This window comes from Pseudorasbora parva, chromosome 25 (assembly GCF_024679245.1).
Source record: "Pseudorasbora parva isolate DD20220531a chromosome 25, ASM2467924v1, whole genome shotgun sequence".
In the NCBI taxonomy this organism is placed as follows: domain Eukaryota; kingdom Metazoa; phylum Chordata; class Actinopteri; order Cypriniformes; family Gobionidae; genus Pseudorasbora; species Pseudorasbora parva.
In genome coordinates, this window is record NC_090196.1 from 27,121,351 (window position 1) to 27,193,022 (window position 71,672).

A 71,672-nucleotide genomic window follows, 5' to 3' on the forward strand; every position below is an offset into this window, starting at 1 on the left:
AAAAAAGAATCGAGTGCATTACGATAGTCACCTGTACTTTTTTCCCATTCGAGCATTAGTTTCTTCCACACGGCTGTATAAAAGCGCATTTGATGTAGGCCTACCACAAATTGAGCAAGTTTAAACACCCTGTCGGGAAAAATAAGCCCAAGAAAGCACTTTGATCAGATCGAGTTTAGACTTTCACTAGTGGCGAGTTTTAGCCAGTACAATGGCGCCACCTACTGTTCACAACAGGCACACCTTTTACACAGGCAGAGGAGGCCAAGATGTCCTTATCATAGACTGTCCTTATTCATCATATTATGAATGTGCCAAAACATTCAAGTTAGGTTGTAAAATAGACTATCATCTCCGTATTTAAGTAGAATATAAATGACTGCAGAAACGCGACAGAGTGCATGATGTAGCCTAGCAAGGCAGTTCAGCAGAAGGGTTTTAAAGAAAAAAAGCCTTGATTGATGAAAACACAGGCCTACTTCATTTGCGCTGCTGTTTCGAGTAAAACAATACATGTGAATACTAATGAATCCTTGTTTTTTGGTCTTTGTGGAGTTTATAGAGACGAAGTTATTAATGTGTCAAGCTACTTACAGTGGACTGAAGTTCCCAAACACATTTGAAGATTGATTTTTAGACTTCAGAGTCTGTATGTTATATTAAAGTCATGGTGGCATTTAGAGCTTAGCAGGAGAACATTATTAAATTGGGCATCTTGAGACTAGTGAAAGGTGGCAGCAATAAATGACAGAACAGAGAGGAGAATAAAAGGGTCATGATGATTCAATAAGCCGATGTTATTTTATTTATTTAATATTTTGCTTTCTGATCATCCCCAGTGATGGAGAGTTTTGTATCCAAAGAACAACCTGCCCTTCAAATTTGTAATTTATTTTTATTTCATTGTTTTATTTTCAAATATTTTTAACATAAGTGTTTTTATTCAACTATGTTTTAAATGTAAAGATGATTATTTATTTTCTGATATGTTTTATTATATATATATATATATATATATATATATATATATATATATATATATATATATATATATATATATATATATATATATATATATATATATATATATATATATTAGATGGGAATATTTTTGACAAATTTTTTATTTTCATATAATATGTAAAATTATATACATTTAAAATCAATATATTCTCAAGTTAATTTTCAATGTTTTTAATTAATTTAAAAGTTGGTAGGCTATATTGGACACATTTAAACGTTTTTATTTGTTTTTCATATTATATTTTTAATTGGATACAGTTCAAATACATATATTCTTAAGCAATTTTTTATATTAATTTAATTAATTAATTGTAAAAAATAATTTAAAAGCAGAAAGGGACATTTGACACATGTAAACGTTTTTAATTTTTTTTATATTATTTTTCAAATTAGATACAGTTAGCCAGTAATCAATATATTCTTAAACTAATTTGCAATGTTTTTAATTAATTATTTAAAAAGTAGGATATATTTTAGGTAGGGATATTTTCTTCCATGGTTTATTCACTTTGAAAACAACCCAACACCGTTCGGTTTATCCACTTGAGCTAATCAACACGTTTGCTTATTTCTCGCGAGATTTGCGTCCATTAGTTTTAAACGCGTGTAAAACATCAAACTGAGAGTTAAGTTCATATAACAGCTCAATTTGAGTATTTAAAGCCATTTCTACCGCTCCTAAATGTACAGACACCTGCCACATAGCGAAATCCTTTTGATTCACTGTGTGTCAATTCAGCAAAAAAATCTGCAAAAAAAAGGCTATTCCGAGCAGCCTCAGAAATATGTCATGGCGGCCCAGAAAAAACTGTTAACTCCTGACAATTTCATTGGTTAACGGAGCGGCCATCTCTTTCATAACATGGTAGGAGAGATTCGCTTGCGTGGATTGTTCTGTAAATATATTTCTGACGCTCTTAACCGACATAAAGCGTCGCCGTGGCGGTGCACGTGCGCTCGATCTGATGAAAAAAGCGCTTTAAAACTGAGCCGTCAATGACAGAGGCATTTACTTTGACTTGATGTGAGGCTGTAGGGGAAGTGAAGTGTCAGGCAGACATGGTGGTCTGGATGGGGGGATGCAGTCACTTTAGCTGACTATTTATCCTGTGAAACCTGTAGTACTGGAACGTTTAGCTGAATATAGATTACTCCTCTGATTTCTGCTGTAATGGAAACGAGTTTATAGTTATATATGCTATTCTTTACATGTATGCAAATATGTTTTGAACTAATATATAAACGGTAGTAAAGAAGAATTGGAACTTGGTCGAAGTGACAATAAAATATTTAAATGTTCAAAACATACTGTGCAAGTATTAATATATTTAGAGATAACAACCTGCCCTTCAAATGTGTAATTTATTTTTATTTCATGTTTATTTTTTTTAGCTATATAAAATAAATAAAGACAAATCTGGGTCTAGTTTATAAGTTACTTTAAACAATATTGTTTTGGTCTAAAGGGGTCCTATCTGTGTTATGGTTTTCTTGTCACATGACAAACAAATGGCTTCCAGGATGTTGGTTGCAGTGACTTTGATTTGACAGACACAGAAAAGTGTTTATATATAATTGTGCTGTCAAACGGTTAATTGTGATTTAATCACATCCAAAATAAATATTTGTATTTAAATAATACATGTGTACTGTGTATAATTATGTATATTTGAATACACACACATATATGTATATGTAAGAAATATTTGCATGCATATACTGTATATATATATATAAACTTAAACGTAAATATTTTACATATAAATATAAACAATACATAATTAAATATAGTTTATACTTAAATATATACATGTAGGCTATGTGTGTGTATTTCTATATACATAATAATTATACACATTACACATATAGCCTATATTATATAAATACAAACTTATTTTGGATGTGATTAATTGCAATGAATTGTTTGACAGCATTATTACACACACATGTATATATATATATAATCACTGCTTACTTATTCAATAAATAATTAGAAAAGATGCCTTTATAACTTTTAACGTTAATGTTTACAGTCCCAGGACAGTTACGACTTTTATTTTAAGTGAAAAACGAGTCTTTGAAGTCAAATATATAACAAAAACAGAGTGTCATGTCATTAACTCATGCAAGGAAGTTTCATAATGAGAGATATAGTTTTACATAGTTTAAGTGATATATAAAACTCACACGCACAGAATTTAATTTTGTGTACACACACATAATGTATGATTCCCCAGTTCCAATTCTTCTGTGTTGTGCATACACATAAAATTAAAATCTATTTTTCCAACTTTTTGCATTATTTTATGACTTTCAACAAAAGCTACTGTAGGCCTTTGCTGTATATAAACGTAAAAGCAGAAAGTCTTAAAACATGTAAAATAGTTGTTATTAATTACCCTATAATGTTTGTAGACAAGTAAGGCAGAATCTTTCCCTTTTTGTTTTATTATAGTCTAGCACTTTTTAATGTGGCCATATTGTTTACATAGCCTAATTTAACCATTTAGCCTGTACTTTGTAAAATGTATTAGGCCTATGTTCTGAATTCAACATTTCTCTCTATTTGTTGATGGCAATAGGCATATATGTCCATTATATTAATAAAACACTTATTTAGCTGTCTTTGGGTGTACATCCATGAGTTTGAGTGAGTTGACTGCCACTTCTCGTCTCCAGATGAGTTTCGCCGAGTTTACATCCGGGTTTTTCCCTAGGCAATGGGAGACGCACTACCGCTGTTCCTTAGGCAAAGTGAAATAAATTCGCCGCACCGTCACAAAAAGTAGTCCTCTTCACAAAGACGTTTTGAGGAAACTTCACGTCCACTTTTACACTGAGCACTCGCACTTTTACAGCAATCGCGATGTCTCTGAATCGTTTGAATAGATGTTTAAAGTATTTGTGCTTTTTGACGGCTACTTTTCCTGCCCCCTTCGTCTCTCTCTTCCTGCGCGGATGAGTCCGGGTGCTGCGGCTGTGGTGAATGAGATTGAAGAAGAGTTCTTGTTTTGTATCTCAGTTTCTCTCTTTTTTACACACACAAATTAAAATTAAACAAACAAAAAATAAGGTGGTTAACCTAGCTAAATTCGGCCATGAGGACCACTACAGCTATGTGAGGGATCGGATCGGACCGAGATCTCGGGAGTGTTTGTAAATATTTATTTAAATAATTTGTGGGGAGAGAGAGGCACTACTGCTCAAGTGAGTAGAGGAGGGTAAGTGCACCTTGGGATCTTTTTTTATTATTGCAACTTTTATGCGCCTCGTTTTTGGACTTTAATCGTTCATAGACTCTTCGTCGCTTTCCCAAATCCAAACCCCGTCGCGATCGGGTAGGTAGAGAAGTCGGGATCCCGATGATTTTGGGGCAAAATTGCCGCTTATTTCTAGGAGTTGAGTGGTGTATTTCTAAGTGCAGCGCGTGAATCGAACGTTCCGCGCGTTTTGTTATTTTGTAACATTTTAAACTTCGCTGGGTACATTGTTGCCGCAACGGTTGTTTCCAGTTCAGTGGAAACAATGTATCCGATGGCAGCGTGCGGATAAAAGAGGGAAGAACGAAGATCTTTTGCTCATGCATGGCTTGAATTAGTGGTTGCGGCTCAGTCGAGTCCATCTAACTGTAATTTGTGCTGTTGGCCTGTTAGCTTTAGCAGAGTTAGCCGTAGCACAATATGAAAGCTCCTTATATCCAGCAGCAGGTTTGTAAAAAAATATTCACTCCTATTTTGGTAGTTTTCAACGCTTTTAGTAGCTGGACTTGTCGTGGGTGTGTGTTAAAGTGCTGCTTTTTTATAACGCTGCGATTTTTTTGCTTGTTTAGAAAGTGATTTTCTTTTATGTTGCTTTTTTTTTTTTTTTTTTTTTTGGTTGGCTGGTGGAGGCTGAGTTATTGGAGCTGAGGTGTTTTAGCTTGCACCAACTACGTGCAGATTCTTTTAGAGAGCGAAAAAGAAACTCAAACGCATATTGTAGTGGTTCAAAACATACATAAGCACCTCCTATATGAATATTTGTTGAAGTATGCGGTGGGGTAAACACTGCATCATCTTCCGTGTTTCTCTGAGGTTTATAATACCGGCCTAATCAAAGTGCTGCCCAACTTTTCCTGTCATTTGCACATCCCTGAGCAGATGTACACAACTAAAGCCGGGTTTCATGTAATTATAGTAGCTAATTCTGGATCAAACTGTACCTTAGGTGTTTGTACATTACTGTAGTTTTGCAGGTGGTTCATTAAAGCTTATCTCGAATATCTGTCATGGTGGAATATTTCGTCTTTAGTCTTTGTTGGAAACTTTTTTAATTTCATTTAAGTACTTTTTAGCATGGGTTTAGTGCCAGTTTACTAGTTTACAACTGGTTGTTGATGTTTGACAAACTCTAGCAACGTGTTTACCTCTTTGTTTGTTATTGTTAACTTTTGTTTTCTTGCTCCTATTTGGCTTTCTTTGCTCATATTTTGTGGATATCTGACATGTTTGTAAACCTTTACACTGTGTTTCCTCCCTCACCTGTCGTTAGGTTTTGCTTTCCTTATCCATGTAGTTTCACTTCTAATGTTTATGAATCTTTTAGGCCTCTTCTGATTCCATGTAGCGATGTATGTAATGCGTTTAATCCTCACAAACTGCACTGGAGTTGTGCTGTTTATGCCGTGTATGGCTGTCAGTCAATTATGCAAAACAAAACGTTGCTGGCTTATGTAACATGACACTGGAAGTATTTTAGTCGTATAGTTTGTGTCTTGTCAGGTGTAGTTATGATATTCTGTTACCTTTTTCCAGGCCTAGATACTATTTATAAAGGACAATATTTCACATTTCCATTATTACGTCTATTTTTAGCTGTCTTATATCAGTTTGCATAAGTAAAGTTTATCTATTCTCAGCAGTTAAATGAGTCTGTTATTTATAGGTCAATTAAAACATGATTGCCTGTTGTTACATTTATAGGTATTCATGTAAAATAACTGCTTTTTTTTTGTATAGTACTAATATTGTGTATAAAATATACATTACAATATGTTGTTCTGACTTATTCTCACATTTCTGTAATCCAGATTACTGTTTTACTTTTTGAAATATGAAGATTGTATATCTGCAAAAGCACAACCAAAAGTTTTATTCTTTTAGATTTACAACAAAAAAACCAAAAACATTTCAACAGGTCATTGAAAACTTTACACAGACAAGAAAAGCCGTATTACTGTCCTGTATAACTTTCATATTGCAAATAAGAGCCTAATTTGAATTGCAAACTCAAAATGTAAATGTATTAATTTTTCATTACTGATGCAAATTTGATCTGCTCATTTTATTTTTAATATGCAGGGTTTTTAGGCACCCTTTTTAAGACGTTAGCTGGTGCTTACTAAAAGCCAGTCAGCATTATGATTTAACATAAATCTCTTTTATGGCATCCATGATGAGATATATTTTTCCGTATTGTTCAGGGGAATTTACCTCTAACAAGTTTCATGAGTTGAATGCTGATATATATTATTGTTATTACTTAGTGTTGTTACTATTACTACTCTTACTATTATTGTTACTCTTAATTTTAAATAATTGTAAGGTGATTTGCAAGTTTCCGTAAATCATTATTGAGACTTAAAGGGATAGTTCACCAAAAAATGATAATTATTCCATTATTTACTCACCCACAAGTCATCCTAGGTGTGTATGAAATTCTTTTTTCAGACTAATACAATCAGAGTTATATTAAAATGTCCTGGCTCTTCCCAGATTTATAATGGCAGTGAATGGCTGTTCCATAAATTAGTCTAAAATGAGATTTTTTTTAAAAGAGAAAGGTTGGAGGATTTGTATATAAGAGAAGAGGGGCTTGAGTTTTTGGCCCAGCACTTTTAATTTGAACCGCGAGAGGCGTCAAAGCTTCCGAAACTCCTACATCACATCAGGTGTTACTCTTCCGGCGTAAGTCAACTTGCGTAGGCCATCTATCGGAAGCTAGTTATTTTAGTTTTTAAAGTTTTAAGTATTTTTCTTACACAAACACTTCGATCCGGAAGGCCTTTGTTAACCCTTGGATCTGTATGGATATTTTTTATGATGGACTTAAAAACAGAAACAGCCATTCACTGCCATTATAAAGCTTGGAAGCGCCAGGACATTATTTAATATAACTCTGATTGTACTCGTCTGAATATACATCTAGGATGACTTGAGGGTGAGTAAGTTATGGGGTAGATTTTATTTTTAAGTGAACTATTCCTTTAAGGCCCGTTAACACCTAGGACGATCAAGGTACAGTTCTAAAATTCATCCTAAACTTAAAATAATATCCAAGTCCACACCACAACTATAACAAAGAAACAATATCGTTGGAATCACGTTCAGATTTTTTTTATCCAACTGATGAATGATAAAAACATAGACAGCCAATCAGAATCTACTTGACTTTAAAGAATGCAAGCAATTAAAGTGTTAGATGACGACAACTGCGCATTCTTTGAATAAACAGAACATCGTCCATTGGTGTGGATGCTAATAGTTATTGTTAAAGTTCTCATTCTTGGTGTGAACAGGCCTTTAGTTTGGGTTTTGGAAGATTACATATACAGCGGTGTTTCCTGGAAGCAGCAGAGATGTTTAACCGCTGATCCACATCAGCTTGTATCTTTCTGCTTGTTAATATTATTTTTCGAGAATATCTAGAGCTGGGTCAGGCTGGTATTGTTGCTCTACTATATTATAAATATATGGACAGTGTGCTTTTAAAAGACGTTTTAAAATGAAAATTGCCTGGAAAAAGTTTTCATAGTCATTGCCAATTTTTGTGCATGAGCACCCAATTTGACATGGTTCCCCTCTTAAAGGGATAGTTCACCCAAAGATGAAAATTCTGTCATTTACTCACCCTCAAGTTGTTCCAAACTTACATGAATTGCGTTCTGCTGAACACAAACAAAGATATTTTGAAGAATATGGATAACCAAACAGTTGATGAAGTGATTGTAATATTTACTTGTGTGTTGTTGTTATTTAGACTTTATTTTATCAAAGACTCACAGAGGGACTCAAAGACATGTCGATGTGAGAGGTTGTCATTTCCTGTGACTTGTAGGCTGAAGGTCCTGAGATACCCGACATCCGTGTGGTCATGACAGACATCATCTCTGGCGAAAACAGGCTTTTCTTAAAAGGGTTAGTTCACCCCCCAAAAAATTACTCACCCTTTTTCATTAATTACTCACAAACAGATGAAGATCTTTTTTTTATTTCTGTCCCTCCATTGACAGTCTACCACTGTGACTCTTCAAAAAGTTCATAAAGAGATCGTAAACCTATTCCGTATGAATTGATACTTTAGTTGAAAAGACTCAATCACTTTTTATGATAAAGAGATTGAATTTAGGCTTGTCGTGGGTAAACATAGATCACATATAAACATAGATCAGAGAACATTACAGAAGCTTAACCAAACCTGTTTGACACGCAATAATGAACCTCATTGGTTCTTGAGAAGCTCAAGCGTGCTGCGCAACACGAGAATGAACCTCATTGGTTCTTGAGGAAGCTCAAGCGTGCTGCGTAACACGAGAATGAACCTCATTGGTTCTTGAGGAAGCTCAAACGTGCTGCGTAACACGAAAATGAACCTCATTGGTTCTTGAGAAGCTCAAACGTGCTGCGTAACACGAAAATGAACCTCATTGGTTCTTGAGAAGCTCAAACGTGCTGCGTAACACGAAAATGAACCTCATTGGTTCTTGAGAAGCTCAAACGTGCTGCGTAACACGAAAATGAACCTCATTGGTTCTTGAGAAGCTCAAACGTGCTGCGTAACACGAGAATGAACCTCATTGGTTCTTGATAAGCTCAAACGTGCTGCGTAACACGAAAATGAACCTCATTGGTTCTTGAGGAAGCTCAAACGTGCTGCGTAACATGAAAATGAACCTCATTGGTTCTTGAGGAAGCTCAAACGTGCTGCGTAACACGAAAATGAACCTCATTGGTTCTTGAGGAAGCTCAAACGTGCTGCGTTACACGAGAATGAACCTCATTGGTTCTTGAGGAAGCTCAAACGTGCTGCGTAACATGAAAATGAACCTCATTGGTTCTTGAGGAAGCTCAAACGTGCTGCGTAACACGAGAATGAACCTCATTGGTTCTTGCGCATCGAGTGAACATTTGAGCTTCCGTTTACCACAACTGCTGTGTGCTTTGATGAATGTTTATATGATTAAAAGCCTAAATTCATTCTGTTCATCATATAAAGCGATCACGTCTCTTCAGAAAATTTGGACTAAACCTCTCGAGTCATATGAATTAGTTTTACGATCTCTTTATGAACTTTTTGAAGCATCAAAGTAGTAGTTGCGTAGCTGTCAATGGAGGGATTTAATTTTTTTTCCTAAGATGAATTTAAGTCTTACGGGTTTGGATGGAACGACATGAGGGTGAGTGATTAATGACAGAATTTTCGGGTGAACTATCCCTTTAATATCTCAGAACTCCATTTGGCGAGACGGCAGAAAGGATAAATCCGATGCTTGAGTTTTGAGGAAGATATTTTTAGGTCCGCGAAGATGCCGGGAGATGCACAGGGATGCAGGACTTTTTGTTGTGGGGTTCATAGACGGGATGAGCAATTAGAAGCCCGCTGAATGCTGCGCTTGCAATGTTGCCCCTTTTTTCACAGACTGTATAAGAGAGAGAGAGGGAATTGGAGTGTCTCTCCCCAATCTAATAGGCTCTGTTTGTGTCTGTGTGTCTGTGTGTCTGTGTGTGTGTGTTTCATCTTGAGCAGGGAGTTGGAGAGCGCGCGTGAACACCAGTCTCAGTGCCAGCTGGTAAGTCCTCTAATAGCCTCTGTTATAATTGTCCTCTTGGCACAGGGCCGCACACCAAAATCAATGAGAGTGAATGAATGTCTGTAACACTGCCTCCGATCCGCCCACTGTTACTCTAAAGTCTGCGTCGAGGTCTTCTCGACTGTCATAAGTTTTTATCCTCCACCAACCGCAGTTTTCCTCTCCCAGAAAACTACTTTTCAACAAAAACCTCTATCGAGTTTAGTCCTGTTTGGCCAAGATACTTTTTGAACTTAAACAAGAGGTTCTTGCAGCGCGGTGCCGCGGAGTCGCCCTGGGAATACGACCCGAATAAAGCGTGTCTGTTTACTACCACCTGAGACATCATGAATCATGCCTCGATTTAGAGGAGTGCGTTTTTCCCTCAAACCACATTAGATACCGCCTTACGTTCCCCCTTGTGGTACCGTTGGATTAAGTCACCCTCCGAGCATCTCGCAAAATAAAGGTTAAATATATAACATAGGAGAGAAAAAAAAATCCAATAAGTCTCCGAAACCTCTTTGTGTGATTTCTCTAGACAGGCTGAAAGTTTCCTGGGACTCTCTTTCTGGCGAACTGGATCAATGATGGAATTGCAAACATTACAGGAGGCCCTGAAAGTGGAAATACAAGTCCATCAGGTAGGAGATCTCGCAATTGGGCTTCTAATCGGTTCAGTCATGTGGGGAAATACATTCTGAGGTGTCACTGTACTCTCATTACAAGAGTTAAAATCACAAGCCGATGCCGGAAAGCTTCTCCTTTGCTGTAATGGCAGAAAGCGTATGATTTCGGAGTGTGGCGGGAACAGGTCTCCAGGTCCTCCGTTGCACTTGAGCGTTGGTGATAAATGAAGATATGTTTCTCTCCTTGTCCCTCGCAGTCAGAGACGGCGTGTCCCAGCAGGCAGAAAATTAGTTGAGCTGTCTGAGTGGGGTAAGAGAAAGAAAAAGACAGGGAGGGAGGGACGGAGAGAAAGGAAAAGGAGGAGAATCGGGGTCATACTGGGCTGATAAAGCGTTAGCCATTACTTCGATTGTAACGAATCATCTCAAGCAGGTGTTCTTTTACATACTGAAGGGTTTTGTTTTTTGTGTGCCGCCATCTGGTTTTGTCTTCATATCGCTTGGAATATTTGACAGGCAGGTGGAAGTGGGATTTCTTGCCTCATCCGGGGCAGCTGAACGGGTTGTTTTGCGGTCTCGCATGACTCACTGTTGCCTACTGGTGGACTGCTAAAACTTTGAAGAAACATAAAATCACTGTTGGGTTTTTTTTTTTAAATTAAAGTGGGAAATGATGATTTGTCCTTATATTTCATAACGGTCCATGATGTATGATGTGAACATTTCTAAAAATGTTACAAACTTATTTTTTACGTTAGGTAAAATTAGCTTAATTTTAAAACCAACGTATTTATTTTACAATATATATTTTACATGTGGCCAATGTGTAAAATCAAGCTTTAAAGTGTCCACTAAAGAAAAACCATGCTTGTGATTAAATCATGATTGTTATTAAATAATAAATGTGGCCTTAAGCTTTACTTCTGAAATAGTTTCACTGCATTTTACAACTGGTTTATGAAAATATTTATTTTTTAGAAAACATTTCAATGGATGCCAGTTTCAGTTAAGGGCGGATGCCCTGAAATATAATTAGGGAACACACTACATCTCATTTCTCCTTGCCTGGAGGACAACTGAGTATAAAGTGGCACAGCTTACCCCACTTTCCCCTATATTTTTCACTTCTTAAAGAGATAGTTTACCAAAAATTAATTCTGTCATTTTCTCACCCTTAAGTTGATCTAAACCCTATATGCAGTTCTGTCTTCTGCTGAACACAAAAGATATTTTGAAGCATGTTGGTAACCAAACAGTTGCTGGTCCCCATTGACTTCCATTGTATAAAAATACTATGGAAGTCAATGGGGACCAGAAAATGTTTGTTTACCCACATTCTTCAAAATATCTTCTTTTGTGTTCAGCAGAGGACAGAACTTCTAAATGATGACAGAATTGCTGTGAAAGATTGATTTCACCCCAACTGGATCAACTCATCAACCGAAATTGAATTTACAAATGGAAAATGTTTGCTGTAAATGAACACATTAAACGGTGTGTCCACAAACCGTTGTTCGCTGGAAGACAGTTACCCTTACAGAAAGCCGTTGGCAGGCTGCCTGCTGCTCTGCTTTTGTTTGAATGTGAGGCTGTAGTTCCCCATGTGGCCTGTAGATGCCACACCATGTCTGTAACTCCCTCCTAAACTGTTGGCGTAAGTTTTGACTGCAAATTCTTGTCTTCTCTTCTGTTGCCATAGAAACTTGTCGCCCAAATGAAGCAGGATCCACAGGTAAATATTCTTTATGATGTTGCTCTTCAGAAATAATCCTCTGGTTTGTTTGAGAACTTCAACATGATTGACGGCTGAACATTTTATTTTGTATTCTAATAAGAGAGCTTTGTGTTTTATTAAAGAAAGTTTCAGCAATTCTGAATGTGTATATATTTCCAAATATCTGTAATCAGCTTCATTGTTATTGAAAAAAGTGGTTCTCACAAATGTCTTTTGGTATTTTTAATAGAACGCAGATCTGAAGAAACAGCTTCACGAGCTCCAAGCGAAAATCACGGCTCTGAGTGAGAAACAGGTAGGAACTTTCACAGCAGTTGTGACGTCATTCACTGATGCAAGCGCAGAAAACAGTGCAAGATGTTTCTGAACAGTGAAACCTGATTCAAATGCTTTATTGCCTAATGTGTCAATGAGTAAAGCTTGATTGTTTTTGTGATTTTTATTTAATTTTTTGGTTGTAAAAACAAACAGGCAATGACTACATCAGGTTTAATATCTTTTACATTTTTTACCTCAAGAATAAGCATAATGTATACTTGTGTGTTTGTGTGTGTGTGTATATATATATATATATATATATATATATATATATATATATATATATATATATATATATATATATATATATATATATATATATATATATATATCAGAAATCATTCTAATATGATGATTCATTTTCAAAGTTGAAAACAGTTCTGCTGCTTAATATTTTTTCATAACCTGTGATACTTTTTTTTAATAATACTTTGATGAATAAAAAGTAAAAAAAAAAAAAAAAAGAAGCAAATGTTTTAAAAATAGAAATATTATGTAACAACAATATGCTACTGGTCAGTAATTTGGGGTCAGTCATTTTTTTTCTTTATTTTTAAAAAAATAAATCAATAATTTTATTCAGCAAGGATGTGTTAAATTGATAAAAATTGATATTAAAGGAGATTTATATTATTTGAAAATATGCTTTTATTGTGAATAAATGCAGTTCTTTGGAACCTTTTATTCATCAAATAATTAGGCAGCAGAACTGTTTCCAACACTAATAATAAATCAGAATATGAGAATGATTTCTGAAGGATAATGAGACACTGAAGACTGGAGTAACAATCCTGAAAATTCAGCTTTGATCACAGAAATAAATGATAATTTACAGTATAATTAATTGAAAACCAAATATTTCAAATTGTAATAATATATCATAATATTTTTAAAAAAATCTGTATTTTTGATCAGATAAATGCAGGCTTGATGAGCAGAAGAAACTTCTTTCAAAAACATTACAAATAGTAAGGTGTCCACTTTTGGCCCGTACTGTATGTATGTGTACATAATAATAATAATAATAATAATAAATTTTATTTATAATGCACTTTATATTAAACAAAATCTCAAAGTGCTACAGAATTTAAAAACAAAAACAAAACAATCAACAACAATAAATAAATAAAACCGAAAAATAAAATAAAATAAATTAAACAAGTAGCAAGTCAATTAAAAGTCAATTAAAAGCTCTGCTAAAAAGGTGGGTTTTAAGACCACGCTTAAAAGTATCTATAGTCTGTGGAGTCCGCAGGTGGTCAGGGAGAGCATTCCACAGACTGGGGGCTGCAGAGCAGAAGGCCCGATCCCCCATAGTACGGAGATTGGCTGTGGGAGTTTTGAGGCGATACAGCGAAACAGAGCGGAGGTTACGAGTGGCTGTTTGTGTGGTGAGGAGTTCCTTGAGATAGGAGGGAGCATCACCATGGATGCACTGGTGGGTAAGGAGAGAGATCTTGTACTCGATCCTGAACGACACAGGAAGCCAGTGGAGTGATTTTAGAATGGGGGTGATATGGTCGTATTTGCGCACCCTCATGAGGATCCTAGCAGCGCTGTTCTGAATACACTGCAGCCTCTGGAGATTTTTGCTAGGGATGCCAATAACATATATACATATTACATACACGTGCACACACACACTTTTTTCTTTTCTTTTCTTTTTTTTAAATAATATAATATTACTACTTGGGTGTAGTTTTTACAAAAATAAATTTTAGTTCCGCTTTTTATCAGTTTACAAACCCCTGCAGTTCCTTCCCAAACCGTAGTATGGGAAACACTGACATTACTTCATGTTGTTAAAAAAAGATTGAATCATTTTTATTTCTCTTTGTATTTTTTTATCATCAATGTGGTACATGAAGTTAGATCAAAAGTAATATAAAAGTAATTAAAATGTTGTCATATTACCTATAATGTAATATATTTACATTACTAACTACTATTTTTATCATGCAATTTGTATTCAGTAATAGGCTATAATTTCTAAGTAATCTATCCAGCACTGGCGATTAATAGCCCGGGTTAAAGCTGGGTTTACTTTTCAAGCAACTCCACAAAAACACCAGCGTGTTTCAGCAGATCTGTGTGTCCAGTGATTTCTTGATTTGTTTACTTCAAAGCGGTCTTATTGATTTCCTGAAGTGGCAGTTAGACCTTGTTGGAATCTTAGTTCATAATGATAAAATGACAGCAAAACAACATATATTTAATTGGTTTGCGGTAGAGAAAAGAGCAGCCAGCAGGAGAGGCCTGTGTCTGTGTGTTTAAGAACCGTGCATTCAGCCTGCTATGTGTGTATGCGCATGCGTTTGTGCGTGCATGTGTTTGTGTGTGTGTGTGTGTGAGTGTGTGTTGGGGCATGTCTCGTCTCCTGCTGGTGAAAACACTTCCAAATTGTCAGAGTTTGAGATTGCCCTTATTCAGTTGCTTCTTGAAAAGTATGGATTTTTAGCACCGTGGTTTCGGAGCAATATTTCTTTCTCTCTTCCTGCTCTTGAATTTCTCCAGTTAGTTTCATCAAAGAATCGTCCCAGTTTACAGACTCGCAGATCACTGGCTTAGCTTTGAGCTTTTATCCTTTGAGAGAGAGAAAGAGAGAAAGAATAGATCAGTATAAGTACACATGATTTGATTTTTATTTATTTTTTTACTCTGTACTCAAATGTGGGGGGCAAATACTGTATGTGTGTGTAGCTTCAGTCAAGCCAGACGAGGATTATAGAATAGGATGCTGAAAGAGTCCAGCGAATGCTAATTCAGTTCTCTCATGAAACCGTCGTTCATATTTCACTTCTAAATTGAAAGAAGTGGTTTTTGACTACTAAAGCATAGAAATACCATGATGATATTTAGGAAACACGCTGAGTTCACAGGCTTGTTTCTCAGAAAGGCAATGCAACAGACAGTTTTTACTTTGAAACGTGCAATCTGTGTCAATGTCTGTTTTTGTTTTGGCCTGTGTGATTCCGCCCACTGCCAATTTACCCAATAGTATTTCAACAGCCCAGGTTGCCAGTTGGCGAAAAACACTGTGTATTGTAGCCATGGAAGTCAGCAAACAAACGGGGTCAGAGATCGCAGAGTATACCTGAATAAAAATTATGGTCTCACCATCCATCTATAAAGCTCTATGACCAGAGGCATAAATCAACTCATAAACTTGCAGTCTAAGGCTCATCGCCTTTCATTGTCAATTGCGCTTGTTCTTGTTGCGGGTCTTCAATCTGGCAACCCGCACATTCATATAAATGCTTTTAAACCATTGAAGCACGAAACAAAAGAGAGCGGTCTCTGAATGTCTTGTCACGTCAGTATTGAGTACTCTTTAAAGGGGGGGGTGAAATGCTGTTTCATGCATACTGATCTTTTTACACTGTTAAAGACATGGAATCCCATACTAAACATGGACAAAGTTTCAAAAGTTAAGGTGGACGTTTGATGGGAGTATTTCTTTGTCAAAAATACTACTTCCGGTTAGTCATAAGTTTCGGCAAGTTTTTTGCGATCATGCGTCCCCTTTGACGTTAATGGGGGCGGAATTTCCTTGTATGGGCCTTACGGACAATTCTACCGGAAGCGTGTGAGAGAGAGAGAGGGAGAGAGAGAGAGGGAGAGAGCGAAAGCAACAGGCTATGCCCATCAAAGCGCTCGTAGGCTGCGCTGCACAGGTAATGTGCACAATTAACAATGACATCAAAAAGTGCGTTTTTGGTTGCCAGACCAAGACAGTCCTGCACAGATTCCCCCAAAACCCCGCGGTAAGGCAACAGTGGATGTAATTTGCTTTTCCGGATCAGCAACTGAGTTGCGCGAATGTTTATATCTGTTCGCTGCATTTCGGTGCCGACTGTTTCATAAACAAGGCCCAGCTCGACGCCGGATTTTCCAATCGCCTAATGCTGAATGATGGAGCAGTCAACGTTAGAACCGCGGGCGGTGAGTTAGACTGCTTCAAATGTCTGTGTCTATGCTCATCAAGTAGCCCAAACATGATCACGTATAGTTACTATATATATTACTATATATAGAAATTGATCAATGGAGCATGCGATGTGTAGTGCGTGTACATTTGTTTAGCTGGCCACTATATGTGTAACTTTATGTTTGTGTATTGTAAAAGCACTCCAAACAACAATACACAAAGAGTGGGGAAATATGTTGAACTAAATAAGCACGCTTCTTCATTCAAATGCGCTACTATTCCGTGTCTTTCTATGTAAACACTAACTTAACCTGTCTACACAAACCACGCGTAAACACACAAACACACGTGCACAACTGCACTTCTCACATGTACACCTTCAAAGACAAAAATACGACGATATAATTCAAGTATAAATATGTAAATAACACAAGCCGCTAAGCATATTATATAGTTAGTGTATATCGTACCACATAGAGACGTCCTGCTCTAGTCGTTTTTGCTGCTGCTCCTGTTCAACTGCAGCCTCTGGGTCTGATTCCGGATCATAGATGTATGGCTGTATCTGATTAAAAGCCATATTTTTATTTTGAATAAAGTTTTTTTCCCGCTGTTAGGGATGACAGCTTTACGACGCACTCTCAACTCAACACAATAGCAGCGCGCTGCTGCACACGTCATTATTTAGCTCCGCTCACACGACACGCCCCCACCCGCTCGGCTTTTTTCGGAAAGACTCGGAACAGCGCATCTTTCTTATATAATTATAAAAAAAATAAAGACTTTTCGGAGATATGCAGGATGCAATGCTACTCTATAGGTACTCAAGATTGACATGACACTGACTGAAACTGAGTGTTTCACCCCCCCTTTAACGCTTGAACAAACAATAACACCGAATTATAACAATGTCATTTTGTTGAGTATTCTCATAAGAGCATACTTGAATGAGTTATCGTCTTAAATAAACGTAGTGATGTGAGAAAATGAAATGCACGTGACAGCACATCAGATCCGGGTCATGTTCGGCTGTGGCCGATCTTAGTGACAGTAGCCTAATAAACCAGTTTCTGATCACCGAAGGTAACCGATAACTGTAGCTATAACCGTAGCTATATTGTAGGTAACAGACAGCTGTAGCTAATAGGTATTCATCTATATTTACATTATTTACGCAGTGCAGACTGTTTGATAACTTTATTCAATTTCTCTAAGGGCACAGGTAAATTTGACATTAAAATGGGTTTATCTGGAGCTTGTTTCAAGTTCACTTGGATTAAACGTTTTTTTTAAAGCCTAATAAATGTTGAAATTGATATATTTTTTAATTATACTGTTGAATGTCTATCATTATTGCTTAAAAAAATCTATTTCATCGAGACATCAGTACCAGTACTAATATCAGTGATATATTTTACTGGTAAAATGTGCAAATTGTCATGAAAACAAATCATAGTAGTCCTAAAATTAAGCAACTTGTTTTTAAATTTGGAGTGACACATGACCTGCACAGGTTTTTGTGAGATTCATCTAATTTATCCGTGAGGTCCGTGTGCCTGTGTGCATTGTGTCAGATGGAAATGTTGATTCTTCCTCAGACTCTTTTTTCAATACTGTCGGCTGTGAATACAGTTCGTCTGCCTTTAAATCTCACTTCCATTCAAATAAATTCTAAACTCTTTCCGCATCATGAATTTTTATTTGTGATTTTTAGGCTCTGTGAGGCCCACAGCTGGCACGGCGGTCTGTTACGTATGTAAACTTTCTGCTTGTGAGTCTAAAGCCGCTACGATGTGATTGATCGTCCGCTTAAAGAGAAAAATAGTTTTGTCAAAATTCATTTTGAGGAAGAGACTTTTATTTGATGTTGTGCTTAGCGCAAGGGCTTTGTTGAGGTGTGTGTGTGTGTGTGTGTGTGTGTGTGTGTTTCCACTCTTAGAGGTGCGCTTTGGCTCCAGAGGACTCTGAGGCAGCAGAGTGTGTGAGATGAATTTCAATCACGTTTTTCTGTATGTGTGTGTGTGGCGCTCAGTGGGCCTTTATAAAAGCATTTCCAGTGTTGTTAAGATGGTCTCGCACCTGAAGGGTCTTTTAAGGCACAGCTTAGCTTCATGCCCAGAACAAAGAAAACCAGGGAATTTGGTGACTAATGATCTATTATTAGAAACCATTGCGGCTAGATATAAACAGAACATTGAAAAGACGAGATGCGGGGGCTGGTCTTTTTATTTTGTCATTTCCTAGAAAAAGTGCGTATGTGTGTTTCAGAACAGTTTGACATGTTCGGTTGTCTCTGCAATCACCATTTCCTTTAACACAATCAAATTGTGAATGTGACTGGATGTATAATTTCCCAGTAATTTCTCCCTCTTTTAGAAAAAAGTGGTGGAGCAGTTGCGGAAAGAGTTGCTGGTCAAACAGGAGCCCGAACTGAAGCCACAGACGTTCCAGGCAATGGCAGATGGTAAAACCGTGCTGCTGACGCCCGCCTGCCCCCCTTCACAGCCCCCCATAGGGCCTCCACACAACCAGGGGGCGCCACAGGTACCTTTACACACCAAACACCACACAGCTTCCACACTAAATGTGTACAACGACTATACTCAGAGGTGATTTGCCGTGGAATATTTACTCACCACTGGTGAGACATGAATTTCATTGCTCTAACACTGCAGAAAATTAAATGATTAGCTAGTTTACCCAAAAGGTTTATTGAAAAACAATTGTCCTGAGTCATCTGTGCTGCTCTGTAATTGCAGACTCTCAAAGCGCTGTCCTTGAAATGAGCTTTGAGTTTTAAAAAAACAAGGGCAGAGTGACCGTAGAAGCTTATAAGAATGTTATTGATTTTATGTAGATAATAATAATGACCTCAAACTTCTTTTGTGTTGTTTTTTTTTCTGTGCTGAGGTTAGAAGACCAACTACAGTGACTGCCTTTTAGCATAGAAGTGACTATTTTGCATAGAATTTATAAACTATGGGACTTTTAATATAATTAAAATCCACATGAAATGGCATTTACAAACCCATTTTATTTCTATAATGTGGTGTATTTGGGGAAGCAGATATATATTTAAAAAAAAAAGTACTTCTGGAATGTGGGTGGGACTATTTTTTCAATATTAATTATATTAATATTAATTCTGGACATTTGGGTGGTACATGCTAAAATAGAGCTAAACCTGCAATAAGAGTTTACTAAAACAGTGTCTAAATAGCTAATTGGTGATTGGCTAACATTATCCAATAGCACTTAAGGTCTAGGTGACAAGGTGCTTTACACTTTATTTTAAGCGTCTGTTACAGTGTAATTATACATTTAAGTACTGAGTAATATTAACTACATGCACTTACTATGGAGTTAGAATTAGGGTGTGGTTTAAAGGAATAGCACCTAAAATTTAAAAAATATCCCATAATTTACTCAACCTCAGGCCATCCTAGGTGTTTATAACTTGCTTTTTTTTTCATCCGAACACAATCTAAATTATATTAAATAATATCCTAGCTTTGTAATGGCATGGAATAGCGCCAGAGTTTTTGAAGCGCCAAAAAGTGCATCCATCCCTCACAAAAGTAATCCAATACAACTCTAATTGGGTAATAAAGGCCTTCTGAAGCCACGTGATGGGTTTTTGTAAGAAAAACATCTATATTTAAAACTTTATAAACTATAATCCCTGGCTTCCGTCAATGGCCATACGCACGTTCGGCGGTACGGTGACCTCGAACCCAACCTATGACGTAGCTCATCTTATCTTATATTGAAAATCTGTAATTTTCCTTTAAAACGTCTCCATTTTAGACTTCTAATTTAATGACTGGCGTTTTGCTTTGCTCCATCCACTGTGCTTCCATATTAGTCATTTCTCACCTACGCCTATGCTATACATCGGGTCAGAGGTCACCCTTCTGCCAGAACTCGACTCTGCGTATGACTGTTGATTTGATTTATTTTTAAATATGGATATTTTTCTTACAAATACCCATCACTTTACTTCAGAAGGCCTTTTATTAACCCCCTGGAGTTGTATGGATTTTTTTTGATGGATGGATTGATGAGCTTTTTGATGATTCAAAAACTCTGGCACTATTCAATGCCATTACAAAAGCTGGGAAGAGCCAGGATATTTTTACATAGCTCTGATTTGTGTCCGGCTTAAAGAAGAAAGTCCTATACACCTAGTATGGCTGGATGGTGAGTAAATCATGGGATATTTCAATTGTTTTTTTTGTGTGTGAACAATGTAATGTGTAACAATGACACTGTAAAATAACGGGTTACACTTTACTTTAAAGGGTCATGAAACCCCAAAACACTTTTTCGAGATGTAAACAGATATGTATAGGCTGCACATCATTGAAAACACTAAGGGTACTCATTAATGTTATTCATATGTGAAAAAAAGTTATTTTTGCATTTTTCAGAGCGATTTCTGTCTTCCGGTTTGAAAAGCTAAGTCAGAGCAACGTTTCAAATGCTGACGTCAGTGTGTGCTTTCAGCCCAAGTATGGGCTGCTGGGGACATGCCGATGTCGATCGTTTCAAGCGATTCTCGATATATATATATATATATATATATATATATATATATATATATATATATATATACATACATACATGACAAACCTCATTCAGTCCAATCACTGCACTGTAGTATGTATACAAGATAATTTTGTTAATATGCATGAGACAGTCACTTCTGTCAGGCTCATCATCTTCCATCCTTATTGTATGTTAGAGAAGTTTTGAAAGCAGTGTGCGGAAAAGTCAAGGAGGAAAGTGAGGTGTTGCGCTGATACGAAGTAACGTAAGTGCGCCGAGCGAGCTGTAACTGGGCGGCGTCTAAGGAAGCCATTGCTACAAAGGCTCGGTAAAGTAAAATTAACTTGAGGAATCGCACGCGATCCTGCAAGCGTTGACTATCTAATTTATGTCAGGAGTGCAAAATAACTGATCTGTAGGCTAATGAACAATATTTTTGATGAAATATCAACAAGAATCAAAAGCCACCTTTTCGTTTTATTTGTGGTCATAGACATGCACTAAACCGCATGTGTTCGGGCTCTTAGTGAAAGAGTGTGCATATACGGACAAATATAGATTTAGCTGCAGAGTGACAGTGCGGATCGTCACGGCAACCCAGCTCGCATCACTCTGTGCTTCAGATGCGTGGTCAAGACTATGAAGCCTCAAACCCCTTCACTTTTACCCCTAGAATTATGCTGCCTTCACGTGCCGTGATAATTCCGACTTCTGAAGTCTGCTGATTAGCCTTTTAGCGGCTATAGTCTGTCCCTACAAGTTTAATTCATACAAGTACTGAGAAATAAGAATTAGCCACATGTACTTATTATACAGTGTGTTTTAGTTAGTTGCATGTAATTATGCACAATTTATAGTAATTACTATAGTAACATGTAAGAAGGACACTGTAAAATAGTGTTCCCAAAAGTTGTTACTTAAAAAAAAAAAAAGATTTCATGCACCGATAATGTCAGTGTAGATAAAGATAAAGTCTAAGAATGTCTTAGATAAAGTCTAAAAATGTCTATAGCCTAAATTTTGATTTCATTCTGGCATTAACACCTTCTTTTGTGTCTCCCCCTCCTCATTCATTGCTTCCCTCAATCAAAACCTACCCCCCACCTCCTCAACTAGAAGACTCTCGCCATGACGCCGGTCATAACTGCAAAGACTCTACCTCTCGTGCTGAAAGCTGCCACCTCCACCATGCCTGCTTCCATGGCAACACAACGCCCCACAGTCGCCATGGTCACTGCCATCAGCAACCCCCCGAGACCCGGCGCCAATTCCGACTCCCAGAGCACACCAATCAACCTTCAGGTGGCCAGCAAGCTACCCAATCAGGACATAGATGCCGCCACACGGATTGTGTCCAAGAACGTTATTGTTGTGAGTGTGAATTGCCTCTCAGGTTTCTTCCTCTTCACTTAGCCTTTCCATATAACTTGTATATATACATATATATGCTTGAATGTATATAACAACCTTAAATTGTCATATAAATACCAATCTGTGTTTTTGCATAGCTTGATGTAGACTAGTAGTAGTCAGACCCACTTTGCTTTGATGTGTTTAGAACAGGTTGTTTATGTTTCCAGTTAGTATGAAGAATTGAAATGACTTCCTTTTTGACAATGATGTGCTTGGCTGGGGTGTATGGTGACATTCTTCTGTGATGCAACCAGAAAGAGGCTAATTTCCTCTCAAAGCAGACAATGTTATGAATTTCTCTCACTTCAATCGCTGAGTGCCCAATGAACGGCTGGTTTTGTCACAGGTGCAGGCCACCACCACCTCTGCCCAGCCTATCAAAGTTCCCCAGTTTGTCCCTCCTCCTAGATTGACGCCTCGACCCACCTTTCAGCCACAGGTGCGTCTCTGTTAGATCTGCCCCCTCCCATTATGTATGTGCAGTTTCACATTGACGCCACCAGAGGGACACACAATCTAGTAAAGGCCCGGTGTCTGCAAAGCCTTTATTTACGGAGACAATCCGATAACGGTCTCGATATCCGATGTCTTCTCATCTTCAAACTGAGTTTTTAAGATGGGAACTGAAATCGCTCGAACACAGTCATGCAAACTTCTAAAGACGAATTCTAAAGAATTACTTTTCCACACCTTTTTTCCTCACAATAAAACTGATACCCACCTTCTCCTTCCTAGCACTGGCTGTTGTTGTGATACTGTTTGCTCAGGGTTTTTTTTTCTTTGCTTTAGGACGCTTACACACTAGAGCTTATGCTGTCATCGATTGCTACAAATCTGTTGATTTCCATGGGTTTTGTTTTGCAAAGGTTTCAAAAAGTTATGCTCTATCATGCGACCTAAAGAAAATGTACAACTGCAGTGCACTCTGACTTGAGCATCAGTTGACCAATGAAAACTCAATTAAGTCCAGTGTATTACTGCTGAACTGCTTCTTTTCACACACTTTAAATGCATTCCTATTTGTCAAACACTCCATCAGAGCTTTCTCAAGTGTGTAAGCTCCCTTAGCATTGTGTCTACACTGGACACAAACCATAAGTGCAGCTACAGCTTGAGTCTTTCAACACTGAAAGTGTCCAAGCTGCACAGCTTTCAACAATGTTTGTATTTTAACATTTAGCTGAATAACTTTTCAACAGAGATCTATTGGTATGAAAATGTACTTGCTGTAAGTTGCTGATCACGACTGGTGTAGACACAGTGTTTAAGAGGTAGACAGTGTTTTGCTGTTTTTTCCCTTTGTAATAATGCTGTTGCAGCTTTTTATTTCTGCTTTTGTTCTTTTAATATTGCTTTGGCTGACCCTATCATTAACCCCATCCCCTTAAAGACTAATTTTATATCACCTTGTACCTCAAAAAACTACGTAATGCTGAAGTGAGCTCAGATAAACCCACTTGAACCCTTCATTTACTTACCCATAAGTCGATCCAAACCTCTATGCTGCCATCTGTGGAACACAAAAGGGGATATTTTGGGGGGGAAAGTCAAAGTGGTCCAATGTTGTTTCAAAATATAAAAAATGTCTTTCTTTGTGTTCCACAGAAGAAAGTCAATATAGGTTTGGAATGACATGAGGGTGAGTAAATGGGGCTTTCGCACTGGAGGAACCTTTTCATAGTTCCTAGAATTAATGGCGGAAGTATCGACTTTTTGCCATGTTCGCACCGCAGGAACTGAGAACAATTTTCCTTCTTTGGGGGGAATGAAATTTACTGCTGCTTCAGAGTAGGGTCTAACCAAGCACAATTGGAACTCCCAGTGATGTAAATGTATGCTGATTGGCCGACTGCATGTGAAATACCAGCACCCACCATTTTTAAAAATGCTGTGTACACACAGATTATAGTGTATATATTTACACCATGAAATAACTCCCACAAACTTGGGGGAAAAAAAAAGGTGATGGATAGACCTCACAACCTTTACGCTAAGGAGAAATCCCTTTGGGACTTTAAGGGGACCAAGCGAAACATGATTATCTATTTCTGCTCAGCTAGCAACATTGGGCATTAACCACACTGCAAATGCTAATACTTTTTTTCCATATACTGTCTACTTTCTTTGAATAAGAGTTCTATCTGATAACGTATTAGGCAGGACTGTTAAACAGATTGTAAACTAATGAAAATGGAGAATGTGAGTGCTGCTCAGGCTCCGCCATTCTCTTGCGCTGTCAAGATAAATGTCCGCCACGCAAAATACGTCAAAATAAAAGCCACAGCGACAAGCGCTGCTAAATCACTTCAGAGTTCCTACTGCCGGTGCGAATGCAACCAGGAAAATGGCTTTAGAGCAGGGGTCTCCAAACTTGGTCCTGGAGGGCCATTGTCCTGCAGAGTTTAGCTCCAACCCCAATTAAACACACCTGAACCAGCTAATCAGTGTCTTACTAGCGCCTTGTAAGTAACTGATTAGATGGTTCAGATGTGTTTATTTGGGGTAGGAGGACCCTCCAGGACCAAGTTTGGAGACCCCTGCATTAGGGGAACATTTAGTTCTCTGGGAACCACCCTGGTGGCTAGTTCCTACAACTAAGTTCCTATAACTACCAGTGTGAAAGCCCCTACTGATGGCAGAATTTGGGGGGTGAACTATCCTTTTAAGACAGGGGCCCTCAAAGTCCACTGTCTTGCAGAGTTCAGTTCCAATCCTAATCAAACACACCTGAACAAACTAATCGAGGTCTTCAAGATTACTAGAAAGTTACAGGCATGTGAGTTTGATCAGGGTTGGAACTAAACTCTCCTGGAAAGTGAACTTCGAGAGCCAGAGTTGCACATCTCTACTTTAAGGAATTGTTTTGGTGTTACTAAATTGAGCTCTGCACACGATGAGACATTTTCGTACACTTTCAAGCTACTCACTGTGAGTGAACCAGAGCTCAGTGTTGGCATTACTTGGTCTCTTAACACAAAACAGCATGCATATTAAAGGCATGTCATAATCAATTAGTTTGGCAAGATTGTACTTGCTTAGTAACCCAGCTCCCCTTTCTCCATTACACAGGTTCGACCAAAACCCCCCATGCCCATCAATGTGCCCATCGCTCCAGCTCCTCCTCCGATGGTGGCGGCTCCTCTTATCCAGCGGCCCCTCATGCTCACTACAAAGCTGACGTCATCTCTGCCCGCCTCCACTGGACCCATCCATCAGGTGCGCATTGTGAACGGACAGCAATGTACCACCATTGACAAAACCACGACTGCAGTCACAAGCAGCACCACGCAAGTCACAGGCATCGTCATCAGTCCTGCCCAGACACTTCAGATTAGCAACTTTAACTCAGACTTAAAGGTGAGAGCAAAATTTTAATGATCCTGCTTGTTTGCTCCAGACATGCAGACTTATCCAGGAGAAGATTGTATCTGTTGTTCTTGCTCTAAGAATCAAACATTCAACTCACTAGAGAGTCCTTGTTTCTTGTTCTCTACATCAGACTGTGAAACCACAGGGAGGACCAGAACAGGTGGTCACAAGTACACCACCCTCGTCCTCTCCTCCCCTTCCTCTTCCTCTTCCTCCCCCTCCAGCTAAGGTCAAACGAGAGGAAAGCCCACAGGTATAGTGCACCTTCACCGAGATAACACAACCATCTGCCTCAAGCCAAAATAAAAAAACTAATATATTCTTTCTACAGAAACTTGCCTTTATGGTGTCTCTTGGGTTGGTTACACATGACCATCTTGAAGGTAAGTCCCACTTGTATCAACATTATACTGTAGGTATCCACTTAATTAAAGTAACTAGGACGGGATGTTTTGTAACCAGATGTTAATGGAATGCCTTGTCTCTCCAGAGATTCAGAGCAGAAGACAGGAACGTAAGAGGAGAACAACAGCCAACCCAGTATACAGTGGAGCAGTGTTTGAACCTGAGGTACAAAAATGTTCTGTAGTTTGTTCCACCATCTGGTCTGATTTTGAGAGCTTAGATTGTACTTCCACCTCCTCTAACATTCTGACTTCTCTCGAATGTCTCAGAGGAAAAAGAGTGCCGTCACTTACTTGAACACTCCACTGCATCAAGGCACCAGGAAGAGAGGTCTGTACTTGCTTGTCGTAGTTGCTTAAGTTGATGTATTGTAGCCCTGCTGCTTATATGTACCACCTAACAGACACCTATCTGCTTTCTTCTGCAATTCTGCTTTGTTGTCTTTGCTAGAGCTTGATCTCTCTCTGCAGTCCTACAGCTGGTCAGTAGACCTAAGATGTCATGTATGATGTTTTATAGGATAGGATAAAGTTGGTGGTTGAGGAACTGCTCCCTCGGTTTGTATAGTTTCCAGAGATGGAGACTTTTTAGCTTGTCTTGGACTCCAAAATCAGAGGCATTTGAACAATGTCAGTAGAGTCAGTAGGTCTACAGGGATAAATGATGTCTTCCCAGTCTTGCTTTACTTCAGAGTTGAGTCTCTTTCTTTGAAAATATCCTGTTATATACTCTTGAATTTCAAAGTGGTGCTTCAATGTGATTGATTTGGCCTTGAAAGACTTGACTTGGTCTTCACACCAAATGCTTGAACTTTCCCACTGGACCAACTTGGTTTTGCAAGACTTCACCTCAGAGGCTTGACCTAGGACCCTACCTTAAGAACTACAATAATGTCCAATAAGAAGTATAGACAAGAAATGTTACAATATTAAATACAAATGGCAAAGGGGGGCAAATGTTCTTCTGTGGTGAATCCAAAGACAACGTTGTTGATCTTATCCTGATCTCCTACACCTTATTGAGCTTGTGAAAAACTTGTTTCTGTAGGAAACATCTGCAGAGAAATCTGTCGTATCTGTTTGTGGCTTAGGCTTAGACTCTTTCACACTCTCTCTTTTTACTCTTTCCTTCCTTTTACTCTTTCTTTCGATCACTGCTTTTCAAATTCCCTGCATGCTGCTGTGGTCGTCTGTTGCACTAACTGCTTTTTGTGACCCTCCCTTCCATTTCTCCTTCGCTTTCTCCCTACTTTTCCTGTTTCCATGCTAGCCAATGAGGATCCCCTCTCTAAGGTATGTTGCAACTAGAAAATGCCATTATTTTATTTCATCTTTGTGTTTTTTTTTTCTTTTCCCTTTTTCCTCCTCCATTTTTCTGTTCCTTTTGGTTTTGTTTTTTTGTTTGTTTTTCTTTTCTTGTCTGTCTCATTTCACTCAGGTCGCCCTCCCAAATACAGCACCACCATCACCAGCAGCACGGCGGTGCCGGAGCTGGGCTGCAACCCCCTGCTCTCCCCCACCAGCAGCCTTCCCGCCTCCCCAGCCCCTGAGCGGCCTGACACGGGGGGCTTTCCCCTCTCTGTCCACCCTCATTCTGTCCCCCAGCCCAGCCCCAGCTCCGGGGATGTAAGTAGCCACCTGCCAAGTCTGGGCGACCATGTTGTTGACAGCCCCCACCTTTATTATTTTTCTAGTAGAGTTTTCTACATCACAAGTTGCCCCTACCCCCTAAACACTCCACTGCATTCATCCTGTACACCTCAATGTGTACCGGAGCAAGGTAACTCCTGTTTGTTAGAGTCCAGCATCCACCCTGGAAAGAGAAAGACTGACCTACCGGCACTGTCATTCATGTGTTTATTTGTTGTATTTGTTGAAATGGAGCCAGCAGTCTTACAAAGTGAACAGTCTTTCTCTACTTTCCTCACAAATATCAGGCCTGAAGTAATTTTATTATAGTATAGAATTTTTAAAAACCAAAATACCCAATATACTGATAATTACATGATACATTTTAATATAGGTCCCAATAATAATAAAAATAATAATAATAATATCTAAGTATCCAGTTATTTGAACAATCCAGGCATCAGTGAGCCACTAGACAAATAAATCCAAACAGCAGTCAGTTTCTCTCCTCCCCACCCTTCCCGCTATCATCTGATTGGTCCAGACCAGAAGGGGGGGGCGGTGGTACTGACACCTGCCGTTCTTCCCGACAGGGAGACATCCATGAGGATTTCTGCACTGTGTGCAGACGCAGTGGACAGTTGCTCATGTGTGACACATGTTCGCGCGTCTTCCACCTCGACTGCTTGGACCCACCCCTCAAAAACATTCCCAAAGGCATGTGGATCTGTCCTAAATGTCAAGACCAGGTAAATAATAGCAGCACAATGAGCCCTTGCCCTCTCCTCTCCCAGGCTAGTCAGTGATCTCTTCTTTTAACTGGAACTCAGTCCTTTAAAGCACATACACTGTTATATAATTAGAAATGGGAGATCGACTGAGAGATCAAACATCCCTTTCCCTGCCAAAATAAAGTGTACATTTCCCCCCTTACACAAATTGAGTTTCTTCAGGCGTTAAGGCTGTTTCGTCCTTTGTAAGCTCTCACATGGTTCGGTATTGATTGTGCCTTTTTTTCCACCCATCATGTAAGTGTAAGACAGCATCCAGCACTCCCATTGAAGTTCTGTTGTTCATCACTGTTGCCATATACAATTGATCTCAGTTTTTCTCATGGCTTTCCAGAGGTCAAGTGTGCACAGCACTGGTCTGTTATTGAGAGAATTTATTTTACAGATTCTGAAGAAGGAAGAGGCCATTCCATGGCCAGGAACCCTGGCAATTGTCCATTCCTACATTGCTTACAAAGAAGGTATTGATATTTAGATTCTTTTGACTGTAGAAATTTGTACCCCAATTTTACATATTCAGTGGTCACATCTAATACATTTCTAAGCTTTTTGGATAAAAATGTCTGTCAATTGTATAAATCTATTTTAGAGACCATTACATTTATGGGTGTTTTGTCCTTGTCCAAAAGCGAAAGAAGAAGAGAAGCAGAAGTTAATGAAATGGAGTGCAGAACTAAAGCTGGAACGAGAGCAACTAGAACAGAGAGTGAAACAACTCAGCAATTCTATAACAGTGAGTTATTTATATATTTTCCTCTTTCACTGGAGTTTTTCCCATATTCAAGATTAATTATAGTGCTCTACTACATCTCTGTGAAGGGATGATTGCCTCAGAGAACCAATTTTAAGGCAAACATTCAGCTTTATTTTCTGGCTTGTCACAAACTATACTGTTGCTTTTTTAAGATTTGATTAAATGATTCCCAATTTTAAAGGGACCCTCAAGTTGTTCCCTTCTTCTGCTGAAGAAAAGAAGATATTTTGAAGAATATGGCTAACCAAACATTTGATAGGCCCTATTGACTTCCATAGTATGGAGAGAGAGAAAAATACTATGGTATATATACCATATGTACTATGGATGGGATAAGTCCCATCATCTGTTTGGTTACAATCTTCAAAACATCTTTTGTGTTCAGCAGAAGAAAGAAATAACTTGAGGGTGAGTAAATGAGGACAGGATTTTATTTTTGGGAGAACTATCCCTTTAATATAATTTATTATACATAGTGTGGGTTATCTAATGCTGTATTCATGTTCTTCGACAGAAATGCATGGAGACCAAGAACAGCATACTTGCCCGTCAGAAGGAGATGCAGTCTTCTCTGGAGAAGGTGAAACATTTGGTCCGCCTAATCCAGAGCTTTAACTTGACTCAGCCCATGGAGACGGACATCCTACAGGATTCCAAACAGGACTGCATAGAGTCAGGGACCATCAAAGACTTAAAGGATGCTACGCAAGTGTGTGTGCAGGAGAGTCCCACAGAGCCTAGCGTGCAAATACCAGTCGCCGTAGCAGTCCCTGAAGTGAAGGCAGAGCCAGAGGTGGGTGAAATGGCAGAGCCAGCGGCCGCAGTCACGCCTGAGGCTGCATCAGGTGAATCGGGCATTAGCATCCCGGAAGTGCCCAAAACCACAGTTGGTGATGATATGATGGATACGGCGAAAACTGTGGAGGCTGTGGAATTGCCTCAGGTCAGGGACGTAAAGACAAATGGAGGAACAGACTGTGATTGTACCGGCTTGAACCCGGAAGAAGAGGAAGGTGCTGTCGATGCAGCGGACTCTGAGAATATCCCTCCCAATGACAGTAGTTGTGCAGAGGATGCTGGGAAGATGGAAGTGGAGCTGCATGAAGATGGAAGTCATGGCGTGAACACCAACAACGGCAAAACCTCAGAACCTTCTCAACAGGCTTTGCCAGCCCCTCTAAGCAGCGTGGACAACCCCAAATAGTTCTCAGCCTCACCCTAAACACACTTACATCACCAAAACATTTAAACAGATTTCCTATTGCACCTTGGACTGGTGCACAAAGTTGCCAATCTAAACGTATATATATATATATATTATACATATATATATTATCTATATCCAAATAAATGTTGTCGTTTTTTATTTTCTTTCATTTCTTTTTATTTGTTTAATGCATATGGTAACTGTGTCAACAGTACTTCTACATCCAAGACAAGCGAGTCTTGGTTCTTGTAGACCAATAGAGCCCAAACTTCTGGGAGAAAAGGGTGACTTACGAAAGAATATCATGCCAATTATTAGATTATTAAAAAAAATAGTAGTTTAATAATATTAATAATAATAATGATGATGGTGATGGTGAAAAAAATGATGATTTATCAGATCAGACCAGTGTGTGCCTCCAACATGGGGTTTGTTTCATAGGTTGTCTTAGTTGTCTTCTCTCCGGGAGGAGAAAGGCAGGGCAGACATGTCCAAAGACTGCATGAATATGCCCACACCCTGTGCACCTCCAGCCAGGCCTGAGTGGACCGGCAAAACCAAATGCTTCTCTTTCCAAACATGACACACAAAAAATCAACGCATCAGTATTTGCAAGTGACAAGGCAGAGGCTTGGAATCCTGTTGCTGCCGTAGGTTAGACTAAATCAGGACTCGGCCAGGACTGCCTATAGCAATTTCTCTTATTTCTCTCCACCTCCCTACATCATCTTGTCCGCGTTTCCCAGTTAGCAGTAGAAAGTGTCCCATCTCCAAGTCATCTCAGGCTAGTTAGCGGTAGAGTGCTCTGCAAAGCCTCTGAAGATCTTTGATAAAGGGCTGGAAGAGAACGCTACGCCAGAAGTCACATCTCGGTAACTGCAACAAATCATGCGTGGTAGATTAGTCTGAAAAGCAATGGTGGTTCAGTGTATTGAATGAGTCTTGTCCTAAAGTCGGTATGTATGTGTTTGTGTGTGTGTGTGTGTGTACTCGATGCTGTTTGTGGATTTGTTTTTTTGTTTTTTAAAGAAAATATATTCAGGTCTTCCTAGTCTTCATTGAAAATAAGTGCTTTTCTGTTTCATGAAACAGTTGTTTGTTATCAATGGTGTTTAAAATGGCATGAATTATGCAAGCAGCTTTCTCAATCTCAGAGATGCACATTGCATAATGAGTGTCTGTTTTTGTTTGAATTCTGAACTGCCAAATGCTTTAGTTTTTTTCCCCTTCTTTCTTTTAATCCAAAATAATGGAAATATCCTCTTAGTCTAGAATATAATGGACTAGTCCCATCCCCATTTTTCCTAAATCTTTTTCTCTTCTTGGAAAAACAATAATGACTTAAGTCACAATTTGCTGTCTTAAACTTGAGGGTTTGATGTATGAGCCAAATTGAGTAATAAGGAAACGACAGAAAACCCTTAATTAAAGCACAAGCTTTATTGCAGATAACTAAAGCAAACGCACTAAGAGCCTCTTAAGAGACTTTCTGAGCAAAATTTTCAAAAGCGCTTAAATCTTTTCTGTTGATTTTCACAATGTTTGCCAACATAGCGCCCTGTAAGATGAATAACGGCGGTCAGTTGCTGACGCACAAAGTGGGAAGCACTGATTAGGACGGTCTTCTGCTTCTGTTTTTCTTTGTTTTGCGTAGTATCTTAACTTGTCCCAGGTAATCTTAAGTCTTAATGATGCACGGCTGGCACCTTTATGTTTTTCAGGCCATTCCGAAACGGCATATCCCGTTTACCTTTGTGATGACAGCCACTCAGGCTACGATTGAACGATTTAAGCATATCAAATTCCATGTATCTATTTAGGACGTCTTTGTAAGTGCTAATTTTCGCTATTCCACGCATATGCTTGTTTATTTGGGATTTCAAAAGGACGACTCATTGCAAATTCTGACTGTTTAACCGTGATTAACTTACCACAGTATGGATTCTGTGCTTGGAATGATGTTTACCGTTTTGTTTTTTTTTGGTCTTGTTTCATTTTTTTTATGATGGTTTTGTCTTGTGTAGTCAGGATTTCATGGCTTTAAAACCCAATTTGTGGTTCTTGGTGGATGGGGTCTTGGTTATATCAACAATGTGCTGCAATTTCTCACAATCTACTGTGAAATTTCACATACTTCTCCTTAATACATTCCCATAATGCCCTCTTACCCTCTGAGCCAGGATTGGGTAATGATGGCTAAACATTCATATCATGGCAACCATTATTGTGGCATAAATAAGGCCTTCCAAAAATCACCATTGTCCGTCTAGAGAATATTTAAAGAAAACTACTTTTACTCCTTCCTGTACAGGTGCCCAGAGTGCCTTCAACCTTTTACATTTACAGAATTGAATCTCCTAGCTCACCTACATGTCTTTCCCTAAAAATATCGACTGGTCATATTTCCCTCTCTCTGCAAAACATCACCTCTATTAGAAGCACATTTGTTGTAATTTCATTGGTTAAAGTGAACTGGTTGTAGTGATGTGCTTGTGTTGGTCTGGTCCTGTCTGTCTGTCTGTTTACTAAACCTAGTTATCTGCTGTGAAGTTAAAGAGCCCCTCTGGTGTAGGCGATTATTTTAAGGAGTTGCCTTGAGTTTTTTAACATTCTGAACAAAAGTATATCTTAGTGATGCACAAAATTGGTCTGTAAAAAGAAAAAGAAAAAAGAGTTGTTCCATATAATGTGTTTTCAAAATAGTTCATTGGTTTATTGGAGCGCTCTGTGCCACCAAAATATTAAGTGTGTGAAACTTGCATTTTTGGATTGACATTCATTGGAAAAGAAGTTTAGGAAGTCATGGTTTCCTGTCTTTATGCACTTTCTTATAGGAATGTCCCTAAGTATTACTCTGTTTTTTGTTTGTCTGCTCATTTTAAATTCAGGAGATTTTCCTTTTCTCGTCTCACGAAACAGGACTGTTCAGGCCAGTGACTACCACTTAATGTCATACGTAACGCTCGGCTCTTAAAACGATCTGCGCCCTTTCTTTTCCGCGTCATCTCTCCTTCAGTCACTGAGTTAGAATACTGGACTTGTACCTGAATCAGGTATTTAGATTTCAGCCTTGAATATTAGCAAGGCTGAACGGATCAAAGAGAACCTGCAATCTGATTGGATAGACTCAAACTCCCAGAACACCACCTGTCCAATCAGTTCAACAAAAAGCATGCCTTCTTATGCAAATTTTTTATATCAGTTTTGTCAGACTTTTTTAATATGCATTTAGTTTTGAGTTTATTTTGTAAAGATTTTTATGTGAACTTTGTGTCACTTTCCTTTTTAACATGTCTGGCGAGGATTATGCCAAAACGAAACAGTATACATATGTACATCTCTTAAATACACATGCTTTTTTTTTTTTGTTGCTGTTGTTTAAATTATGAACAATATACACTTTCACAATGGCATCTGTAGAAAATAGTTAATTCATGTACAGTTACAGATGGGAATTATTTGCTGGCCACAATTCTGGGCTCTTTGGAACATGGAAATGTGGCATTTCAGCTGTGTATGAATCTCATGGACCAGTACTTTCATTCAAGTCTGCCTTTGCTAGCACACCATGCTGAATGTTATTGTTATCTTGGGGGGCTGTGTGGGTGGGGTTTGGGGGGCGGACCAGTGCTTGTGAGAAGATATTTATGGTCCTACATGGCTTATATTGCAGAGTGCATGTAATCTTTAGTGGGTGGGGGTATTTAGAAAGAAGGGGAGGGAACTTCTGAAAGCCACGCATTCAAGTTCTGTATACCCAAAGAGACTGCAAACATGAATTTTGCTATTAGGAAGCCTTTTTATATGCATTCGAGATACATATCATTGAGAGATTTTTTTTTTTTCCATCACGGTTGATTTCTGCTCTAGCTTATAGCTCCGACGTGTGGGAAACGCTTTCCGCCAGCTTTCTGAGTTGTCTGTACGGCTTTGCGATTTTGGTTTTAGAAATTTTGAAAAGGCGAGAAGTTGCGGTGTACATTTTTATGCATAAAATCGGACCCATTCATCCTGTCACCTTGATCTTAATAGTTTGTAGATCATCCATATTATTTGATGGTGCATTATAATTCCACAGTGACAAAGAAGTCATTGTATTTTCAATGTAGTTTCTGTTCACTTTTCATACTGCGTCATGATTGTGGCCTTGTACTGTTGATGCATTTCATTTCTATTGTCGTGACTTCCCTGATGTTGTGCACTGTGTGTGAGCGAGTGTGTGTTTGAGCAGGTGTGTGTGTGAGAGTGTGAGCGTTACCTCATCTACAGTCAACTGTCAAATTGGAAAACATTTTTGTTTACGCGTGCAAAAAAAAAAGGAAAAAAAAACAAAAAAAATCTTCCACTTGATGAAACACAAAACAGGATACATTGTAGCGACATGAGTTATTAAAAAAGAAACAAGTTCACCTGGTGTGCTGAACTATGTGTAAATGGTTTATTACACAATATGAATATTTGTAAAATTGTTTGTATTTTTTCATAATGATTTTAAAAAGGAGTGTGTTTATTTTTTTGACTTTTTTCTGTTACAGAGCTCTCTCTCTTCTCTCTCTCTCTCTCTCTCTGGTCTTTTTTCTCCTTGTTTGTTCGCCTGACATTGTGAGTGAGTCAGTTGGTTTTTACCTCTCCTGTATTGAGCCTGTGATGAGTCCTTTGTATGCAGTGTTTTGAAAATACTGTAGGGAACATGGGAAGAAATTGATATTAGGAGCATTTGATCAATTTGTATTTATTTATTTTATCATTTTGTTAATAAATTGACAAAGAATATTTGCCTCCTGTTTGTCTTTAATTTAATTTGGCATCATAGAACGACTGAATGACATGAAGGCAAGATATTTAAAATGTTAGGGAGGAGGTTGAGCTCTAGTGCAGGTAAATATATGGACTGTCAATGGCCTCTAAAGCCTCAGGCTAATTCATCTTCGTAACACAGATGAAGATATTTTTGATCTGTGATCCCTCCATTGACATTCCACACAGCTACCACTCTGACGCTTCAAAAAGGTCATAAAAAGATCATAAAACGAATACATATTAAGCGGTTTAGTATACATTTTTTGAAGAGACATGATCGAACAGACTGGATTTAGTCTTTTATTCACATTAAACATGGATAGCATAACAACAGAAACTTAAACAAACCTGCTTGACACGTGAGAACAAACCTCATTGGTTCTTGAGGAAGCTTAAATGTGATGCGTAACACAAGAATGAACCTCATTGGCTCTTGAGAAGCTCAAACGTGGTACGTAACACGAAGATGAACCTCATTGGTTCTTGAGGAGATCAAAAGTCCTGCGTAACACGAGAATGAACCTCATTGGTTCATGAGGAAGCTTAAATCTAATGCGTATGAAACTCATTGGTTCTTGAGGATGCTTAAATGTAATGTGTAACATGAGAATGAACCTCATTGGTTCTTGAGGAAGCTTAAATGTGCTGCGTAACATGAGAATGAACCTCATTGGTTCTCGAGGAAGCTCAGACTTGCTGCGTAACACGAGAATTAACCTCATTGGTTCTTGCGGAAGCTCAAATGTGCTGCGTAACACGAGAATGAACCTCATTGGTTCCAGTGATGCCAGTAACGCGTTACTCTAATCTGACTACTTTTTTCCAGTAACGAGTAATCTAACGCGTTACTATTTCCAAACCAGTAATCAGATTAAAGTTACTTATCCAAGTCACTGTGAGTTACTATTTTAGTCATTTTCCTTAGTAAAAACCGACAGCTTATCAAAATTCTCAGCCCGAAGCCGTGTTTTTTATTTATTTATTTTACTTTTTACATTGTTGCAGCCATTAAAATAGTTCAGTTTTGTTTTTAATGTCAAAGTAGTTATTTTTCGTTTCGTTTTTTTATTATCCTAATTTAGAAAAATGTTCAGAGCAATTTTTTGTTTGTTAAATTAAAGTTTATATAGGCAAGACAATTCAAGAGTTGGTTTGAGAGACTAGGCTATTAAACATGCGGTTAACTCACTGGGTCGTCACATAAAAAAATTAAAACTTTAATTTAACAAACAAAAATTGCTCTAAACATTTTTCTAAATGAACTTAAAAAAGAAACAAAACGAAATATAACTACTTTGACATCAAAAACAAAGTAGGCTAGTTATTATACCACCACAAAGGCATTTGAGGCAGGCTGATAGATTAGCCTACTGCTCGCAACGGCGCTCAAAAAAACCGAAACGGGCTACACAATCTTAACAAAAAAAAAAAAGTACATGCAGGTTGTCTTATAGCCTACCTTACACTTCAGCAAAATTAATATAAATCCGATCTTCAATTCCCGCGGTATATGCTCATTTAACGGACTTCACATCAAAGCAAAATATTCCAGCATTTTATTCAGCAGCTCATTTCAAATTCAAAGATCGCAATATGAGAGAGAGTGACCTAAGCACTGGTAAGATCATTAGTCTCATTATTTTATATTGAAGATGATTGTTTTGTGTGACTTATTTTAAAGTTTCATTTACGGCCATATGCGTTGGCTTGCTTTACTCATTTGCAGCGATGTTGCAGTAGCACCATCATATCTATCTGACTACAACATAACACGCTCTCACATTTATTTTTTAATTATTTGCCAGGAGTAAAATTTACACATGTGGTTTAAACAACCAAATATATTTACATTTGTCCGGTTTAGTTTGAAATGCTTTCATGCACCTTCTGAATTGGTTTGTTTGAGTGATCGGAATTAAATACGAAAGACTCTCGGAAGGCATTTAGGCCTACTCCTGGTCATTTCGCAATCAGATAGATAGGCCTACCTGGTCAGAGAAAACGAATGAAGGAACCAGTTGTAAAAAGGCCATAATTCTAGCAGCTGCACTGAAGAAACGGATCTTTAACCCTGCGCGAGCCATATCTTGACAGTGGCGCAAGCTATCATGGTCTCATGTTGTTTCCACCAGCACATCTCATTGTTCATTTTAATTATTAAAATAAATATAAAACGAAGGAGAAGCCTAAAAAAAGGGGCGTAAAAAAGTTTGGGCCGTCAGGGCATAAATGCAATAAAGTGTGTTGCCAAAAACGGTTGTCATTTCTATTTTGAGGTGGCAGGGGTGTTGTCGGCAACTGCTGAATGTAACTAATAAAGTAACTTGCAATCTAACTTAGTTACTTTTAAAATCAAGTAATCTGTAAAGTAACTAAGTTACTTTTTAAAGGAGTAATCAGTAATCAGTATTCAGATTACTTTTTCAAAGTAACTGTGGCAACACTGATTGGTTCTCACACGTCAAGCGAACATTGCCTACACTTACCATGCTAACATTTACCAAAACTTGTGTGATTTGATGACTGTTTATGTGGATAAAAGCCTAATTTGAATCTGTTCCATCATATAAAGCGGTTGTTTCTCTTCAGAAAACTTGGGCCCGTATACACAGATTAGTTTTACGATCTCTTTATGAACATTTTGAAGTGCCAAAGTGGTAGTCACATAGGCTGTCAATGGAGGAACAGAAATCTCTCAGATTTAACCAAAGAAGATCTTCATTTGTGTTCTGGAGATTAATGAATGTCTTATTGGTTTGGAAGGAAATGAGTGAGTAATTAACAGTAGAATGTCCTCAAAATGTCCACAGGATGTCCTCAACATGCACAACCGTTGTATAGCCTAATGCAACTTGCTTTGTTTTAAAACAGCAGCTTCACGGTTTGTATAACTAACTAAAGACATGTTCTTTCCCTAATTGCAGACCTGTGGGACATTTCTGTTGCAAATCCATAGCGAATTAAATATTAGACTAAACCGTTGACAAATCTATGAAAATTTCTCCAGCTTCTTTCACTTGATTTTTGTGACATAATCCATGACATTATCAGCAACAGCAATTAGTTAACTCTACTGCAACATACATTTTCTTTTGTCATTTTTAAAGCTGTGTGCAGTGATGTTTCATTTGTCTTTATTTGCAGGAGAATATAAATAATAATTATTTTGTGTTCAAACGCTACACGGTTCCAGTCTAGCGTCATGAGCGATGCCATAAACTGGAATGTAATAGTGGACAGTTCCGAGCATAATTACAGTAAAATTCGGTCAATAGGAGCTTTTCAAACTGTAATCCTATATTATAACACGAATCAAAAAAACAAATATAAAACGAAGGCTAAAATTGTTAAATTTTGAATGGATTCTGTACACTAAATGTTTAAAACCAAAATAAGTGCATATGACCTGTGAGTTGAATAATTAAAAAAAACGTAAAGTTTTATTCATTAAAATAACATAAAGTGAAAACTTGACACAACTTGGCAATCGTTTGTAATGTTCCAGGAGTCGCGTTTCGTAAACGAACGCACATGAAACGCGCGTGAACCGCCGCCGCCTCGTAAGCTACAACTTCACACACAATCTAACTTTCCCTTTCCTGAAATTTCGTGCCCGGTCTGCACAAACGCCGCTTTCTTCCGTTTTCCATGTCATTTCCTGTAATAAAAAGATGGTGGTCATAGCAGAGAGAAGCAGCTGACTGTGGTACAAACATTTGGAGATGATAAACTTTGCATCGCCCGGGACTAGTGAAATCCCCCCGTGCTGTTGCGTCACCGCCGCGTTTCTCGGAGCGGCCAAAGTCGAGACGCGCCACGGCTGAAGAAGACCACCAAAGACCCCTCGACGCACTGCGTATATTCTCTAGACGGTGAGTTACACTCACTAGCCAATGTGGCCAATGAAAATGGCTTCCGAAAGCGTTAGGCAAATTGCCAGTTGCCTTGCAGACGCTAAACGGAGACCGAGCGCGCACAAGCATTGCGTACCGTCACTGTCATCAGCCGCGCTTGATCGCGTGTGCAACGTTTACCTCACAATGGTCAGACGAATACAACTTTGTAGCATTTTTGTCTTTCAAGAGAGTATTGTTGCCGTATTTGTTTTCCTGCACTCGTCTCTCTCACAGCTCTTGTAGTTTATGAGTGATGGCCGGTTTGGCCAATCAGAGCGCTGCTCTCAGAATGAAATATTTTGGAACTAGGTTCTGGATCGGAAACGTCAGCACAAAGGAGTGATGGTTTCTCGCGGTCACTTTCCGAGTTCGCTGAGCGTGCTGTAGGGTTGTCGCATTATGCATGTTTTCATGAAAGCAACTTAAAGTGTACATTTATAACCAACAAATGCAAATGAGATGACAAGGTAGAGCCAGCATGACGTCACGGTACCCCCCTGTAATTGGGTAGTTCATAAATAACATGGGCACACACTAGTTTTACCCATACAGTATCTGGATTGTAGGTTAAGTTATATACGTTTAAGATTAGTGACTAGTAAAACATTTTTTTAAAACCATCATTATATATTAAAAATGGTATCATCAGCATAAAAAATGTGACTGATGAATTTCAGAGCAGAAGAACATGTCGAAGTGAGACGGGGCACACGGGAGTTTCTCCTTCCTGCCCAGATGGCAGATTCCTGTGCTGTTCCAGACCATTCTCCCATGGAGGCTGAGGCTGAATGCAGCACCAGGTCAGTCTTGCTAAGTGTGAACTATGGGAAACATTTATAGAGCAATTCCTGTGCATAAAGTTAAGAGTTGAAAAGCAGTAGTAATAAGCAGTTTTTCTACCTGTTTACCCTAGTGCCTCAAATGAGAAGTCAGCTGAAGAGCCAAACAAAAAACTTAAAGTTGACCATGAGCACTGTACCAGTTTCTGGTGTAAGTATCATTTAATTAAACGTAGAAGAAGTATTTTTAGATACTTGGACATGTTAATATGACAGCATTTTTTTTTTACACTAAGTGAAAATAGCTAAATAGTTTAATAAATAGTGTTTTTTTAGCAACAAATGCTATTTACAATAAGTGCGAGTAGCAATAGATTCTATTTACACTGTGGAAATAGCATTTTTTAAAGGGGTGGTAGCGTGGTTTCTTTCTAGGCTTTATTGTGTTTATAACATGCAGTATAACATGTCTTAATACAATTTTTTTTTAAACGCTGTATTTTTCTTATATTTTACCTTTATTCCACACCGCTGTCTCCACTGTCCTTTGAACTGCTCATTTGCTTCCTGCTTCTATGAAGCCCATCCCTCCGATAAATGCGATGGTCTTAGATTGGTTAGATGCATAGACAGTAAAAGAAATGGACAGAGCGTTCCCATAGACTTCAACGGCGGAAAGTGAGGTCAGTTAGAGGCACTCACTTCCTGATGGCTGAGCGTACTGAGCTGAGTGCTAGATCCTTGGTAAGATGGCCAAATGTAGTTTCCTGTATTTTTATTGGCTGAAGTGCCAAGCACAGGTTGTCCAGAAACGCCACGCCCCTTCCCATTACGGGCAGAATTAACGTCTGCGGTGACTAGCAAGGGTTTATGATGTCATCAACCCGGGAAGAAGCTTGTTGTAGTCCAAACCGGCCTTTTTTGTAGGCTATAAACTGCCATAAAAGACAATATCTCCATTTGCATTGAACTTTCAGCGCTGTAACTTTGCAGATACTGTTTATGCTTAAGCAGCAACATTACACACTAACTAAAGTTAAAAAATTGAAATCGCATGCAACCACCCCTTTAAAAGCATTATGCTATTTACCCTATATAAAAATATTTTCTTTGCGATAAGTGTAAATCGCTAGAAACTATTACTTATCAATAGTTGCCGATACTATTTGCACCTTAGTGTTGTTCATTACACGATATGCAATAATAATAAAATAAATTATTATATTTATTAAAATTATTAAATGGATGCTGCCTTATTGGGACAGTAAAGCCCTCCCAACCACTAACACTAAACACTTTATTATGAAACACACATTACAAACTTTATTTCCACTTTGCGAATATTTTATATAGATTATAAAATAAGGAGTTTGTGTAAATAGCTCTGTCAAAAGGGCTTGCTATTTTCACTTAGTGTTAACACTTTCAGATGAGAATTTTATATAATATAGTTGAAATTAATATATGTATAATTATGCTGTTTACTCATTATACAGTTTGTGAAGAGTGCAAGAAGTATTTTTTGGAGGAGTGTCCTACCCATGGGCCGCCTGTCTTTGTGCCAGACACCCCTGTGACATCAGGGGTACCAAATCGGGCAGCACTTACTGTACCCTCAGGCATCGAGGTCCACCAAGATGGGGACAAGGTGGACGTCTGCTGCATGGATAAAAATATACCAAAGGGGGCGCTGTTTGGTCCTTATCAAGGTCAAATAATGACCTCAGATAAACCTTCAGGCCCATACTCTTGGATGGTAGGATATGTTGTATGTTTAATCACCAGATGAAATAATTGTATGTATGTGTATTAATTTTTAATGCAAAAACATTTTAACGTCAAATGTATTTATTACAGATTGTTGATAAGGACAACAAATATAAATTCATTGATGGGAGTGATGAAACTACAGCTAACTGGATGAGGTAATACCATGCCACTTTAATTCCTCTTTTCTTTTTAATTTAGAAAATTGTGCTATTGTAGTAAGTAACCAAGTGTTCTTTTTGTCACTTTGGTTATATTTAAATGATTGAGTTCAGTGTTCATTTTCTTTATTCCTCTCAGGTTTATTCAGATTTCTTCAGATGAGAGTGAAAAGAACCTGAGTGCATTTCAACACGGCGATCAAATATTCTTCCGAGTGTGTCAGAGACTGGCGGTGGGCGAGAAACTTTGTGTGTGGTACAGCAGCGAGTACATGAGGCGACTGCAGAGTGTGTCTCGGGACAGCATTGACCGCAATCTAGACACAGGTGAGACACCTCTTGCTGGTTCCTGAGAAAAAAAGAGGTTCAGGAATCTCTCAGCGCTTTGTAAGGTGCTGCTAATACAGTGCAGAGCTGAATGCAGGTTAAATGAAAAAATACTTGGTTCTTTCAGTATAAAACGTGTTGTTGAACACTAGATGGGAAGACTGAAAACTCACACAATTTTACACAAATGTAAACAGTAGTTCAGCCAAAATTATATACAAACTCTGAGATACAAACATGAGGGAATTCTACTGGTCACACTTTACTTTTCAAGCGTCAAAAGGGATCCAAAGGCATCATAAAAAGTATCGTAAATGTGCGCTATATTTCAAGTCTTCTGATAGATTTGAGGAACAGACCAAAATATAACTTATTTCATATTGAACATTTTTGATCAACAAAAAAGTACCCAGACGAGATGTTCCGGGCCTGCAATGGTTTAACAGGTAAGTGACATGGGATTTTATTTTATATACTAAATCTTTTTTACTCATCCTGCTTTAGCCTTATACTTTTTTCCAGTTTTATACTTAACCATGCAGTTAAAAAAAATGCTGATAGTGTTTCCCTTATTAACCATTGCAATATTGTATTGCAGGAGTGAAATTAGAAGAGCAGGATGAACCCAAAGGTCCAGTGTTGAGATCTGCAATGCATGGTAGAAGGACCCTAAGCAAGCATGGAAGTGATGAGGCAGAAAACCAGCCCCAGGCCAAGAAAAAGAAGATTGACCTCATTTTCAAAGATGTCCTGGAAGCATCTCTGGAGGCTAATCAAAGTCAGAACAACCCCCTGAACAGCACCTTGTCTTTTCCAAGAGCAAGAACAAATGTCTGCCAGGTTTTCAGCCAGCCTGACGGTGAGTGTAAAGTGTCAGTCTTTGCTTCTGGGTTGGCTTCCATGGAACACCACGAGAGTGGATTTGATGCGAAATGTATTAAAACGGAAGACATGGAAGAAGATGCGACCCTGACCAATGAAGGTCCCTCGACATCTTTCTGCCCAAACTGTGTGAGGTTAAAGCGGCGAATCCGTGAGCTGGAGGCTGAACTGCTCCGTCTCAGAGGACAGGGGCATGCTGAAATTAAGCCTGTACCACTATCTGAGCCACTTCCTAGTGAGGACCTCAGAGGTAGGTTAGCACGTGGGATGAAACGCTACCATGGATGAGAGCCTTTCTGCAATACATTTTTAACATTGATCTTTAGGGGAAAAAAAGACCATATAAACCAATTTGTCTCTTAATCCATCAACTAAAGTTCTTTTGCTGTTTTTTGCCAGTGATTGTGTGATTTGCTGCATTTGTTGAAATTTTCAAATGGAAGCGCACTCTTAATTAAAAGTTTGAATACAATTATTAATGAGTGTTTTCTTTTTGAAACCTGACACTAAAGTTTAATTCTCTGCTTGTTTGGTTTGTTGTTTTTCAGAAACAAGAATATTTTAGTTTAATCATATTTAAAAATATGATTTGTATTGGTTAATGTAGCACTTGAAATAAATATATGCTGTATTAAGAAGGTGTGCTTATAATCAGGGCTTGACATTAACACTCCTACTGGCCACTTTGGCGGGTTTAATTTTACATATAATAAACATATATATACCATGTTAGCCGTTTAAAAAGGCATATGAAATGATAAACAGTGTAGGGTTGTCAAATATATAGATTTTTTTATACATATCGATACTGAAAAATCTGAAAAGCTTCTTATACGCATTACGCATACCAATACATGATATTGGTATGCACCTCCCCTCACTCACTTGTTTCAATTGTTCTGGTTGAATATTGTTGGTTTTACAGGGCTTGAATTTCAGCGTTGGATTGTGTGTACTGTGCACAATTTTACCTACAGATTTTGTGCTCACACCCAAAGATTTTCTTTTGCTGCTTGTTGCCCTGAAACAGTCAAATACACAAAAATAATGTCAAAATTATGGTCTTGGCAAGTATTCACGTAAACACAGTCAATAATGTTTTAAGTGAATGTAAACATTTTAGAAAGAAAATGCCTGTGTAACAGTATAATGGATCCATGCGCCAGGTCTTAAAGTGACAGCAGCCTAATGTACCTGCTGCCAGATAATATTATTAAAAAACAGATAATGTGGCAGGTTTTCCCCATGGTATTGATGTCAAAATTGTAGCTAGTGGCTAGTAACTTTGGATAACCACTAGCCACATTGGCTGGTGAGCAAAAAAGTAAATGTCACGCCCTGCTTATAATAGTTATGGGAACTCTGAAATGTTCATTCACACCAAATTTAACCATGTGTTATGCTCTGTTTGCTCATCTGTTGTAGACACCATGACGCCCATCCAAGCGGCGCTTGAAGAGGATGAACAGGATGTTGATTCTGCTGATGAATCCATTTCTGCTGACCTCATGGTGGCTGTGGATGAGTCCTCAAAACTCTCTGTGGGATCAGGTCGTCGGATTCGCCGCTTCAAACAGGAGTGGCTGAAGAAGTTCTGGTTTCTCCGTTATTCGGCAACACTTAATGAGATGTGGTGCCACGTGTGCCGACAATACACCGTCCAGTCCTCCCGTACATCTGCTTTTATCATCGGCTCCAAGCAATTCAAGATCCACACCATTAAACTGCACAGCCAGAGCAATCTGCACAAGAAGTGTTTGCAGCTTTATAAACTTCGCATGCACCCGGAGAAGACTGAGGAGATGTGTCGTAACATGATGACACTCTTCAATGCTGCCTACCATCTGGCTTTGGAAGGACGGCCATTTTCCGATCTGCGACCCTTGGCAGAGCTGCTCAAGAAGTGCGACCTCAAAGTGGTGGATCAGTACATGAATGAAAATGACTGTCAGATTCTCATCCAACACATCGCTCGGGCATTCAAAGAGGATCTTGCTGAGAAGATTCGCCTTTCGCCCTTTCTAAGCATCATCATGGATGGACAGAATGACGATCTCCTGGCTGACACTGTAGCCGTTTACGTCCAGTTCACCACCACTGATGGGCTTCCTGCCACCGAGTTCCTCTCCCTGCAAAGGCTTTGCGGAGGCAACGTGGAAGGCTACCTTCAGGCCGTGGATCGTGCCTTTGGTGTCCTCGGGCTAAGACTCCAGGACATGCTAGTTGTTGGCTTGGGAATAGATGGCTCAAACATCTCCTCTTCTCTAAGGGCAAATCTTTACATAGCCATACGAAAGACAATCCCTTGGTTGTTGTGTCTACCTGTGATGATCCATCGCCCCCATTTAGAGGTTCTGGATGCCATCAGTGGTAAGGAACTGTCTTGCTTGGAGGATTTGGAGAACAATTTGAAGCAATTGCTTAGTTTCTACCGGTATTCTCCACGCATGATGGCTGAGCTGAGGTCAACAGCACCAACTCTCTCAGAGGAAGCTGAATTTCTTGGGGATATAAGGGCCGTTCGTTGGATCATAGGGGAACCCAATGTTCTCAATGCCCTAATTAAGGACTATCTGGAGGTGGTTGCTCACTTGAAACGCATAAGCAGCCAAACCCAGAGAGGTGATGCTGCTGCCATCGCTCTGTCTCTCCTACAGTTCCTGTTGGACTATCAGTCCGTGAAGCTGATCTATTTTCTGTTGGACATCATTGCTGTCTTTTCACGACTTGCTTTCATATTTCAGGGGGACTATCTGTTGGCGTCACAAGTGGACGCAAAAATTGAGGATGCCATTCATGAAATTGGCCAATTGGTGGATTCCCCAGGGGAGTACCTACAGGAGTTTGAAGACAACTTTCGAGAGAGTTTCAATGGTGTGGACCTCAAGAACTTGCGGGTTGCAGAGTCCAAGTTTCAGTCCATTCGAGAGAAGATCTGCCAGCGAAGTCAAGGCATCTTGGCCCAACGTTTTGATCCACGCAGTCGAACAGTGGTCCAGGCTTGTCAGGTCCTTGACCTGGCCTCGTGGCCTCTTAACAGGGATGTTCTTGGCGCATATGGAGAGGAAGAGATCCTTGTCATTTTTGACCACCTGGAGACAATTCCTTTATCCGGACGCGAGCTTACTCAAGAAAGAATAGATGCCAGAGGAAGTCTTGTGGGTGAATGGAGGGACCTGAAAGCTGATTATTGTAGTGTGAATGGTTTTAAAGAATTAGTCAGCCACATCTTCAGATACAAGCAACGTTTTCCTCTTCTCAATCACATCCTGCAGATTGTCAGGGTCTTGCCAACGTCAACGACATGCTGTGACAAAGGAAGAGGTTCATTGCAAAAAGTGCGCCGAAATAGCCGTTCCAGACTGACTCTGGATCAGATCAATGACCTGCTCACCTTGGCCATTAACGGACCGCCTATCGGTAGCTTTGACGGAAAGCGAGCATTGGACAGCTGGTTTGAAGAGAAATCTGGGAACAGCTATTCACTTTCAGCAGAGGTGCTGAGCAGAATGTCCGCCACCGATCAAAAGTCTGTGTTGCACAATATGGATATAAATGCAGAGTATTATCCTGATATTTGACTGATCAGAGCCAATTCCTCAGCCAACATGATTCCAAAAAAGCCATCTCATTGGAAAAGGGCTGATCGGGACTATAATGTGATTGGCCAAGTAATTTGACACTGGCCCTGCTGCTAAATGGCCTAGATCAGCGTCTTCTCTAAGAGTCGGTATGAATGCCTTTGCAGGTCGCAGGCACATGAAACACTTTAAAATGTTCATGTAAAATGGCTGTGATGTGTTGATATGTGTTTTGTTCCAAAGAGAAACTATTTTCTAGTGAGGATTGTTGCTGTTAGGTGAATGTTCGACTGAGCACCATTTCATCAGGCATTGGTGAGTGAAGCCTCCTACAGTCTTTTGTAATCTCTGAAAATGTCACCACCTTGCAAAAGCTGATTTAACTAAAAACTTTCTTGGGAAAAGAAAAAAACCTTTTATTATTCTGTCTGCAATATAATTCGAGCAATCATTTGTATGTAGACTTGTGTGTATGGACATTATCTAACAAAAAGTGCTTAATTTTATAGCATGTTCTTTATGCTGGTTATCGGTAATTGGAATGGAAATAGCCACTATTTTGCCATGCAGTATATACCTAGCATTTTGTATCTTTTTTTAGATGCTATTTAAGTCAGAGTTCCTCAAATCACTGCCCTGAAGAGTTTAGTTCCAGTCCTAATCAAACACACTTGAACAAACTAATCAAAGTCTTCAAAGTTACTAGAAGATTACATGCAGGTTTGTTTAAGCTAAAATCTTCAGGACCGATCTGGGTAACCCTGCTTTAAGTTAACCATAACTCTTAAGGTTTGAAAACATGTTGATGTGCCATAATAACTTATGCAATCGGGCACCTGTAATGTGCAGTTTACACACAATCTGATTTAAAGTGCATAGCGTAAATATGCAAGGTTTGAATTCCTTACCAATAATCTTTTATCATGTGCTGGTGTTTGATTTCTGGTACATATTTTATGTACAGTTATAGACACCCACTTCAGGTCCCCTTTCTAAGCCAGTTCAAATTATAATATAGTTACATTTTCATTTGGGTTTTACTCGATCAAAGCAACAAATATATCATGTTTACTTTTTAATGCCGCATATAGGCAGATTAAATAGTCAAATGTTTACTAAAAAGTTTAAATGACAAACAGAAAATATTTCAGTAATAAAAGCCCCAGTTTTAATAACACTGTCTTTCATCAGCCATACTTTTCATCTGATTTAAATGCTTGTGCATGACGTCACCACTAGTAGGCGACAATGTACAACAATTTAACTTTGGAAAAATCTTTTAGACATTAAGTACCTGAAAAAATCTTTTTTTTTTTTATATAATGTCATACAAGAACCAAACTTTTGTATTTTTGATTGTGTTATTATGTGCATTCGTGCAATTTAACAGTGCATGTCTTATGGTCAGCAGCATATGTTTTCTCTGACTTTTAATTCGTTATTTTTGCCATACCTTGCCACTAAATTCCATCAATTATACCTGTGCAATATATATTTTACACTTAAATTGTGTGTTCTTAAATACAAGAAAGTTTAAAACTTACTAATAATGTTCATTTGAAGCAAAACTCTGGCATTTAGTGGTCAAGCATGCTTTATAAGATGCCTATGGATTTGCCCTTTTTATTTTGTCATACAAATTTCCATATTTTTCATTCATAACTTTTTTTAAATGTAATTTCTCAAGGTGAAAAAAAAGTGACCAGTTGAGATCTATTATTAAAATGTAAGGCTTTTATAGTCATATTTGCCAGTTAACATGCAGTTTTATTCATATAACTGTTAAAGTGTCATTATTTTTTATTAAAAAAATATTGCAATCTGTGGTATATCTCCATTTATCTCAAATACATGCAGTATAATATGCTGCATTCACGCCATGTCTAAATTACCATGTCTATGAAGTACAGCGGTCACGTAGTACAAGTAGGAGTTCCCAGTTTACAGGTTGTAATTACTAGCTCTGAGGACGTGAACGCTTTTTACAAGTTGAAATCCCGTCATAGGTAATTACGACACGGCGTGAATGCGCCTACATTAAATATTGTATAGTGCAAAATGGAAAAGGTGCAGGTAAACGCAGTGTTTTCTAAAGTTACGTTAACCTCTAACTAACATGCACATTTAAGACTTGACTACCTTCCATGTGCTGCAATGTTTTACATTGATCAAATTTTCTACAGTAATTAAAACAGCTTGTCTTCATTTTAAAATAGATTTAGATTTTGCACGTCTGAAATTTTAGCATGTTTTTAAAAGCCTCAGAAAGCTTGTATTTTAGGGACAATCTCATTTTTTTTTAATTCTGTTTTAATGAATGTACATTTTTTTAAAACTGTTTAACGCAAAAGATTATTCTCATTTAATATGTCAAACTATTATGTTTCAAAGTAGAAAAAGCTTTTTTTGTTTGCATTTCTTTGTCCCATTGCGCAATTGATGTCATAGCACACCCACATCTAAACGCAATTGGAGTAGCAATAGGATTGAGTAAAGGATTAATAAGTGCGCTGCCAAAAAATCAAAACGTTTTGTTTCATTTATGCATGTATGTGAATGCTTTTGAATGTTAGACTGTTACCTCACAGTGAGGTATGCCATCGAGTGAATCTTCTAATGTTGTGTTGGGAGTTATAGGTCGCAGCGGCGTCTTACTCGGACGTTTGCTCGTCTTCTTCAATTGTGAATTCTGATCAAATGAGCCAAAGTCAAGCCTGATTTTGTTTTGGAAAGGCTTTAATTTTCCTTTCATCAAATACTACGCGTACCAAATGTAAATGTTACGTCGAGATTCATTATTTTGTACTTCTTGATTTACTTCATGTAATGTAATCACAATAATGTTCATTGTCCGTATTCTGAATTATTATGAAATGTTTTTCAAACAATTAATGTTGATTTGGTTTTATGTGGGAGACACTAGGTCTAAGGCCTAAGTAACAAAGTTACTTCTGATTTCAAGTTTATTTTCAAACGGATTAAGTGAATGGTAGCTCTATATTCTCATTCAGTTTCTCTTTGCAGCGAAATATGTCATTTGCTTAGATTTATACATCATACACACATAACACTGGAAACTCAAGAATATGAACTTCATGTGAAATGTATACCTAGAGAATGTGTACATGTATTATAGAAACCCACTTAAAATGACAGCATATGGAATCTATATTCAACAAATAATGGTTTAATAAAGTTTTATATGTTATTTTCATTGTCATGGTCCTTTTTTCACTGGTTGCTTAATTGTCTTCATTCATTCAGGGGTAAATAGGTCATGAAATGAGAAATTTAATTTACCTTGATCTTTAAACTTATATATAAGTGGTCTTTGTACCATTAAAACATCCTGCAAGTTTCTTAGCTTAAAGGATTCGTTCACCCAAAAATGACATTTGTGTCATTAATGGCTTCATGTTGTTCCTCACCCGTAAGACCTCCGTTCATCTTCAGACACAGTTTAAGATATTTTATATTTAGTCGGAGAGCGTATCTAAGTGTATGCACACTATACTGCCCATGTCCAGAAAGGGAATAAAAACATCATCAGAGTAGTCCATATGTGACATCAGTTAGTTAGTTAGAATATCTTGAAGCATTGAAACGGTTTTGTTGATTCATAATCGTTCAAATCTTTATTTGAGGATTGAAAACAAACACGGAAGAGAAGACAATGCTGAATAAAGTCGTAGTTTTTGTGATTTTTGGACCAAAATGTATTTTCGATGCTTCAAGAGATTCTAATCAATCAACTGATGTCACATATGGACTACTTTGATGATGTTTTTATTCCCTTTATAGTGTGCATACACTTGCATACGCTCTCGGACTAAATATAAAATATCTTAAACTGTGTGTGAAGATGACCGGAGGTCTTACGGGTGTGGAACGACATTACGCTGAGTCATTTATGACATAAATGACATTTTTGGGTGAACTAACCCTTTAAAGGGGGCCTATTATGCAAAATTCACATTTACATGGTGTTTGAACATAAATGTGTTTTTTTGTATTCCCCATGAATCATAAGCAGTGTCTCAACCAGCTGTTTCCAGTTTCTGTGCATTTTGAGGTCACATTGAACATGTGCAATGGAAACAGCCACCGCCCACGACTGCTGACAGACTCCGTCCTATTAGAGCTGTAGACAATCCGCCATGTTTATCTGTGTATGTAAGAAATGTATTCTTATAAAGTTGTTTGATTCATATTAACAGCATATTTAGTAGTAGTATTGCGCTGCTTTCACTTTAATACATAGATCTAATATACAGATGTGATTTGTTTACTTGCTGTTAACGTTCACTGACATAACCGACTGTGTTTGTGAATTTTGTGTTTTTGACATAACCTTTTGTTTATTTGACCGTTTAAGCGCAATAACATTTTATTAGTTTAATACTCACGGGACATGCCGTCTGACATCCAGCTTTCTGCGCGCGTTCTTCAGTTATGCGCATTCAGAAAACCATATATCAGAAGTTTAGACTGATATGGCTTTAAAACACATGCAGATAATACACTTTGATGATCATGAACAACTGCAATGTCACGTGAGCGTGGCTGCGATAAAGATGATAATCAAAACCAAAAAAGATGTTTTGCTTTTGGCAGAGTATTCGAGGCACAAGCTTTAAAGCATGGTTGCCATGTTTTCATAACAAAATTGGCCAATTGCTACTCAAAACTAGCCCAAAATAAGCCCGATCACGTTTTGGCGGGGTTCCCTGCTGAAATTCGCATTCCTGAGGTTAAATATAACATAATTGGGGTTACTTCAACACGCGGCCGGAAAAGAAAAGCCCGCCGACAACAGTAGTGATGTGTCAATCATGAACGCATCATATGAAAAATATTTTGTTCATTTTGAACGAATCTTTAATATGACTCGGGACTACCGAGTTGTCTCAGAGAGTAATTTGTTCATTTTGTGTTGACCGCACATGCGCATTACGCAACATATGCTGAAGAAAAGATTACTTCTTTTGAGTCTCGGGTTTGAGCAAGGGGGTAATCTAGCGCTCGGAAAGCGTTCCACCCCTAGGGGCTGCCATTGCTAACCAAGCCATCACCTGCTGTTAGCATCCCATTGACTCCCATTCATTTTTGAGTCACTTTGACAGTGAATAACTTTACATCTGAGATGTTTAAAGACTCCATTTGTCCATTGTTTATTTCTAAAGAAACACGACAATGCATAAAAGGCTCCATTACCTTGTATCTTACACTATCGCCCCGTAGAAGCTGTTTTTGTAAAAATAGGCTAACTATTGCGTCATAACCAATGCGACTCTGTCGCACAGTTGAGAAATTACCGTATAGACCTGAGGAGACGCTCGCAGCCAATCTTTTACTGTCTATGAGACAGTCGGGGGGACGTGGAGACATAAAGTCTGATAAAGTCAAGGGGGAAGAATGAGGAGAAGCCCATAGTGAGCCAAAAGCAACGGGAGAAAATATTTAAACAACGTGATTCAGCTTTCCCTTTCCACAACTACTAGAAGACCTACAGCTGTCAGACAGGAGGCTCACGTCACATCTACGTCGTCAAGCTCAGTCTGAGCCTGCGCAGTTCGCTCAGCCATCAGGAAGTAAGTGCTCCTTTACTGACATCACTTAACGCCGTAGAAGGCAATGGGATCGCTCCGTCCATTTCTTTTACTGTCTATGGGTTTGAATCTTTCTTTCTTCCTGTCAGTCCCATAGAGTCTATGCTCTGTGTGTGTGTGTGTGTGTGTGTGTGTGTGTGTGTATGTATGTATATATATATTGAGTCATTCAAAAATATGCATTATATATATATATATAATGCATATTTTTGAATGACTCAAATATGCATGAATCCAAAATACATAACAGATCATTTCACATTTTTAACTGGTTTTTATTCATTAATAAAACAAGGATAACAAAATTATATAACTCAATAGAGAAAAATAAAATACAGTTGATTCAAAATTAGAATAGTCTTATTGAATTTGTGATGTTAGACTTGAATAGTCAATATATTTCCCATATTTGTATATGTCTGATATTAACTAAGAATTATATTTTAAAAAAATACAAAAAACTTGTGTTCAATACGGTGTCAAGTCACGTGACAAAAGAACGAAAGACTCAAACCCGATACTCAAAAGAACTAATCTTTTCTGTTTCCGGACCTGTGTCACACGGTTCGGGCGGCCCAGCCCCAGATCTGATCAGAGTCAGACACAGACGAATCGACATTCAACTAACGTACGTCTCGAGGAGTTCGAAGACACGAGAGGTGGAGAACAAATGTGATAAATAAGTTGCAAAATAAATAATGTTTTGGATCAGGAGGTGAGGTGAACTAACAGAGTTAGACTGCAATAGCCTGACCCAACAACTAATCAATTAATTAAACATTTCAGTTTCTTATAATTTGACTTTGGTTGCAGTACCCTATTATTTTTATTAAATTTTACAAATGTAATCAACATTTTCATAAGTACTAGATGTGTTGGGCTATTTAACATGTCATTTTAATTATATTTTGCTGAAATGAACGAAATGACTCGAAAAAAGATTCGTTCATTTTGCTGAACGAGACTCAAAGATCCGAGTCAGTAAAATGATCCGAACTTCCACGTCCACGGGAAAGCTCCTCTTTCTTCTCGATAGGGGGCGGGGAGCAGCGGCTCATTTAAATTTAAAGATACATGTGCGACAACGGCATGTTCCTTCCACTCAAAAAGGGTAATTTACCACATGGTGTAATAATTGATCTGTGGGGTCCCCTTTGCTACTCATTATAAACAAAGCATTTATTTAAACAAGCTCCAAAGATGGCTTGTTTTGATATTGCAGGTTCTGCAATGTCACACAGGCAAATACATTTGCATATGACTGCATCCAGAGCAAGACATCTACAAATAGTTATGCATCCTCACACAATAGGCCCCACCCACTGGCGTCCAGTCGCTTAATGGCTGACATTTGCCTACACTGGATGTGAACATCGCATCACATCAAAATCAACTGATATCATCACTATAATCACTGTGAACACTAGTCTGGGTACAGTTCGCAGATGCGTGTCAGTTTCTGACATACACCACGCTCTTGAGTCTGTCGACAGCAGGACAAATGAAAGAGTGAAAGAATGTTTGCTTTGACGTCTGCAGTTTAAAAAGACCTTTTGTGTCTCTGTGCAGACTTCAGAAGGATCTCAGCGTCCAAAATAAGTGGATTGTTTATTTTAATGGCCTCCCGGATCACGTTGTAGGATTTTGTTTGTTCGGAGCATTTTGCAAAGAAAATGTTAAAAAGATGCAGCCAGCGGATCTTGCTGCAGCTGCATTACAAGTAAATTATTTCATAATGCTTTGTCTGTAAAATACATATTTATATGGATACCGCTTTCAAAACACTATTACAGACATGCCTTAAAAGTGCACTATGCAACTTTCCGTCCACTGGAGGGCGCCTATTCAAAACAAATGCGTAGTTTAATGACGCAAAGTTTGAGCTCAGCATCTTGGGAAATGGTTTTCACATCACAGCCGGTGGAAAATAGGACTCGGGCAGAAATCACGTTCATGCATGCGGTTATTAACGTTACTGTAGTGTGAAGCAGAGCAGGACCGAGTGTTGTGGAGCTGAGCACAGCTGCTGGAACGATTGTTAAACAAACACATAGCTCGCGAGTACCGGGACTTTTATTATGACGGGACGGGACACAGTCGCCGGGCGCCTGCGCAGATCCGCTCTTCCGGTTATGATTTTGAGGTAATGCAGCTGTTTATCATATTAGATACATTTAAGCAGTGGTGGAATGTAATGAAGTACAAATACTGTACATTTTTTATGTATCTGTACTTTACTTAAGTAAAATATATAGTGCATACTTTTTACTTTTACTTCGTTACATTTTGCAGCAATTATTATACTTTCTACTCCACTACATTTCTACAACGTTTCGTTACATTTTCGTTACATTTTCTGATCAGTTTCAGGGCTCGAGATTAAGGCTTGCCCGGATAATAATATATAATGTACGTTATATAGGCTAATGAATTGACGGTTGCGCTGTTGAGGATCGCGCAGCCTCTCGAGGAGAAATGGAAACAACTCAGCCCCGCTCACACAAAGAAACTCAGTAACATACTGCATTAAAAATTCAAAATGTTTAGTTTTTATATTTTATAACAGTTAAAAAAACATCACATGACACGACCAACGAGTGTAGTTTTCCCAAATACCATCACGACAGAAAATGTGACACTGATTTCATTTGACAGTTCCATAAACAATGAATTAACATCAAGTCACTTACATTTAATTGATTGCTTTATTGCTTTTGTTCTATTTCAGCAGTGAAAATATTTTCAAGATCAGATTTCCACATCCATCAAAGATTCAATGCCCTATTCATAAACGACTGCCTCATTTATGAACGAATCAGCCGTTTGAACGAATCGACTCAATGACTCTCTCATAAGGATTCACCTGCCGCCATCTACTGGTAGTTTAGTTAACTTTTTTTAGTTAAAACAATCTCATAGCATTATTTAGTGCAGTTGTAATTTTTCAGTGTTAATTATTTAATTTGATTGGTAACAACCCTATTGTATCTTATTCTAATTTAATTTATTAATCAAATGTAAGAATATAAAGGGAAAGCTGAAGAAAAGCCTATATTTAATAAGATTAATGGAAAATGTTGTTTATAAAAGGTAAAAATATCATAAATAAAATATCATTTAAATACATCAAAGCTGATGAGAATGTTGCTTCAGAAAAATGACATTTAACTTTGCAGATAAGCAGAATTGTAAGTCAGAATGTAAACTAGGCAACAGATGGTAAGAACAATGACATTAACCCAAAACTAACTCAATTAAAATGCCACCGCTCATACTGTTTTCTTCTTTTTAATTATTAGAATTAGACATTAAGAGAATACATTTTTATGCAAGTACTTTTACTTTTAATACTTAAAGTACACATAAAATCAGGTACTTTTTACTTTTTACTTAAGTAGGATTGTCGTTGTAGTACTTCTACTTTTACTAAAGTAAATATATTTCTGGTTACTTGTACTTTTACTTAAGTACTGAGATTCAGTACTTCCTCCACCACTGCATTTAAGTGTGTTTAAAATGATGTTATGACGTTACTCCGTGCGTTCACTTGTTCACACTGCTAAGAGTAAAGCGCTCCTGCCAAGTAAAACCCATAGACAGTAAAAGAAATGGACACAGCGACCCCATTGACGTCTACGGCGAAATAATGAAGTCAACCTAGGGGCACTCACTTCCTGATGGCTGAGCGAACTGCGCAGGCTCAGACTGAGCTTGACGACGTAGATGTGACGTGAGCCTCCTGTCTGACAGCTGTGAGTCTTCTAGTAGTTGTGGAAAGCGAAATCTGAATCACGTTGTTTAAATATTTTCTCCCGTTGCTTTTGGCTCACTATGGGCTTCTCCCCATTCTTCCCCCTTGACTTTATCAGACTAGTCTCCAGGACATGTCTCCACGTCCCCCCGACTGCCTCATAGACAGTAAAAGATTGCCTGGGAGTGTCTCCTCAGGTCTATACGGTAATTTCTCAACTGTGCGACAGGGTCGCGTTGGTTATGACGCAATCGTTAGCCTATTTTTACAAAAACAGCTTCTGCGGGGCGATAGTGTAAGATACAAGGTAATGGAGCCTTTTATACATTGTCGTGTTTCTTTAGAAATAAACAATGGACAAATGGAGTCTTTAAACGTCTCAGATGTAAAGTTATTCACTGTCAAAGTGACTCAAAAATGAATGGGAGTCAATGGGATGCTAACAGCAGGTGATGGCTTGGTTAGCAATGGCAGCCCCTAGGGGTGGAACGCTTTCCGAGCGCTAGATTACCCCCTTGGTAAAACCCGAAACTGAGGGTAGCGCAGATATGACACAATTGACAGGCGACTCCCTCGAACGCAATACTGAAACGTTCCGGTCCTTAGTTAAAATAGCAATTTTCTCACAATTTACAAATAATTGGAAACATTTGGGATATTGTAGGTACTCAACTGAACAAAATATATAACATTGGCCTTGTGGTTTTTGGATATTTTGCTGCAAAAATACTACATAGTGCATATTTAAAGGAGCCGCCCCTTAAAAACCTATCGTTTCTGACAGAGGGTAAGAATGAGGGTTAAAAAAAAGTATCCTTGTGCATATATATTTGTTTTTGTGTTTGTTTTTTGTGCAGAAAACTTTATTAACATTAAAATTGAACCTCAAGGAACATATTAAAATAATTATATATTTTTTTATAATTGACTCCCTTTAAAAAGATTATGATTGTTGCATTTCAAAAAGATATTTGAAATTTACCGTAGTTAACTTCACAGGATAAAAACATCTAAATCGGGAAACTGAAACCAAATCCACTAACCAAAATTGACTCTATTTTTAATTGAGTATCTATTTTTAAGAGCTGGATTAGCAGACACACACACACACACACACACACACACACACACACACACACACACACACACACACACACACACACACACACACACACACACACACACACAACATTATTTAAAATGCTGCACTGAATGCCTCAGCCCAAACAAAGATCAAGTGCTCTTTGTTGCTTGTCTGACCACAGCTTCATTGTTCATCTGTGCCTAGATTTCAGTGCTTTAAACACAGTCCCACTCTGGCATTGTGGAAAAAGCCAATCACCGTGCCTTCTCCTGGATATTAGCATTCTGAGACTTTTCTGTTCCCTTCGGCAACGTAGGGGGGGGAAAAGCAACAACATGAGTACTTGTGTGGGCTGCCACACTTCACTGTGTTTTAAATACCAACAAATCCATTAGCTTCACCCCGATTGTTCTGCTGTGTTCAGACACAGATTCTCAGTTGTATTTTGTGCCTTTTCAGATTCAGGCTAAAATAAGGGCGCCATTGAGATGACATTTGAATTGAGTGCCTCCATGACTGCAGAAAGGCTCTGGGAAATGTGACACAGGCCTTATTGTCGCCACCAGCTGCAGCGTTGGGAACCGTAGCAGAAAGGATCAGGGTTTTAATTCTCGTGGTCAGCGGTTACGCTGTACAGATAGAGAGACAATTACATTCAACTATAACAGAACAGAATCGAGGGAAGATCTTTTGTTTTAAGATTGTGTGTGCTATCTTTGTAAAGACATTCTGAATGCGCTCCATTTTAGGTCAATGTAATTCTGGCTGTGCAGGATGGGCAAAAGGGTTTTTGAGGTGCTTTACGCTTTGGATGTGAACAAATTTATGAACTCTAAACAATTGAATTCATCGAATTGTAGCTTTTTTTGCAGGGAAAACTCACTACATTGAAACCATGCAACAAGGATTTCTTGAGAACGCAGACAATAATGTCAATTAAAACTAAAATTTTAGGGTCCGTTTAATCTGACTTGGCATGTAGGAGAAAGTCCATCAATGACATCATTCATGTAGGGCAGGGGTGAGGATGGGCAAGAGCTCGAGCGGGGAAGAGGTGGCACGAGGAATGCTTTTGGTTCGCTGATACGCAGAAGCTTGGACGTTTGTGACATCTGAATACTTTTGAGCAGGGTAAGGGATATTTAATATAAATCGGATGCTGCTGATGTTTTTTCCACAGCTTTCATACAAGTAAATACATATTTCCACCAGGTTTGGTTTTATTTAATTGCAGTTTTTTCTCAATTATTATATAGGTCAAGAAGGTTTTCTCATAATGAAGTTCTCTCTTGGACTTTTTCTACTGCTCTGTTGTGTGCCGGTTAGCTTCGGTGAGTTCAGTGCATATGGTACTTGCTGTCGGGTTGGTTTTGTTTGGCTTTGTCATGACCTCAGTGCTTTTTATTCGAAACAGGCGTTAAGCATTATGGAATGCGATTCTCCTCTGCAGGCTCGTCTCTTCGATGCTACAAGTGTGAGGATTACACTGGGGGCCATTGCTCAGTGCAGCAAGTTTGCTCTTATGAGGACGCATGCTTATATCTCCATGAGAAAGGTTTGTGGATAAAGCTTTAGTATGCCGTACATATCCTCCTGAGGCAGAAACAAAATTTGCCATATTATATTTTATTTTATGTAGTGTAGTTTATATATTTTATATGCAATTGTTTTTGTTTAATTATTTTTATTATATAATATGTTGATTATTATATATTAATTATATTATCAAAAATTCACTTGTACACTTAAGTCACTTGAAATATCCTGAGACGGAGAAAAAATATTTGCATTTATATTTTTAGTTATTTTATGTAGTACATACATTTTATATGCAATTATTATTGTTTCATTCTTTTTTGTATATTATATATATTATATGAATTATATTATATTATATTATAAATACTTGTACACTTGACACTTCAAATATTTTGGCATTGCATATAAATTATCAAGCAATCTGCAAAGACGTGATGTTAGATATTTTTCTCTTTTTTGGGGGAGATTTGAGATTCAACATATAAACATTTATCAAATTTTGAAAATAAATTCAGGCCAATGGAGTGGTACGTAACCAAATTTTCCCATTGCAAAATAAATTGTTCCAGTTCATGATTAACCAAAGCTACTAGCCTTTCCATTCTGTAAGTGTCCATTGTAATTTCCATTCATGCACTTATATGCTAGACATTTTCTAAGAACTAATTTCACTTTTCTGAACCACTTTTGCTATAAATTCTTACCAAATAATGATGTGCAGTGTTGGGTAAGTTCTTGTAAAAAAGTTTTTTTAAAGTGTACTTTACTAATTCTATAATTACTTAATATTAGGGTTTAACAATACCTTAATATCACAATTCTATACAGTCCCTGACAAAAGTCTTGTCGCTTATCTATTTACTAGAAATACCTGATATTAACCTGACTTTTAATTAATTAATTGGTGTTAGAAATAGCTCATATGAAAAGCTAAAACCCTCCCAAATGATGTTTAATGCACTGAAATAAATAATTTTCACCGAAAAAATATTTATCATTTAATCAAGACAGAAAGGTTCAATTTTGGCAAGACAAAAGTTTTGTCGCCTATACAGATATGGAACAAATTTACTGCAAATACAAAAATATGTCAGTAAATTAAGTTGTGGTGCTGTGAGATCCAAATTTAATATCTTGTATGACTTCCATGAGCTTGAAGGACTTCATCCATGCGGTTTGGCAAGGATTCATACAATTTATTGATGAAGTCATCAGGAATAGCTAAGAAAGCAGTCTTGCATGCCTCCCAGAGTTCATCAATATTCTTTGGTTTCGTCTTCCATGCGTCCTCTTTCATCCTACCCCACATATGCTCAATGATGTTCATGTCTGGTGACTGGGCTGGCCAATCCTGGAGCATCTTGATCTTCTTCGCCTTGAGGAACTTTGATGTGGAGATGGAAGTATGTGATGGAGCACCGTCCTGCTGCAGAATTTGGCCTCTTTTATGGTTGGGAATATAAGAGGTAGCTAAGATTTCTTGGTATTTTAGACTATTGATGTTGCCTTCCACCCTGCAGATCTCTCGCACACCCCCATACTGGATGTAACCCCAGACCATGATTTTTCCGCCACCAAACTTCACTGTTTTCTGGGTGAATCTCGGATCCATTCGGGCTCCAGTAGGTCTCCTGCAATATTTGCGGTGACTGTGGTGTAATTCAACAGAAGATTCATCTGAAAAATCCACCTTCTGCCACTTTACCAGCGTCCATCCTTTTAGCAGGCTGTGGGCCTTGGCAAATGGCACACGGTTTTTCAATTGTCTTTTGTTTAGTGCTGGCTTCTGGGCACTGATTCGACCATGGAGGCCATTTTGAGACAGAATCCTACAAACTGTTCTGGTTGACACAGGGACTTCAGGTGACCAGGTCTCGTGGAGCTCTGCTGCAGTGGAAAGTGGCCTTGGATTTTCGAGCCAACAAACGGTCCTCTCGAGCAGTTGTCTTGCGGGGTCTGCCTGACCCGGGCTTGTCAAAAACGTCTCCAGTCTCTTCAAATCTTTTTTTTATCCTCTAAACTTGACGCTGAGACACATTGAAGGTGTCTGCCACATCAGCAGTGGATCTGGTCTTCAGCCTCTTGATAATCAAAACTTTAGTCTCAGGGTGAATCTTAGGCATGTTTGCAGAGGTCTAGTTGCAGTTGATGTGAAGGTCTAGCGTACTGGGGTTCTTTTTATACACACTTGAGACCTAATTGATCCATTATTAGTCACAGGTGAAGCTCATATGACAAGGTGACAACACTTATGTTTTTGCAAAAATTGACTCAATGGGCTTTACCAAGCTGTGAATATTAGAATACTTTTTGAAAGTTTAGTTTTTTAACTGAAACATTATCACAAAAGCTGGTGGGATTAAAATGAGCCATTTCTTGTAAAAATATCTTGATTAGAAATATATTTCAGCGGCACTTTAGGTCAATTTGTACACAAGCGACAAGACTTTTGTCAGGGACTGTACATATCACAATAATGACCAATAATGACGATATGATACTACAAGACATATGGTAAAAGGTTAACAAAAATTTTTACTGTTGATTTAAAATGCTAAATTTGGTAGTACATTGTGGGTGGAAATGAAAAGGCTTAGACTTGCTGGTGCTGGTAACACAAAGTACATGATACTGTTGACACCAGAATAAAACTATTCATGATTCTGAAGCTGAAAATATATAATTATTGTGGACAAATATGCTCTCTGTCACTGACAAGATATATAAAGCCAAAGTCAATACCTCAAATTCGTTGTTGTGCTCTTCAAACCATTCCTGAACCATTTGTGCTTTGCGTCAGGAGCATTATCCCGCTGGAAGAGCCACAGCCACCAGGGAATACCGTTTCCATTAAAGGGCGACCATGGTCTGCAACAATGCTTGGGTAGGGGGTACGGGTCAAAGTCACATCCACATGGATGGCAGGACCCAAGGTTTCCCAGCAGAACATTGCCCAAAGCATCACACTGCCTCCGCCGGCTTGCCTTCTTCCTATAGTGCATCCTGGAGCCATGTGTTGCCCAGGTAAGCCACGCACCCGGCCATCCACGTGATGTAAAAGAAAATGATTCATCAAACCAGACCACCTTCTTCCATTGCTCCGTGGTCCAGTTCTGATGCTCACGTTCCACTGTTGGTGCTTTTGGCGGTGGACAGGGGTCAGCATGGGCACCCTGACTGATCTGCAGCCCCACACAACAAACTGATGCTCTGTGTATTCTGACACCTTTTCATCAGAACCAGCATTAACTTCTAGAGCAATTTGAGCTCCAGTAGCTTGTCTGTTTGATCGGACCACACGAACCAGCCTTCTCTCCCCACGTGCATCATTGAGCCTCGGCCACCCATGACCCTGTCGCCGGTTCACCACTGTTCCTTCCTTGGAGCACTTTTGATAGAGACTGACCACTGCAGACCGGGAACACCCCACAAGAGCTGCCGTTATGGAGATGCTCTGACCCAGTCGTCTAGCCATCACATCACACGCCCATTTTTCCTGCTTCTAACACACAACATTTGTGGACAAGATGTTCACTTGCTGCCTAATATATCCCACCCACTAACAGGTGCCGTGATGGAGATCATCAGTGTTATTCTCTTCGCCAGTCATAATGTTATGCCTGATCGGTGTATTTGCTTTTGTATCTTATCTAAAGCAATGTTGTTCATACATTTTTAAGTGTAGACGTCTATCCTGGTCCATTCTACCCTCTCACAAAAATAAACATTCCAAAATGGGGTTTTCCCAGCGATTCCATAGTATCATGTTCTGTTCTGTTCTATTTACTAATTAAGACATTTCTCATTTCCCAGGTGGGAAGACCATTCGCCGGTGCATTCGATACACCGACTGTGATAACTCTCGTCTGTCCCAGAAGTTCCCGGCGATATCAGAATACACTTACAGGTGTTGCAACACTGACCTGTGTAACAGCGGGCCGGCGACCGCTGCGAGCACGTCGCTCTTATACCTCCTGCCGGTGCTCAGCGGCCTCTGGTCCTGCATGATTTCACAATAGAGGCTTTTTGTTGCCATACCTCTTATGGATATCTAAATATTTACTTTGTACCATTATTTAGTGATTGTTTGGATTTTACTAACCACTTAAAAATCAAAAAGCACTGCTTGTTGTAAACTATTTTTATCCTAATACCATTGTGTTTTTACTTTATTTAAATACAGTCGATTTTAGCGGATATTTTAAAATAATGCAGCAAAATGTTTGATTTTTTTCATGTATGACCTTTGTATGTGGTACCTTTACATCAGTAAAATAAACGTTTAAAACAAAAAACAAAATTCTACGTTTTAAACATTTTTAAAGAAACAGTGACGTTTGGGTTTTTAGAGGTTGCCTTACTCCTAACAACTTAAATGTCCAGTTTCAAACCACCTCAGACAGTTCAAGTGTCCATTCAGCACCACGGACAGCTCCACTTCAACTAACCAGTTAAATTCAGCACCTAAAGCAGAAACCTTACGGTAATTACGACATGGTGTAAACGCACCTTAACACTGAGTAAAAAAGAGGACTAAATGTATTCAGTCCTAGACCGCTGAGTGGATTTAAAACAGCCGATTTTAAAATCTCCACCATCTGAACACAGATGTACCAGCTTCCCTCTGAATACCAATCGCCGCAAAGTCTCTAAAAGTAAACTCTGCCCAGCTGTTGACCCATAATCCTGTGATATAACATGCACGTTTTCCCAAAAAAAGTCAAGAAAACACCAGGAAGTCCCTTCAGGCAGAGATACAAAATGTCATATACTTTATTAAATACATGAAATGCACAAAATAAATCAACCCGCTGATATGTAAACAGTTAAATCAACATGGAATGTATTATCTAGTGGTCATTTAAATAGCTTAGGGTGAACACAAACATGATGTGTTCAATCAGGTCCTATAGTTCACACAAAATTGCACAAGGTAAACACACAATATGTCAACATTTACAGTCAAAGTAAAAACAAAAAGGTCATGTAAACACGATCACATCTCATAAAACAAGATGAGGACACAAAAAGGCAAAGAACTGGAATATTTCTTAAAGGGTTTATGGTAACGAAACCCAACATACAAACATATACAGCTGCCTCATGTTTGCTTCAACAGCAGCAGCAATATATTTTAGTCTGGGTAGATGCCACATTTAATTTGACATGACTGAAAACAAAAGCTGTGGATTATAGAATGACAGTTTGTGCCACACAAAAAGCTTTTTTTTTTTATTTCACTGCACTTCTTTTCCATTGTTTTTCTATGTAAACATAAGCTAGACATATTTTGTGGTAAAAAAAACAAGAACATGTTGTTAAAGTCGCGCAAACATAGGTCAAACGCATCTGTTAGTTAGACACTAATTGGGCCCTATCACCCTATTTTATTCGGCCCTATTTTACTGCGCCAAGTCAAAGTATTTAAACTTACGAAGTACATTATACTCATCCTTTTTAACCCGCTTAGAAAAGCGCCACGTTTTATTTAGTGTCACCATACTTGATCATTCAACTATTCGTGTATCTGTATTTAAATAGGGGAAACGTGGAGGTGTTTGGTCGCTTCTAACTTGATCTCTGTTTGGCAACTAATGAATGAACTGGGCTTAGTGGGCTAAGCTAAATGCTATCAGATCGTCACCGCGCGTCAGAGAGATTAAGTGCACGCACTGAGACAAAAGAGGTATGTGTCAACTCGTTTTAGTTAAGGGAATAACATAGTTTAATATGAAAAAGAGGTGGAGTATCCCTTTAAATAAACGAGCCAATCGCATATTGGTGAAGTCATTGCATCACTGCAGATGCCGTTAGAACCTTGTGTTGGTATGAAAAGTCAGTCTTCTTTTCTAACGCTATTTATAAGTCTCTTGTTGTCAGATTTCATTAGCGATTTCAAAAATGAAATTTAAACGTAAGCTTGGATGAACAGCTTTGGAGAATTTTATATTTCCCTTTCCAAAGATATAGGAGCTGCACTTGCGTGACTGAAACAGCTGCCTGAGAGGCATTGCAAAGATGGCCGCCGAGTGAAATGACTTTCCTGAAAGGGACTTTGGTTTAGTGCGTTTACATAGTGGCACAGTGGAACACAAAAAAAAACTTCTGTGGAAGTTTAGAATTGACAGTATTTACTGTACTTCTACGCCTCACAGCCTCCTTTTTATTCTCATCAAACTATTTATGCCGTCTACCCTAACTAGGCTCCAAGCCTTGCACAAGCACCACTTTTTTCTGTCAAAACAATCGTAAAATTCATTATATTGCCGGCAGAGAAGGATGAAATCTACAAGAAATTCTCAGTTGTTCATGTTTTGACCGTTTACAAAACATGTGTAGTATAAAACCTATTTGAGACCTATATAATATGTTTGACTATTAACTGAACTAGTATCCCCAGTAACTGCTAGATCATTTTTACTACCATATTTTAAAAACAAAAAAAATTGTGCTCTAATCGCTCATGTCCTCTATTGTCTCTTCCACAATCTCTCTGCCTATCTCCTCAAGTTTCACCGTTTTCTTTTGACCCTTCTTCTCCTCCTCTTTCTCCGCTGTTACGTACCACGGCTTGGCTGCCGCGTCATCGCAGGCCCTGCCGCCACCCCTCCTGTACCCGCCCCGTCCCGCTCTCACCAGCCCCCAGCCCTGAGGTTTACCCTCATGGGGGCCGCTGTCCTGCACGCCCCTGGTCTGGTCCAGCTCCTTGGCACTGAGGGCCGGCATCCGGACAGGAACTGTGTTCCCAAATTTGGAGTAGTCGACTGAGTAGCGGCCATCCTCCTCCGTCATAATGGAGACGAAACGCCGACCCCACAAGATCTCCTCTGGTGTGTAGGATGTGCGGGCCTGCATTGTGATGCCGGTGGTCTCCACAACACCTGGTAGAACAGACACAAAGGCTCTGCTTCAAAAACTAGGGAACAATATAGGCAGCAACCCTATAAGATAGCATCTTTTAATTTTCACTTTTTCTTTTCAATTTTGTTAGTGTTCACTCTTTCATTGCTCGTTTTTGTTTTGTTTTGTTTTCTAGTTTCAGTTTATTTAGTTTTTTATTTGAGTTTTAGTAATTTAGGGCTGCCAAAGTACATTTCTCTAGTTTTTTTTTATATATATATATATATATATATATATATATATATATATATATATATATATATATATATATATATACAGTCTTGTTCAAAATAATAGCAGTGCAATGTGACTAACCAGAATAATCAAGGTTTTTAGTATATTTTTTATTGCTACGTGGCAAACAAGTTACCAGTAGGTTCAGTAGATTCTCAGAAAACAAACAAGACCCAGCATTCATGATATGCACGCTCTTAAGGCTGTGCAATTGGGCAATTAGTTGAAAGGGGTGTGTTCAAAAAAATAGCATTGTCTACCTTTGACTGTACAAACAGGGATTTAGCAATCCTGTGAATCACTAAACTAATATTTAGTTGTATGACCACAGTTTTTTAAAACTGCTTGACATCTGTGTGGCATGGAGTCAACCAACTTGTGGCACCTCTCAGCTGTTATTCCACTCCATGATTCTTTAACAACATTCCACAATTCATTCACATTTCTTGGTTTTGCTTCAGAAACAGCATTTTTGATATCACCCCACAAGTTCTCAATTGGATTAAGGTCTGGAGATTGGGCTGGCCACTCCATAACATTAATTTTGTTGGTTTGGAACCAAGACTTTGCCCGTTTACTAGTGTGTTTTGGATCATTGTCTTGTTGAAACAACCGTTTCAAGGGCATGTCCTCTTCAGCATAGGGCAACATGACCTCTTCAAGTATTTTAACATATGCAAACTGATCCATGATCCCTGGTATGCGATAAATAGGCCCAACACCATAGTAGGAGAAACATGCCTATATCATGATGCTTGCACCTCCATGCTTCACTGTCTTCACTGTGTACTGTGGCTTGAATTCAGAGTTTGGGGGTCGTCTCACAAACTGCCTGTGGCCCTTGGACCCAAAAAGAACAATTTTACTCTCATCAGTCCACAAAATGTTCCTCCATTTCTCTTTAGGCCAGTTGATGTGTTCTTTGGCAAATTGTAACCTCTTCTGCACATGCCTTTTTTTTAACAGAGGGACTTTGCGGGGGATTCTTGAAAATAGATTAGCTTCACACAGACGTCTTCTAACTGTCACAGTACTTACAGGTAACTCCAGACTGTCTTTGATCATCCTGGAGGTGATCATTGGCTGAGCCTTTGCCATTCTGGTTATTCTTCTATCCATTTTGATGGTTGTCTTCCGTTTTCTTCCACGTCTCTCTGGTTTTGCTCTCCATTTTAAGGCATTGGAGATCATTTTAGCTGAACAGCCTATCATTTTTTGCACCTCTTTATAGGTTTTCCCCTCTCTAATCAACTTTTTAATCAAAGTACGCTGTTCTTCTGAACAATGTCTTGAACGACCCATTTTCCTCAGCTTTCAAATGCATGTTCAACAAGTGTTGGCTTCATCCTTAAATAGGGGCCACCTGATTGACACCTGTTTCTTCACAAAATTGATGACCTCAGTGATTGAATGCCACACTGCTATTTTTTTGAACACACCCCTTTCAACTAATTCAACTAATTGCCCAATTGCACAGCCTTAAGAGCGTGCATATCATGAATGCTGGGTCTCATTTGTTTTCTGAGAATCTACTGAACCTACTGGTAACTTGTTTGCCACGTAGCAATAAAAAATATACTAAAAACCTTGATTATTCTGGTTAGTCACATTGTACTGCTATTATTTTGAACAAGACTGTATATATATATATATATATATATATATATATATATATATATATATATATATATATATATATATATATATATATATATAAGTTGCATGTGTTGTAAGGTTTCAAGTTTTATAATATACCATATATCAAAATCTTCAACTGAAATGAATTGGTGGCAATATTTCATATATTTGTATATATTTATCTATATAAAAAATAGACTGAAAGTGTACTTTCTTATTTTAGTTTAAAAGAAGTTTACTAATAGCACACTTAAATAAACTTTTTTGTAAGGGTAAAACTGTCCAAATGTATTTATAATAAAGTATTTTTATCAATACTGTTTAGTATTGAATGAAACAATAAGCTTCATCCATCTTGTATCTTTCATTTAACTCAATGCAAGGCATAATGAGATTGCCTTCACCGTGAAAAATGTATGCAATAAGTTTGTATTAGGGATTTCTTTAGAAATAGCCTTAGCTGCAATGATTCTTTAATGAAACAAAAAATATTACAATAAAGAGAAATCCACTCCATTCACCTTCCAAAATGACAATGATCTCCAGGTCTTCAGCAGCCAGCGACTGCGCTGAGACCTCGTACAGCGGACTTCCTCTGTCAATAGTGTGGCTGATTATAAGCGGAGAGACGAGGAATATGCCGTTGCTCCTGAGAGGGTTTTCCACCTGGATATCTAGCTGGCAAACAGGAATCACCTCACCCTCCGCTGTCACTGTCCGCCGAATCACCTGAGGGACAAAAGTCAAGTTTAGGGTGGAATTCAACTCAAGAAGCTCTGGACAGAACTGATGCCATAAAAGATGCCATCTTCTAAATGAACAGTTCTTAAAAGAGCCATTTTGTCTTAATGTTAAGAACATTTTAATAATCTTAAATAGGCTACCTTTTTACACTCTAAAAATGTCATGGATTCAAGAATTTTAAAGGGATGGTTCACCAAAAAATTAAAATGTGATGTTTATCTGCTTACCCAGGGCATCCAAGATGTAGATGTGTTTGTTTCTTCAGGAGAACACAAATGAAGATTTTTAACTCCAACCGTTGCTCGTACATTGCATGTCAATGGGGTGTATTTCTATGAGAGTAAAAAACACACAGACATACGAATCAATATTAAACCCTGTTACTCGTGGCGACACATTGATGTCTTAAGACACGAAACGATTGTTTCTGTGAGAAACCCAACAGTTTTGATATCATTTTTTTCCTCAAATACAACACTGTACAACAGCCGCAAGCGCGCATCACTTCCGCTGGATGAGGTCAAAATACACAATATGGTGTGTGATACGCACAAGACATCACTTCTGCCACTTGTATCCCATTGAGATACACCATATCATGTACATTTGACCTCATCCAGCAGAAGTGATGCCACAGGGATGGCTGTTGGACATAGTGTTGTATTTCAGGTAAGAAATTATATAAATACTGTTGGGTTTTTCACAGAAACTGATTGTTTCGTGTCTTAAGACATTAATGTATCACCACGAACAACAGGGTTTAATATGGATTCGTATGTCTGTGTGTTTTTTACTCTCATAGAAATACACCCCATTGACATGCCTTATACGAGCAACGGCTGGAGTTAAAAATATTCATTTGTGTTCTCCTAAAGAAACAAACTCACCTGCATCTTGGATTCCCTGTGCAGGTAAAGCAGATAAACATCACATTTTGATTTTTGGGTTAACTATCCCTTTTAAAGGGGGGGTGAAACACTCAGTTTCAGTCAATCTCATGTCAATCTTGAGTACCTATAGAGTAGTATTGCATCCTTCATATCTCCGAAAGAAAGTCTTTAGTTTTATCATATTTAAAAAAAATATATAGGCTGTTCCGTGTCTTTCCGGAAAAAACCGAGCGCCTGGAGGCGTATCGTGTGGGCGGAGCTAAAGAATGATGAATGCGCACAAAGCGGTGACGTCCTCAAGCGTGGAGAAACCCATCTATCTCAGCTAATACAGATAATGATCCACAATTAAATCTGAGGCTGAAATAAATTGAACACGAGAAACGGCAACATCAGGACGTCCATCTCTGTGGTATGTACTGTATTTAGGGGCCTCTGTGTGTCTTTACTCGCAGTTTATGAGGACATGATTCGGTTTATGGACTATTGTATGTGACTAAGTTAGACCTTAGAAGTAGCAAGCAAAACGGTTTTGCACCTCAGAGTCAGACTAGTGTAAAGTTATACAGAACAACAATGGAGTAACCGTTAGCGCATTTGAATGACGAAGCACGCGATCGTGTCGTTTACTGATGTTTACTCACGCGACGATAGCCAATAGCAGAGACATTTGAAACAGATTTACTCACCGGCTGCTTCCAAAGCAGGACCGAACCTTTATCGCTGGGACCGCTCTGTCAAAAACACACTTCTTTGGTATGATTTGGTAAAGTCCTGTGACAGCAGTGGCGTGGAAATCCACTTTGAGACGCGACTGAAGCGATGCCTTGAAGCTTCCCGTCATTTCTGCGTTCAAATCGGTTACGAATCGGTAACACCATAAGTGTTCACGGACGACTGGATCTGCAGCTGAGAGACTGTTTTCGGCGTGCATTTCCTCTCTCTCGATCTAGTCACGCGCGCGCGCACCCTGCCGGGAGAAGAGCCCGTACGGCCCATACAAGGACCTTCCGTTTCTATTAACGTCAAGTAGACCCATACTCGAAAAAAACTCTCCGAAACTTGTGAGAAACCGGAAGGAGTATTTTTGACACAAAAATACTCTATCAAACGTCCAACATTAGTTTTTGAAATTTTGTCTATGTTTAGGATGGGAATCCAAGTCTTTAACAGTGTAAAAAGCTCAGTATGCATGATACAGCATTTCACCCCCCCCCTTTAAATGGTTTTGTGGATGTTAAATGTGGAACTGAATAAAAAAAGGCTTAATTTTTAAGAGAGCAGAAGATATTTGTCACCTGCAGCTGAATGGTGGCCGAGATGATCATGCTCTTCCTCAGATCCCCGACGCGGAACATAAACGTTGGTCTGCCGTTCCGCGGGGCAATGACTGCGTTCCGCGAGAAGATGAGGGTTTCTGCTCGCCGGTTAGCTTGAGCCGTCTTCATGAACACGCAGCCCAGCATGATGGCGTTGATGATCAGACCCAGAATGTTCTGGATGATGAGGACTACGATGGCCAGCGGACATTCCTCCGTCACCATTCGTCCTCCGAAACCAATAGTGACCTGATATTACGGACACATGTTTTCATTATCTTAACTTTTAACTTCACACTAGGTGCACTAAGCTCAGCTGATACGAGATACGGTCGTCATTTACCTGAACCTCAATGGAGAACAGAAAAGCAGATGTGAAGGAGTGAATGGAAGTGACACACGGCACAGGTCCGGGCTCGTTGGGATCTCGAGGCTCCAGATCACCGTGAGCGAATGCCAAGAGCCACCAAACCATGGCAAAGAGCATCCAGGAGCAGAGGAATGCCGAAGTGAAGATGAGGAGGGAATGCTGCCATTTCAGATCCACCATTGTGGTGAAAACATCTTGGAGAAACCGGCCCTAAGAGGCAATACAAGTCATCATGGCATCTGTTGTCTAATAAAATGTTACACAACGATATATTTGAGTTGATCTGTGCATCGCACCTGTTCTCGTATATTCTTGTGGGCAACATTACACGAGCCACTCTTGGTGATGAAACGCGCCCTCTGTGACTTTGGTCGGATGCGACTGGGTTGTGTGGCATCCTCAGCGAGTCGTGTCAACAGGAACCCATCAGGCATAAGGCCTTTGCGGGCCAACATTATGACAATCTGTGGCTGATTGGTGCTCCACACTACAAAAAGAACAGATATATAAATATATCTGAAGAAACAGATATATAAATTCAATTTGAATATACATTGGCATGAAGAGTTTGACTATTTAACACATTTAAAAAAAAAAAAATACAAATACATTTTTATGATGCAATTTAAACTTTTTTCACCTACACCGAAAAAATATGAAGGCCTATTTTTAAGGTGTGTATGTGTGTGTGGAGAGAGATTACATGAATTACAGTCGGGTTCAAACATCTGAGACCACTAGTGAAAATCCTTGTTTTGCATTATTTAATGATTCAATATGAAAAATTTAACTACAAATTATATATTTTTCAAATACATATTTAAAT

The 71,672-nt window shown here is 38.6% G+C and overlaps 4 protein-coding genes across 10 annotated transcripts in view; 3 read left to right on the forward strand and 1 right to left on the reverse strand.

Annotated features, from left to right (window-relative positions):
* The first annotated feature begins 3,915 nt into the window (after positions 1–3,915).
* phf21ab (PHD finger protein 21Ab) lies at positions 3,916–33,702 on the forward strand. 4 transcript variants are annotated; one of them, XM_067437019.1, is made up of 18 exons: positions 3,918–4,244; positions 9,808–9,850; positions 10,392–10,494; positions 12,179–12,211; positions 12,444–12,509; positions 18,837–19,004; positions 22,125–22,379; positions 22,768–22,860; positions 25,491–25,778; positions 25,921–26,043; positions 26,122–26,173; positions 26,281–26,360; positions 26,465–26,525; positions 27,633–27,820; positions 28,417–28,572; positions 29,000–29,075; positions 29,244–29,347; positions 29,883–33,702. In XM_067437019.1, exons 3-18 carry the CDS (start codon positions 10,438–10,440, stop codon positions 30,570–30,572), a joined length of 2,490 nt encoding a protein of 829 aa, XP_067293120.1. In that variant the 5' UTR covers positions 3,918–4,244; positions 9,808–9,850; positions 10,392–10,437; the 3' UTR covers positions 30,573–33,702. The 4 variants fall into 4 exon arrangements, with proteins under 4 accessions (XP_067293121.1, XP_067293120.1, XP_067293122.1 ...); XM_067437020.1 differs by lacking the exon at positions 22,768–22,860 and having other exon boundaries at positions 3,916–4,244; XM_067437021.1 differs by lacking the exon at positions 28,417–28,572 and having other exon boundaries at positions 3,919–4,244.
* Positions 33,703–39,001: 5,299 nt separating this feature from the next.
* prdm11 (PR domain containing 11) lies at positions 39,002–49,976 on the forward strand. Of its 3 annotated transcripts, none has more exons than XM_067437013.1 (8): positions 39,002–39,247; positions 39,949–40,071; positions 40,185–40,261; positions 41,547–41,806; positions 41,908–41,975; positions 42,118–42,305; positions 42,904–43,437; positions 44,613–49,976. In XM_067437013.1, exons 2-8 carry the CDS (start codon positions 40,007–40,009, stop codon positions 46,766–46,768), a joined length of 3,348 nt encoding a protein of 1,115 aa, XP_067293114.1. In that variant the 5' UTR covers positions 39,002–39,247; positions 39,949–40,006; the 3' UTR covers positions 46,769–49,976. The 3 variants fall into 3 exon arrangements, with proteins under 3 accessions (XP_067293114.1, XP_067293115.1, XP_067293116.1); XM_067437014.1 differs by having other exon boundaries at positions 39,954–40,071; XM_067437015.1 differs by lacking the exon at positions 42,904–43,437.
* Positions 49,977–57,821: 7,845 nt separating this feature from the next.
* On the forward strand, positions 57,822–62,935 carry cd59b (CD59 molecule (CD59 blood group) b). Of its 2 annotated transcripts, none has more exons than XM_067437046.1 (4): positions 57,822–58,343; positions 58,469–58,543; positions 58,663–58,767; positions 62,565–62,935. In XM_067437046.1, exons 2-4 carry the CDS (start codon positions 58,489–58,491, stop codon positions 62,768–62,770), a joined length of 366 nt encoding a protein of 121 aa, XP_067293147.1. In that variant the 5' UTR covers positions 57,822–58,343; positions 58,469–58,488; the 3' UTR covers positions 62,771–62,935. The 2 variants fall into 2 exon arrangements, with proteins under 2 accessions (XP_067293147.1, XP_067293146.1); XM_067437045.1 differs by having other exon boundaries at positions 57,828–58,343; positions 58,627–58,767.
* A 563-nt stretch (positions 62,936–63,498) lies between these two features.
* Positions 63,499–71,672, reverse strand: part of kcnj11l (potassium inwardly rectifying channel subfamily J member 11, like) — an 8,830-nt gene continuing 656 nt past the window's right edge. The window contains exons 2-6 of the mRNA XM_067437035.1: positions 71,143–71,333; positions 70,820–71,056; positions 70,456–70,725; positions 68,045–68,252; positions 63,499–65,632 (exon numbers count right to left, since the gene is read on the reverse strand). Of these exons, the coding sequence (XP_067293136.1) occupies positions 65,205–65,632; positions 68,045–68,252; positions 70,456–70,725; positions 70,820–71,056; positions 71,143–71,301 (1,302 nt within the window). The 5' untranslated portion in view covers positions 71,302–71,333 and the 3' untranslated portion in view covers positions 63,499–65,204. The remainder of the gene's footprint in view (positions 65,633–68,044; positions 68,253–70,455; positions 70,726–70,819; positions 71,057–71,142; positions 71,334–71,672) is intronic.

Bases quoted from the DNA above. Each gene is read 5' to 3' on its own strand.
- prdm11 (XM_067437013.1), top strand. From the start codon at position 40,007: ATGGCAGATTCCTGTGCTGTTCCAGACCATTCTCCCATGGAGGCTGAG. The intron at 41,976-42,117 runs GTAATACCATGC...TATTCCTCTCAG, and splicing joins ACTACAGCTAACTGGATGAG to GTTTATTCAGATTTCTTCAG. The intron at 42,306-42,903 runs GTGAGACACCTC...ATTGTATTGCAG, and splicing joins TGACCGCAATCTAGACACAG to GAGTGAAATTAGAAGAGCAG.
- phf21ab (XM_067437019.1), top strand. From the start codon at position 10,438: ATGATGGAATTGCAAACATTACAGGAGGCCCTGAAAGTGGAAATACAA. The intron at 12,212-12,443 runs GTAAATATTCTT...TATTTTTAATAG, and splicing joins AAATGAAGCAGGATCCACAG to AACGCAGATCTGAAGAAACA. The intron at 26,526-27,632 runs GTCTGTACTTGC...CATTTCACTCAG, and splicing joins TCAAGGCACCAGGAAGAGAG to GTCGCCCTCCCAAATACAGC.
- cd59b (XM_067437045.1), top strand. From the start codon at position 58,489: ATGAAGTTCTCTCTTGGACTTTTTCTACTGCTCTGTTGTGTGCCGGTT. The intron at 58,544-58,626 runs GTGAGTTCAGTG...TATTCGAAACAG, and splicing joins TTGTGTGCCGGTTAGCTTCG to GCGTTAAGCATTATGGAATG. The intron at 58,768-62,564 runs GTTTGTGGATAA...CTCATTTCCCAG, and splicing joins CTTATATCTCCATGAGAAAG to GTGGGAAGACCATTCGCCGG.